This window comes from Arachis stenosperma, chromosome 2, assembly GCF_014773155.1.
Source record: "Arachis stenosperma cultivar V10309 chromosome 2, arast.V10309.gnm1.PFL2, whole genome shotgun sequence".
NCBI lineage: Eukaryota > Viridiplantae > Streptophyta > Magnoliopsida > Fabales > Fabaceae > Arachis > Arachis stenosperma.
In genome coordinates, this window is record NC_080378.1 from 94,865,769 (window position 1) to 94,928,890 (window position 63,122).

Below are 63,122 nucleotides of genomic sequence, written 5' to 3' on the forward strand. Positions count from 1 at the left end.
TAGCATCCATATTGGCTAAAAGATAATTAATTCTTTATTAAACTTAATAAATTAGATGCAAATTCACTAGAAAAAGATAGGAAAGATGCTCACGCATCAATAGCACGATGGAGTTACGGATAGTGGAGATGTGAAGAAATACAGAACAGAGGGCAACAGGGGTAATATTCACAAAGACAATGGCACAAATCAGAGCAGAGGTAGCAGACGCAGGCAAACAGCGGCAGCTCGACGGGGAATGGCAACTACGGTAAAACATGGAGAAAGTGAGACTTAAGAGAAATGACGCAGATGAGTGAGTTTTCTTTCATTCTTTGGGAATGTTATCATAACCCTAATAGAAAAAGTATTTTTTGGTTTCAAAATGACATTTTTTTTAGCAAAAATGAAGAAAAACACAAACTCGCTAACTCAGTCTTAGACTCGCGAGTTTGACCGTGTCTAGCCGAGTTTACTGAGGATCGAGTCTATGCCCGAGTTAACTCGATTCCATATTTAAACTCATAAACTCATACGAGTTTACGAGTTAACTCGCGAGTTTGACAACAATGTTACTGGGTTTTCGGTCCAACCGGGAGGGTCGGGCCGATTCTGATAACACTGTTTAGAAATGTCAAGCTTGTGTTATTACATTCTATTGCCACTGCCCTGTCACCATGGATGGTTCCGATTGTTCCATTGTTGACCCAAAACTTCATGACTAGGAACTTTCTGAATATGACAGTGGAGAGTTCGTTGATGATTTTCCTCCCGAGGATGATGTTATAGGCCGTGGAATCCTTGAACACCACAAATTCGGAAAAGACTGTCTTCTTTTGTTTTCCAGTTCCTATGGTAATCGGTAGCATTATCGAGCCATCGATTTGATAAAGTTTTTGCCAAGGCCAGTCACTCTGTTGAGGTAGTTTTGTAGATTTTCACTTCAAAGTCATAACTTATCAAATGCTCCTCTGAAAAGGATGTTAGAGTCGGATCATGTATCTATCAATATACGCTTTACCATCTCCGTACCCGCTTTCGCCGATATAACAAAGGGGGAATCTTCATTCGAAGTTCCGTTTTGACAATCTTTTCCGGATGGAAGGTTATGTTTGGTGGATCGGAAACTTTTCCCGAGGCGATAGCTCGTATGCGGAGGTCTTTTTTAAGTGCAGATATGGACCTTTCTTGCACCTTTTCCCCGTTGATCACGTTGACCACTATAGTTGATCCTCGTCCTCAATATTTCGGGAGACAATTTTTATCTCCCTGGGATTTTGTCCTTCCTGCTCGGGTGACCTCTCCCTTTTGTTCTCTAAGCTTCTCTATAATTTTGGCAAACTGTGAATTTCCTATTTATGGTGGTCGATTATGAGTAAGGGGTTTAGGCATCTTCCTGTTTTACACTAAATATGAATGGAAGTGTCGTGTTGTCTTACACTAAATATGAATGGAGCTGGAATTCTCATTTTTTTAATAGATATATCGTCTTATTCCTTGAAAAAATAGACAAAAAATGAATTGAGCCTTTAATCGTTATATTGTTAGTAAAAAAATTAAATTCATAAAAGAATAAGATAATACGTCATTAGTTTACTAGTGGTAACAAAATTCATCCCATCGTAGTTACAAGGAAATCAAAGCCAATTAGTTGAAGTGTTTACAACTCGAGTTGGTTTGGATTTGGAAGAAAATTAAAAACTTAGCTGATTAAATTTTAATTGTTTGGGTTGATTCAAATTTAAAATTTTTTTGTGAGTGAATCTGAATCATTTTGAACCGATTAAATTTGGATTAGATCGCTTCGAATAATTAGATATCCAATTGAAAATAAAATTTTAAAATATTTGAAAAAATAGAAAATTAAAAAAATTACGTAAATAATATATGATAAGAAAATAAGAACAATACATCATCAAATTATACTTAAAATAAATATCATAATTTAACAATCTTTGTAAAATTGTATGTATAAGAGAAAATTAAAGGATATGTCTCTAACCTTTTAAGTTTTTGAGAAATACATTTCTGATAAAATTTAAATACAAAAAAATTCCTTACCTTCACAAATGAAGGACAATTTTATCATTCCATTCATTTGCCTCTCACATATAAAATAGAATTGGCTAATGTGGTTGTAACGTTGTTCAGGTGCATGTCCGTTACGCGAAGGAGGCTAAAATTTGCAGACAAAAAGGTTCCTATACATGAAGAACCTCTCATACTCCTCTTTATCCCCTCCTTTCTTCTTCACCTCCACCACAACAAAAGAAAGCGTCAACTCAAAAATCTCAGCAGCAATGGTCAATGACCCCTTCACTCCTTTTTTGGAACCTTCCAAGCTTATTCTGCAGTCCTTCTTCCTGACCGTGAAGCTCACCAACTAAGCAATCTTCTCTAATTTCGATATGATCTTGGAAATCGGCGCACCGGAAATAAACCTTGCCTTGTCACCCTTCTCCTCAAATAAGCCAGAGAGATCAAAACTAAGGGAAAATAATATGATATCAAACATTCAAACTCTGACCGTGGCAACAAAAGCATTCCTCCTCCTCCTCCTCCACCCACTTTTTTTAGTCTCAAACTCATCCGTTTCTGACAAATCAAAAGAAGAATAAACATCATTACTACCACCAGCAACATGCTGCACCACCTTATTGTCATCCTCAATATGAAACTTAATCTGCTTAAAGCCTTTCTTGAACCAGCGATTCTCCATGATGTCCGAAATGAAATTTCTTTTGTCAGGTTAGTATCAAGAAGCTTAGCAAGAAAATTAGACAATTCAAGGAAAAACCACCTCGGGCAACGAAACTCACCTTTATAGATCTTCTTATACGTAACCATAATGTTGCGATCATAGAAAGGTAAATAGCTAGTGGTGGAAGACACCTCTGTTGTGGTAGAAGGAGACAACAGAGATGAGTTGCTGGAAGTACTTTCAAGCGAGGTCTTTCTTTAAGCGGCCTTTGACGACGTCATTTTCATGTTTTTGACCTTTTTATCTTGCAAACTTTAGCTTTCTTTCCGTAATGAGCACCTGGACAATGATACAACTAGGGATGGCAGCAGTACCCGTACCCGCGGGTACTCGCCCCGCCCCGCCCTTACCCGGTCGGGGCGGGTTTGAACCCGACCCGGAGCGGGGCGGGTCTAAATCGTGGCGGGTTGATGAGCGGGGCGGGGCGGGGTCGGCTTCAGGCTAAACCCGCCCCTACCCGCCCCGGAGTGCATATATATATATATATATAATTTTTTAGTGATTAGTTTCAGCCTTCAGTTCTCACCGCCACTCAGTTTGTAACTCGATTAGGGATTTAGAGTTAGCAACCCCTTCTTCCTCAGCTCTTCTCTTCTCCAAGACCATAGCCTCGCCGCCTCGGTTCAGTTTAACCCAGTGCTTGCCGTCGAATCTGCTCCAGTTCCGCGACTCGTTCAAGCCGCCTGTGCCTGTCGCTCCTCCTCCGCTTAGCTCGTCTAGTCGTCTCTACCATCTTCGCAAGTCGCAACTCGTCGAATCGTCTGATTCGTCTCAACACCGCTCCTCCCTCTGCCACCTCCGCCACCTCCGGTCGACCCTCTCCTCCCGTGTCGTCCTGTCTTTGCTCCCTCCAGTCCTTGCATTCACAACCTTCGCCGCCGCTATCGCCGCCTACAACTCCACCGTCTCCGCACACTTCCTGCTCCCGGAGTATTTCCCGGTTCTCAGGGCTTCTTCTTTGCCTTACCAGCTCACCGCACCCGCCCTGGCCCTCCTCCTCGTTTTTCAAACCGAGGCTTCATACGCAAGGTTGTTAGGTTGGTACTCAGATTTCAGATAAAAAATTATACTTTCTTGCTTCGTAATAGAATTGTTCACTCAAGTGAAAATTACTTGATTTATGATATTGTATCGTTGATTCTGTAGCTGATTTTGTCAAGTGGGATAAGTCTTTAGTTGTTGAATTTCAATTTTCGAAAAGCAATGCTACATTGCTACTATAACCGTAAAAAATAAGGGGAGAAAAAGGAGGAGATTTTAGTGTTTCTATGAAATGTTAATATCATGAACTTTTATATGATTATGGATTTATAGTCCACCTTAAGTGAAATATTAATATTGAAATACATCTTGAAATACTATAAAAATGCTTGAACTTTTATATATCAGTTGCTCACTTGCTTGCAATATTTTAGCTGCAGGGCTTTCTTTATTAGTTGCAGCCAAAACAAACTTAATTTCAATTTAAATTTTGACAATTTTCAAAACTCAACAGATTAAATAAAGTAAAAATAAAAGAAGATTATTATTATTATTTTCAAATGGGATAAGAATCAGATTACAAAAGCCAACTGATATTGGAGATTTGCTCAATTTTCACACGTTCTGTTGTATGTGTTCATAGACTTGTCCCTAACAATTAACAAAACTAATAAGCCACCTTTCATTGATTGGTACTGCATTCTTAGAGTAAGTATTAACATTTCTAATGATGACCCTTTTTCTTTTTGGTGCTAAAGTTTGTAGCTTTTATCTTGGTTCTTCTTTATTATGGTCCACCTTAAGTGAAATATTAATATCATGAACTTTAATATGATTATGGTCCACCTTAAGTTAAATGCTTCTAAATTATTTTATGACCTTAACTTGAATGGTGTATCTGCATGAACTTTGATGGTAAAATATCAATATGAGTAGCAGGGATATTCCTTCTAGCACTCTGATTTCTCCTAGTATAATCAAAGCTGTTAAATTTTCAAATGTCAATCTGATCATAGAAGCACTTGATTTTGGGTTATTCAAGAATTATTATCAGCTTAAACTAAACTATAAGGTGATAGCTTTTCCTTGATTTAACCGAACTAGTTAGTTGTCAACCACCATTACTTCTCCTGGCAGAAAACGAAAAGAAAAAACCACCCTTACCTAATTAATGAACCTTTTTAAAGTTACTATTCTATTAGATGAGCGACGTTCAAATTAGTTAGTAAAAATTTTTGGGTATGTTCTATAGTGCCTTCAAAATTAGCATGTTTCAATTTTTATAAAAGAGTGAGTCTCATCTCTTAACACTCGTATTTAGACAATTTATAAAATGATTCTCATACCAACACTAATACATGAATCTAGTATTAAAATGATTCCCATAATTTACTATTTGTAATATTGAATTTGTAATGTACTTATTATAGGATTTTAAAGGAAGTAAATGCATACATTTGGCTCAACTACTTTAATTGTGCATTCTGATTTGGTTTATTCTAATTTTGTAATTATGCATTTATGATATGATTTATGTTAATTTTATACCCTCATGTATTTTAATTTTATTGATTAGGTGTTTTCAAATTACTTTATGGCTAGTAATGCTAGAGAAGACACCCAAAGCAACAGTGTGGCTCTAAATGATAATGAAGTTGAAGTTCAAAGTATTGCTAATATGGCATCTAACATGAAGAAAAAATTTGAAAAGTATTAGGATGAAATTCATGGCATTATGGGTGTTGCTGCTGTTTTAGACCCTAGATACAAGATGGTTGGGGTTGAATTTCAATTTGAAAAAATGTATCCAGATCCAACAAAATGCTCCAAACAAATTGATAGAATTCATCAGTTGTGTAATGAGTTGGTTAATGAATACACTAAAAAAATGAGTTCTGATGTCTCACATATCAGTGTTGGTGTTGGTACAAAAGAACTTAATGAAAGTGGAAATGCAAGTTCATTTGGGGGTGATGATTACATGGTGTATCTTAAAAGAAGAAAAATGACAAGGAGTTCATATGTGAATGTTGAGCTTGATCATTATCTTGAGGAGGAAATTCATCCTCCAAATGATCCTAACTTTAATGTTTTGAAATGGTGGAAGAACAATCAGATGAAATTTAAAGTTCTTGCAAAAATAGCTAAGGATATGCTATTCCGGTGTCCACTGTTGCCTCTGAATCTGCTTTTAGTACAAGTGGTCGTGTGATTTCTCCTCATCGTGCAAAGCTCAAACAAGACATAATTGAAGCTTTGATGTGTGGCCAAAGTTGGTTGTGGGCACTTTTGGGAAGTAAAGGTGATATATTGATTAATCTTTATTTATGTTAATTTTTTTTATAGTATCAATTAATTTGTTAATTGTTATCTCTTTAAATTTTTCAGGTTTAAATCTTGATTTGCAAACTTTTAATGATGATGAAGATGTTGAAAGTGATCAATAATAAGGGGTTGAAGATCATTTTATATCTAATATTGTAATTTCTTTATTATGGTGTTAAATTTGTAGTGATCTAACAATATCTTTTTTTTTAATTTCAAGTTATTTTAGCTAATGACATTGTATGAATTTTATGTTTGTATTTTAATTTATCTATGAATTTTAAATTTTTGTCTTAATTTATATATGAATAGGTAAAAATTAAAATATTTAATTTTTACAGGGGCGGGTCGGGGTGGGGCGGGTGCGAATTCTGCTATTTACTACCCGTGGGTAGTTATGGGGGCGGGTAGTATATGCCTGTCAGGACGGCGGGGCGGGGTCGGGTAGGGCAAAAACCCGCCCCTACCCGCCCCACTGCCGCCCCTATCTGGTTCCATTTGATCTGTGAGAGACAAATAAACAAAAAAATAAAATTATCTTCTCTTTATAAAAGTCAAAAAATTTTTTGTATTTAAATTTTGTTAAGAATATATTGTCAAAAATTTAAAAGATCATAAATTTATTTATTTTTTTATATATATAATTAGATAATTAAATTAATTTCTATTTCACTATTCAGAACTAATGCCCAAGCTAGTTATTATTAAATTTAATCAAGTCGGATCTAATTATACTCAATTATCCGTCATAATGGAGTCCGGTTTTGGTTGAGGAATTGGATTTCGTGCTAAATTGCTAATGGCACCCCCTAATCCCGTTAAGTGAAAAAAAATTAAGAAAATCCAATTTAGGTAGTCCCCTACCAATGAGTTTGTGTGAGGACGGTAAAAATGAAAGTTAACCAAAGCACTCAAAGTAAAACGGTTAAAAGTACATGACTCGGAGGAGAGCGTCAACTGCCAAGAGCCGAGAGTGGCAACAATAACAAGAAGAGCTTCGGCTTTCATTTTCTAGTGATCAAAACACCAATCCCTCATTGCTAACAGAAATTAAAAGAAATCATCCCGGATTCCCGACACAGATAAAACTATAAAACTATAGAATCCTCATTTTCTTTCCACCACACAAAGAGAAAGGAAGGGAAGGGGGGTAAAAAAGATTCATTCAGCCACGCTGCGATTTTCCCTCAATTTGCGACGAATTTTCTCGCTAGGGTTTTGCGTCGGAGGAAAATCGTAGGAACATGGATTGGGGGAACGTCACTGCGGAGGATCTCGTCGATGCTCTTCGCGAAGTAGATTGGTCGTCGCCGCCGCGCCCTCTGTCCGAATTCTTCTCCCGATTCACCGTTCCTCGATCCTATGCCAAGTGGAATAGCCGCCTAAAATGCAATCTTTACTAGTACGCTTCAATTTTCCCCCAATCACTGAAACTGTTGCTTTCCTCTGTTCTTTTTCCATCTATACAACTGCAATCGAATGATTTGATTTATGGAGCTATAGTTTTTTTTTTAATTTGTTTGAGGTTCTATTATCTTTTATGTTTGGTGCTGAATTTGATTCCTTTTCTTTCCCTTGCAATATTTATTAATTGAAAATTTGAAATGCTCGATTTGGCATGACTCTGTAATTTTCTCCGTGATTGATATATTTGATCAAATTTGGATTTCGTAGTTCCGAGGATATGGATGAAGGAAGGCAGTAGGTGATGCTTCGACGGATAGTTTTGTGTTTTTTTTTTTTTTTGGATGCTACGTTTGAGGAAGAGTGATTCTTCCTTCATGAAGGAAGAAAACGAAGAGTAAAGGAAGAAATGTCTTCCTTTATGAGGCAAATTTTCTTGCTGGAAAGGGAGAATTTTCATTTAAGTGACAATTATCAAAATGATATCTTCGTTCTCCTATTATTTTCACTATTAAGAAAATTTAGGAAATGAAATGGTAAAATCCCAGTATTTGCTGCTCATAGTTGAAGCAACTTGGATTCTGGACTAATTTTACCTTAAATCTCAAGGTCAAAATCTCTGATTGAGAAAGTGTGATCAAATCACTAGTCCAAGGACATGGTCGTGTCATAAGTTCATAAGACCGAAACAATGATATTTGAAAAGAACAATTACATAAGGTGACATTTTTGTCATTAATAATCAAAAGAAGGAAATATATTAAACATCCTCAAGGTCCATGCATGAAACTGGATAATTAGTAAATAAACGTAGTGTTTGTTTGTGTTACAAAACTTACAGTAGCTAGAAATGTATAATTTATTTTTATAGAAAAGGAATTTTATTAGAAGAGAAGAGAGTTTACAACAGAGGATATAAATGTAATACTTTGTGAAAGTATTTTTTTCTCCCACGTATGTCATCTATTTAATTTTTTGAGACTTCCAAGATAATTCATTGACTGCAAAGATGAAATCACTCACCAATTGAATCAGTTCATCTGTTCTGTACCCAACCATGAAGCTTGCATAACACTTAGATTTGGGGTGGACTTGTTTGTTTTTTCATTTATCCCTACATAACAGAAGAAAACCTGATTTGAATATATAATTTTCACCCCACCCCTCTATTAAATAATTTCGGTTATGTTTGTATGTGCAGCTATCGGACCAACTACTTCATTTGGATTGTTTCTGTTCTGAGTAAGTTAACATAATGAATATCTTTTGTTCGCTATCTCCAATTGATCTACTGCCCCTTCTTGTCTAAACATTCAAATTTTGAATTGTAGTATTGGGTTTTCTTTGGAGGCCACTTGCTATAGTTGCTGCCATTCTTACTGCACTTAGCACTGCTTTTCTAAATGACAGGTAAGTGATACATCTTTTTACTTCTGATACCACATTTCATCATTGGTTGGAGCTGATTAAATTGATTCCAGTTTAAAAGAAAAACCTAGCCTTATTGTGTTGTACTATTGAAGTGGATATCAGTTGTGATATTGTTGCTATTTTAGAAACTTGTTGCACTTATGCAACCAAGATGCTTCATGTAAGTTGGATTTTTGTACATATTGCTTTGCACAAACTAGTGGCCTATGGTATTTGTTGAGTGAAAATTTGGCAATGTGATTTTTTTGGCATGTAATATATTGCATCATCAACATTGAGGTTTGTGCTTGAATACATAAATCATAAGTCTGCACACGAACAATATATTATTTAGTTTTATGGTAACTGAAGTAGATGAATAATGTTTTCATCTAAATAAGAAAAGCAGTTATACTCTTTTTAGCTTGCAATTATTCACTTCTACTTCTAGATGTTTTGCATTTAGCACCATCATTATGCTTGCTCAAACCATTTTTCTGAGTAGCCCTTTGTTATATATATATCACTAAGATTCTTCATGTGGTTCTTTCATTTCTTGACTAATTGTACTCAGATCTAGTTCTTAGTAATAAAACTTATCTTTGATATTGCGTTATTCATAATTTTAATTGCAGTTTTGCAGGTACTTTTAGTGAAAAGGTTACACGAACTGTCAGGCAATTCTCGCCACATTTAGCAGCCAAGATGAGACCTCCCCTTACGTATGTTTTTGTTGTTATTATCCTTTTAAGATATGTAGACTTTGCTGTGGGTTTACTGACTAGTCAAATTCCAGGCCTGTTATCCGTGGACGTCCATCGGCTAGGAGAGCAATTTATATATGTGGTCAGCCACGTTGGGTGTTTGTCTTGACATTTTCTGCTGGTAATTGAATTCTTTGAAATAGAGGTCAGATTTTATGAGCAGTACTATTCACGGTGGTTCTATCAATCCATGTAACTTTTCTACCCATTCTTCTGCAGCATCTTTCTTCTTTTGGTTTATTTCCTGTGGTCTCCTAATGGTTTCATGGGCACTTGCTATTGGTCTTCTAGGTACATCTCATACTGAAAAGTTTACTATTTAATACTTCCCAGCACTTTGTCCAGCATTTTGTTTTTTTTAGTATAATATTGCTCATTCTTGCTCTTGTTCAGCCACCATCCTGCATGCAAGCTTCCGAACACCTAACTTGAAAGCACGACTAAACACTTTCCGTGAAGAATTTCGTGCAGTGTGGCGCAATTATAGTGAGCTGTAGTTTGCAGTTTGTTTTCTCGATGTAAGTGCTTTCTGGATTTTCACTTGCATATAGTGTACTTTGTTCTTTTAGTGCATTTGCAAATTATGTTAATCTGTAAAGTACAACTCCCTGGAAGTGATTGAGAAACAAATGTGTTGCATAGAAGCTATAATGAAAGAGTATCCTCTCGAGTTTGCACTGCAGAATAGATCATTTCCATGTGTTTCATTACCTTCTACAGTCTTACTACTGGAAATGTTGATTTTAGTTTTGGGAAGCTTGCTTATGTAAAGAGGGTTTAGATATTTTATGCTGTTTGGCCTATACAATCATTTGATATCATTTTTATGTGATGAATCTGAATTTAGCAGCAAGCTTGTGACATGGGTTTTAAGTCCAATGCTGTGGTATTTTGTCTTGGTTTTTGGAAATAGCATTATTCTTCCAATTGGATTTCAAATTTGTTATCTACTTCTGATGTTGATGCTGATTGCATAACTGAGTACAACTTGCTATCTATGAATCTCATTTTAGGTATTGCTGCTTTTCGATCAACATTATTTCCTTTAGCCGAGATGGAACCTTCTTGGTAAGGTTGCCAATAGATTGTAAATTGTGAGGAATCCTTTTTGTCCCTCCACTTTCCATATAGGTTAGAATGTGTTTACTTTGTTGATTATGACATTTATACTGCCTATAAGCTTGACATGTAACAGGAACATCCATAAGTGTCACTATCTTCAATTGCCTCCAGAAATTAGTGGCATAATATGACAAGAGTCTTGTGTTTCTGTGATTCTGTTCAGTAGTTTTAAATTTTTTGTGACGTGATAAATAATGTTATCCAAATGGATTTTGAGTGAAGCAAAGAAGTTCCTTCTAGCCATACCAAAATAAAAACCATATTTTTTATAGTTAATTTTAGTAGGACTCCAGGCTTAAATGAATCGTGTAGGAGTAGGCTGACTTGTGATTAGTTAGTTGGTCATTCAACTTTGGGATAGAACTTTGTTTAAAGTAATAAAAGGAATGCAACGTTTTTCGTTTTATTTTTTATTTTTCATTTTTTATTTTTTAAATTGCATAGTGCAAGTAAGGAAATTCAGCCCTTATTTTATATCAGAAATGTTGAGTAACAAAGTCAATTTTGTAATTAAATTCAACCAAGTATTACTCATGCTCAACTTTCGGCATGTTTTTCTCCATTTTTCCCCTTTTTTTGATATTTTCTTTTTCACCAACTTTGATTCTTTTACTACTCCTAATACTATGCTTTCTCTTTATTTTTTTGGTTTGTTTCTTTGTAAATTTTTAAAATTTTATTAATACTATGCTTTCTCTTTATTTTTTTTGGTTTGTTTCTTTGTAAATTTTTAAAATTTTATGAAGGAGAAGAAGAATAAAAAAATAAACCGAAGAAAAAGATAGAAACACAATTTTTTTTACATAAAATACAGGCATTTTATAATGATAAAAACATAAATTTATTTAAAACAATTACAATTTTTTGAAGTGAAATATAGAAATAAACATACAATAACTGAATAACAACGTTAATAAAGTCTTGTCCTATTAGGTGTGATCGGCTATATGGATCAAACAAAGACATTGAGCTTTTATGTATCATATTTATGAAGAGACCGTTTATATGTAGATCTTATTTAATCACTTTATGGATGGTCTTCCTAAGTTTTCATTTGCCTTTCACTTCTTATCCATCTTTTATCTCATCCATCCTCCTGACTGGATCTTCTGTCGGTTTTCTTCTCATAAGTCCAAATTACCTATGACGCGATTCTACCATCTTTTCTACAATAGGTGTTACTCCAACTCTCTCTCTTTCTCTCTCTCTCTCTTATATCTTCGTTTCTTATTCTATCCAATTGCGTATGACCACTCATCCATCTGAACATCTTCATCTCTGCCACACTTAGCTTATGTCCGTGCTCTCTTTTGGCCTCCAACACTCTGTACCATAAAGCATAGTCAGTCTAATATGCGTGCGATAGAATTTACCTTTAAATTTTAAAGACACTTTTTTGTCACATATAAAACCAGAGGTACTCTGTCATTTTGACCAACCTGCTTGAATCCTATGATTTACATCCTGTTCAATCTCTCCATTATTCTGTATGAGGCACCCAAGATACTTAAACTTTAACTTTTCATAGGATATTTTCTCCAATCTTCACCTCTGTATTAGGGTTTTTCCTTCGGTTGCCGAACTTACATTCCATATATTTTATCTTACTACAGCTTATGCGCAGACCATACACTTCTAGAGCTACTCTCCATAAATCCAACTTCTTATTTAGGTCTTCCCTTGACTCTTCCATAAGGATGATATCATCGGCAAAAATTATGCACCATGGCACATGCTCTTGGATATGCTCTTTGAATACTTCCAAGTCTAATATGAAAATGTATGGTCTTAAGGATGATCCCTAGTGTAATCCTATATCAATAGAAAATTTCTCTGTCACACCACCTTGAGTCTTCACACTAGTTGTAGTCCTATCATATATGTCTTTAATTGCACGAATATATGCGATTCTTATTCTCTTCCTATCCAAAACCTTCCATAAAACCTCCCTTAGCACCATATCATACGCTTTTTCCAAATCAATAAACACCATATGTAGATCCTTTTATTACTACGATACATCTCCATTATCCTTCTTAATAGATATGCAGTTTTAGTGGCGGATCTGCATGGCATAAAATCAAATTAGTTCTCTGTTACTTGTTACTTGTGTCTCTTGTCTCAACCTTCATTCTATCACCCTTTTTCATAATTTCATGGTATGACTCATGAGCTTGATCCCTCTATTGTTTCCGCAAATCTGTATATCCTCCTTATTCTTGTAGATAGTTACCAATGTGTTCTTTCTCCACTAAGCTAGCATCTTTATTGACTTTAAAATCTCATTAAAAAGCTTAGTTAACCAACTGATGTCTTTCTCTCCAAAGCCCTTCAAACTTCAATCGGAATATTATCGGGTCTTACTGTCCAACCATTTCTCATCCACTTTAGAACCTATTTTACCTCAAAGTCTCGAATCCTTTGATAGTAGTCGAAGTTTTGATCTTCTTCTGTCGTGCATAATCGATCAAGGTTCGGAAGAGTCTTCTGTCTTTCATTAAATAACTCGTAGATTAGCTCTTCCACCTTCTGTCTTCTTATCTCGGAAGAGTCTTCTTGTTGATTTTACCCTGATTTGCTTAATTATATCCTGAAAACACAATTATTCTGACACAACTCCAAACATATCATTAGTTATTAAAATTTTACTAAAAATATAAGAATTTGATTTAAAAACTAAGAAAACAAATGAAAAAGAAGTCTAGAAACTACTTAGAGCCCGTTTGGGAAGTAGTAGAAGCTACTTTTTTTTACTTTTGGATTATGAAAAGTCACAATCTGTGTGTTTGGCACAATTTTTAAAAAAACTTTTAACTTTTCAAAAAGTTAATTTGCAGCTTTTTGAAAAAGTAGAAATATATGACTTCTCTACTTCTCGATAAGTCATTCTACCACTTACTTAAAAAAATTTAATTTCAAAACAAAAAAAATCTACTTTCCTTCTTCACTTTGTGAAAAATACTGACCCTTCATCACCATTTTTACGCAAGGTCTGCTAGAAGCACTGGCCTTCCACCATAATTGCACCATCATTCTCACGCAATGTTCTAAACCTCACCATTTTCACGGAATGATTCATCTGATGGAAGTATTGATCCTCCATCACAATTTTCACACAATATTGCATTTGAAATACCTACTATATATATTCCTTCTAAGTATTTTTTTTTATCATTTTATCATTCTATTTTTTATTATTAAATTTGTATTTAACTATGGTATGAAATTTCAGTTTTAATTTTATTTTTTTTCATATCTGATTTTATAGCTTGCTATTATTTTCATAGTTAATTATAACAAGTTCTTGACCTCAATAAAAGAGAAGAGAGTTCTAATAGGAGTAAAAAAAATAAAAAACAGCAACAAAATATATCCACACATTTTATATTTATTTTTTATTTTAACCTACCATATCATACACAATATTAGTGATTAGGTTATGTAAAATCAACATTCAATATTGGAAAGTATTTGTTATCATCGTTATTTTAATATTCATTCTCTTCTGTAAAAAAATATTATTTTTTGAGTTATTTATCCAAACGCTACAACTTTAAAATAAGTACTTTTACATGTGTTTGGCAGATGCAGCGGAATTCAGGTGTTTGGCAGATTCAGCGGCTAATATTACTTGGATCGAAAATATGTTCAAAAATCTTAAGATCTCTTCTTCAGTCCTACCAACCATCTTTTGCGATAACTTGAGTGCTGTGTTGTTGGCGGCTAATCCGATTCTTCATAGCCGTTCCAAGCATTTTGAAGTGGACCTTCATTTTGTTCGAGACAAAGTAAAAAAGAAGCAGCTAGTTGTGGTTCACATCCCAGTAGTGTTGCAAGTTGCTGATCTTTTAACTAAGCCAGTTTCCTTGGCACTCTTTCATAATTTTAGAAACAAACTCAGACTCAAACTTTTGGAAGTCAAGAGTTTGAGAAGGGGTGTAAATGATAAGATAAGTTACAAAAAAGGTCAGTAAGTGATAATAGATAAAGTGGTAATTATAATTCTATTAGTAGTAATTTAAGTTTAGAATCTTGAGTATGTATATTGTGTGGTTTGGTTTATTTGGTTGCCTATAAAAAGTCTTCTACATCTATTGTAAAGGGGAATGAGGAGTCACAATAGAAGATTTTATTTTTCGTTCAAATTTGTGTCTCTTTGTACATATTACTTATTGCAGAATATTGTTACTTCAAGTCTTCTAAAGGTTTCACACAATAAATTAGAGGAACTTCTATGCATTCACACACTTATTCACTCTAAAATTTTTAGTCACATTAACGTCCAGAAACGCAAGTCACAAATTCATATAAGTAATGGGATACTCTATCTTTTTTCTTTTTAGTAATTTCAATTATGGCTTTTCTTTTTGTTATTTAAATTCTATCATTTTCATTCAGCACTGGTCAAATCCTACATATTTTAATACAATAATTTTTAATTCTTTATATTTTTGTATTTATTATTTCTTACTCTTTGTCTTCTATAATTATTATTGTTTATATTTTTATTGAGTATGATCTCTAAATTCTAAAAATAATCTATAAAAAAGAGTTATATCTACTATTCGAATTGAGATTATTAATACAAATTTAGTCGATACCTCTTGATAAGGTCTAAAAACTAAAATCAGACGAAACACTTTTTAAAATATATATTTTTTATTTTTATATGTCCAAATCTACCTTCTTATCAGAAACAATTTTGTTCATAATTTTTAGATCTCATAAAAAAGTGTGGAAGCTTTCATAGAGGTTATTACTGGAGCTAGAGTAAGTTTGATAAGTTAATTAACATAAAATAACAAATTAAAGATAATAAAATTTGTTGTTAACTTAATTTTATGAGGAAAAAAAGGAGAATAACTCACATACAGTCGCTAAAAACGTTTTTTTTTTCTAAGGACGACAACATAAATGGAGGAATTAATGTACGCGTGTTGGGATGTATTAATTAATTAATATAATCAAAGTTGTAAATATTAGAAAAATCGATCGACTTATAATTTTCGGTTTGAAGTGAACCAAGTAGATATATTACACCTTTTTAGACGAGAGTTGTGGGATTCTTATTGGCAAACAAAAATATATCTAATAGAAATTACCTGGACTATATAATGGGAAATTTTTTGTTGTTTTAGCATTTTTTTAAATGATAAATTAACACTTAAAATCGAAAACTATAAACCAACCGATTTTTTCATATTACAACTTTGATTACATTAATTAATTAATCAATATCATGCCAATACAAGGACATCATTTTCTCCATCTAATTATTATCCTTAGAAGAGGACGTAGCAACTGTCCGTGAGTCGCTCCCGTACAAAAAAATGCTTACGCTTCTTTCACTTTTATTTACAAAGAATATGGAAAATAATATTGTCTTTTAAAATTTATTTTTTAATTAGTCTTTGTACCGTACTTCCATAATTTCGGACGAAATTGAACAATATCTCGACGTAACGGTTCTATTCCAATACATCATTCTCTGCAGATCTCAGACTCAGAACGTCCAACTCAATTTCAGACTCAAATCACCACGATTTCGGACCTTATCAACCAAAAATCTCGGAAATTAACCGACCACAAAGCAAACAGACTAGGTTATAAAGTCAGGCCTAGGATTTGAATGAAAAACACACAACATACTTCGAACTACACCTACTATCACTTATATCCTTTATTTAGTTTATTCTTCCACTGACTTGGGCGTCGGAATCCTTTTTGCAGGTACCACGCTTGGGTCCGAGTTCACGAGGATACAACTTACCAAACCAAGGTCGCCGAGCTCACCTCGATCAACAAGAAACCGACGTATAGCTTAGCAGCAATATCCTTGCAAGAACATTTGGCGCCCACCGTGGGGCCCGAACAGTTTAATTTCACCCACAATTATTTTAATCCTTATAATTCATCTGCGTCCATTTTGTATCTGTTTTTCTTTGCAGGAGGGACACTATGACTGATCATTCGGAGACTCAGCAACCCTCCCGGACTAACACTGACCTCATGGCTGCCAACGCCGCCCTCCTAGCGGAAAATCAGCGGATGGACGAACTGTTAGCGCCAATGCAAAATAATGGAGATCAGAAAACGGACAGCAAAAAGACAAACGCTGATCAACATGAAGAGCATCAGTCAGAGTCTAATGCAAAGACAGGGGAGACCCCCCAAAAACTGGGAGATAACGAGCCAATCTGTTTTCTGAGGAGATAATGAATTTCAAAATGCCCATGAACTTTGCGCTCCTGATGACCCTAGCACCATATAAGGGAGTCGGAGATCCTAAAGTTCATGTCACAAAATTCGAGTCTATGATGTTCCTCAACAGTGACTCCGATCCTATTTTATGCCGATCCTTTCCTACTTTTTTAGATGAAGCTGCCTTATTATGGTTTTTCAATTTGCATGCAGGGTCTCTAACTAGCTTTGATAAGTTTGCCAAGATATTTCTCAATCATTTTGCAGCATCTAAAATCTATGTGAGGGACTCGGATTACCTCAGCATAATTAAGCAAGGGCTGCATGAGAGCCTGAAGGATTGCATGACTCGTTTCACCACAGCGGCCATGGAAATCCCCAACCTCAACCCAGAAGTACAGCTACACGCGATTAAAAGCGGCCTTCGACCCGAGAAATTTCAGGAAGCTATAGCTGTAGCAAAGCCAAAAACACTGGAAGAATTCCGAGACAAGGCCACGGGACAAATTGAGATAGAAGATTTGTGTGAAACACGAAGAAAAGAAAGACCATCATCTTGGAAGGAAGATGACAGGCCGAGCAGGTCCCATCACAAGGATCCCAAAAAACTTTTAAACTAACACCAAAATTTGATTCTTATACCAGGTTTAACACAAGAAGAGAATACATCATCAAAGAAATACTGCACAATAGACTCATAAAGCCACCAGTCAAGGCGGGAACATACCAGGATCAGAAATACGTGGACAAAAGCAAACATTACGCGTTCCACCAAAAGTTCGGCCATACCACTGATGAATGCGTAGTGGCCAAGGACCTACTGGAGATATTAGCAAGGTAGGGACTACTAAACAAATACATCAGCTCCAGGAATCGCAAGGAGGCAGCCGTAGACTTACACAAGCCTAAATTCACATCCAAGCACAAAGAAGAAGGAACTTGGTGCGACCTAGTAGAGACCTCTGCTTCCAAAGGAGTCATAAACTACATATCGGGGGGGTTTCGCAGGAGGAGGAATTACCAGCACAGCCAGGAAATGAAGTTATCAGGCGATGATGACGATGGAGGGGTCTCACCAAAACCTGCCCGTCCCAATCTCCACCACCCTTATTAGTTTCAAATATAATTACTACAAATCACAAACACCAAACTTGGACGACCCAGTGGTAATTTCGGTGCACATGGGGGAGTTAACGATAAAAAAGGTCCTGCTCGACCCAGGAAGCAATGCTGACGTTTTATTCTACTCTACATTCAAAAAGATGCAGCTGAGTGATAAAGCATTACAACCATCAGAAGGGGAATTGGCAAGATTCTCGGGTGAAAGAGTCCCCATATCAAATTATGTGTGGTTAAGAACAACATTGGGAGAACCACCAAATTACAAAACACTAGATATTCAGTTCTTGGTAGTAGATTGTGTTAGCCCATACAAATATCATTTTGGGGAATCCGTCCCTTAACTCTTCTCGGATTGAGATTAGCTAGTCTTATTAGACTTTCTCGGAGTGTGAGGATAATATGATACCTTCTTCTATCGTCCGAAATGACGTAATAAGATAAATTCTTGTTATTATTGTGGTATGGTTGATTAGTCTTGTTTGACGTTCTCCATATGTGAAGATGACATGATACCTTCTTCCATTTTTTGGAGTTGACAAAATAGGATGAATTAATCATTGCATGACTAGGATAGAAAGCCTATATTCTCAACCCTTGCCATGGATGTCTCTCTTTATTAATTGATTTCTTTAATTGCTCGCTTGATTTACTTTTCTTGTCATTTAAATTCTTGTCCATTTATTTTTTTGACCCTTTATAAATCAAACCCCCCTTGTCCCTCCATAGCCAATAATCATTCACTTCATTCAATTCCTTGTGAGATGATCCGAGGTTTAAATACTTCGGTTAATTTTCATTTGGGGTTTGTACTCGTGACAAAACTATATTTAATTTGATGTGAGAGTTGTTTGTTGGTTTGGAGCTATACTTACAACGAAGTAATTCTTTTCTATAAGAAGAAAATCTAGACCGACAACGATTCTTTACTGTCAGGGCCATAGTCTCCACTATACACCTGTGTGTCAAGTTTCCTTTGCTATAACAAAGTGGCAACGGTTCACGCAGATCACAAAGAAGCTAGACAATGCTACAACGCAAGTTTATAGAAAATCACACAAGAACAAATCCCGAGGATCAATTCTGTATACAACTCGGAAAGCATTCCAAACCTTGCTGAAATGGACCCCAGGGACAACAATAGTCGTCCCTCCCCAACAGATGAAATGCAAAAGGTAAAACTAGGAGAAACAAATCGATATACTAACATCGGTTCCCGCTTTTTCTGCGGAAAAACAACAGCATCTGGAAGACATAATAAGAGCCAACGCCGACCTCTTTGCTTGGACCCCTGCTGACATGCCCGGGATTGACCCAAATTTCATATGCCACGAGCTAGTGGTAAACCCCAATGTTTGACCTATAAGACAAAATAAACGTAGCCTAGGCACCGAAAAAAGGACTGCAGCAGTGGAAAAGACACAGAAACTACTCGATGCAGGGTTCGTCCGAGAAATTCGATTTGCTTCATGGCTAGCAAATGTAGTTATGGTCAGAAAAAGCTCGGGAAAATAGAGGATGTGCGTTGACTTCACATATCTCAACAAGGCTTGCCCAAAAGACTCCTATCCATTGCCGAACATCGATAGACTAGTAGACGACACCTCTAGCTACAAAGTACTGAGTTTCATGGATGCCTACTCTGGGTACAACCAGATACAAATGCACCTAGAAGACGAAGATAAGACGGCTTTCGTAACCGATCAAGGTAACTTTTGCTACAAGGTAATGCCTTTCGGCCTAAAGAATGCAGGGACAACCTACCAGAGAATGATGGATAGAATATTTAAAAATCAAATCGGAAAAAAATATCGAGATATACGTCGATGACATGGTCATCAAGTCTAGCTCTGAAAAACAACATGAAGCCGACTTACAGGAAATTTTCCAACAAATCCGAGCTTACAACATGAGACTAAGCTCGAAAAAGTGCGCGTTCGGCGTACAGAAAGGCAAATTTCTCGGATTTCTGTTGACAAACCGAGGTATAGAGGTAAATCCGGACAAGTGTTAGGCAGTCTTAAACATGCAGTCACCAAAGTCAATCAAAGAAGTACAACGACTCACAGGTTGCCTAGCAGCCTTATCGAGATTCTTGCCAGCTGCAGCAGCAAGATCCTACCATTTTTTCAAAACCATGAAAAAATCAGAATAATTCACCTGGACAGAAGAATGCGAAAAAGCATTTGTAGAATTCAAACAAATCCTAGGATCACCACCTATACTCAAGAGGCCAGAACAAGGTAAACCACTATTTTTACTTCTTTCAATTTTCACTAATACTATTAGTTCTGTTCTTGTAACAGAAGTAGGGAAAGAGCATCATCCAGTGCATTTTGTAAGCAAAGTCTTACAGGATGTTGAGCTGAGGTACCCAATAATAGAAAAGCTGGCATTTGGCTTAGTAATTACTGCTCGGCGCCTGAGGTATTATTTCGAGACACATCCGATCATAGTTCGGACAGGTCATCCCCTGCGACAAATATTATCAAAACCAGACTTAGCAGGGTGAATGACAAAATGGGCAATTGAGCTCTTTGATTTTGACATATCGTATCAGTCACGAGGATCACCCAAAGCTCAGGCATTAGCCGACTTCATAACAGAATTCACAAACAAAGAAGAACATCTCAAAACATGGGAATTATATGTCGACGGAGCATCAAATGAAAATAGGTGTGGGACAGGAATCCTCCTAAAGGACGACGAAGGAGTCCAAGCCGAACAGTCAATCAAATTCCTGTTTCAAGCAACAAACAAGTAGTCCAAATATAAGGCCTTACTAGCAGGCTTGAGATTGGCCAAGGAAGTAGGGATCTCCAACCTAACGGTACACTGCGACTCACTACTCGTTGTACAACAAGTAAACGGCCAATTTTAGGTACAAGATACACTTTTAGAAAAATATTTAAACTCGGTCAAAACCCTAATGAAATCTTTTCAAAATTTTGAAATACTACATATACCTAGAGATTAAAACTATAGAGCTGACATTTTATCAAAATTAGCCACACATATGATAACTGATCAAATAGATAAGCTCTACCATGTTACACTAACAGAACCAAGTTTAGATACAAAATCTGTTTTTAGCATCTCACAGGAAGATGAAGATTGGCGAAAAACATTCATTACCTACTTGAAAAGCGGAGAGATACCAGAAGGTGAAAACCCAAGGACGTTCAGTACAAGGCAATCCAATACACTTTATTGGGAGTCGACCTATACAAACGAGGTATCTCCTGACCTCTTCTGAAATGTCTTGGACCAGCAGAAGCAGAAACCACCATGAACGAGCTACATGATGGAATCTGCAAAAACCACACTGGAAGTAGGAGCCTAGCTACGAGAATACTCCGAGCAGGCTACTTTTGGCCTACGTTGAGAAAAGATTGCAAAAACAAGGTATAACGTTGCGACGCGTGTCACAGATGTGCACCGCTTATCAACAATCCGGCCGAACTCTTACATACATCAAACGTCAGCTGGCCATTTCACAAATGGGGGATGAATATACTCGGACCATTCCCAATTTCAACAGGACAGGTAAAATTCCTATTAGTAACTATCGATTATTTCACAAAATGGGTAGAAGCACAGCCTCTCGCAAAAATCACAGCCGAAAAGGTACAAAGTTTTATTTGGAAGTCAATCATATGCAGATTTGATTTACCTAGAGAAATTGTATCTGATAATGGCAGACAATTCATAGATAAAAAATTGCATCATATCTCACAGACCTGCATATTAAACACCATTTTCCTCTGTCGAACACCCACAAACCAATGGGCTCACAGAAGCAGCTAACAAAGTCATCTTGCAAGCATTGAAATAGAAGTTAACAGATGCTAAAGGATAATGGGCCGAGCTCATACCATAGGTATTGTGGAGCTATAACACAACACCTCACACAACAACAAATGAAAGCCCATTCCGACTGGTATATGGTGCAGACTGCATGATACCAATCAAAATTAGCAAAGGATCGAGTCGAACCGAGTACTTCAATGAACAAGACAACTCAGATAACAAATCGACCAAGCTCGACCTAATACATGAGGAATGAAGCCTGGCCGAACTAAGACATCAAGCAACGCAAGAAACAATAAGGAAACAGTATAATAAACGAGTAAGACCGAGAACACTCCGAGAAGGAGACTTGGTCCTGCGACAAATGGAGGAAGTCCAAAAACCACCAGGACATGGGAAGCTGGCCGCCAATTGGGAAAGCCCTTTCCGAATCTCTAAAGTCATCGGAAAAGGAGCATACTGCCTAGAGACATTAGAAGGAATGCCCATCCCCAACACTTGAAATATTTCATTCCTAAAAATTTACTATAGTTGAATTTTCGATGTAAGTATGAGCTGGCCAGGTACTCTTTTTCCTGATCATGAGGTTTTTCCCTAAGAAGGGTTTTACTCGGACAGGTTTTAACGAGGCCGACCACCTTATATATCAAGAAGTTCAAAATTGCATCAATCAATATCGCTTTCATCCTAGCTATACATATTTCTAAATAACGTTGAAAGCATATCACAGCACCAAAAACACTGACACATTTCTCACCCTTCTTCTTCAAATACGCTTGGAACTTGGCGACATTCAGATTCGGCAACCTGCTACCTACAATATAAAAAAAATAAACAATACAAGGTCAACAAACACGAAGCTAAAGAAAACAAAAGCACAAAAAAACAGAGTTACCTATGTACAATTCCAGCCCTTTAACGTCATTTTCGGCTTCAAATTTCAATAAATTGGGAATACACAAACATTCTCCCACAGCAAAATTTTCAATAAGAAACTCTAACAGACAGTCCTCTTCCTCACTTCTCTCATTAACTTCAAGAATTTGTAAAGGTTCCGAGCACCAGAACAAAGGAAACTTTTCTATCATCTCGCCATCTAAATAAAAAGGATATATAGACTCCAAATACCGAACCTTGACGAATATTGACTTGAAATTTTTAAAAGAGGATTTATATAACAAGAAGAGGGAACGACCAGGGAAACTACTTAAACAAACCCATAACCCCTTACGAACCCCTTTAAACTGAAACAAGGAAAAGAAAACATTCAGTGAAAGGGGAAAATCCCGAAAAACCATCAAGACCTCGAAAGCGCGCAGAAAAGCCCACGAATTCGGATGTAACTGTGATGGGGCACAGTTCAACTGAGTCAAAATCCTACACTCAAAATCTGAAAATGGAAACCTCACATGCAGTTCAGTCAAACAGGGGACATACATATAGAAGTAACTCCGGTCCCCCCGCTTCTCATAAACCCTTTCCTCGCTAGAACAAGGGAGCAGCTCAACACGGATATTAGACCCACTCCTAACAAACCTTGGAACATCTATAAAACGAAGCGACTCAGGATCACAAAACGACGAAGCACGAGTCTTCACGTCATCGTGAACCCAATGATAAGGATTCTCCTTTTTTACTTCAACAACCTTCACCTTTTCCTTCTCCTTCTCTTTGACCATTTTTCGGAGATTAACAAGAAGGAAGAAATAAAACAAAACAGGAGAGACCAAAAGACAGAAAACTAACCTCTGTAAGACATGTCTCTAGAGAACTTATCGAAACCTTTTTGCAAACTGAAGTTTGTGTTCTGAAAACGACACAGGTTTAATTGCAACCCACTATTTTAATGGGAATTTGAAATAGCAACAATTATGCGCCCAAATGCAAAACGGTTTGGTTCCATTATAGCTAAGCGTGTAAATTTATTGCAGCCCAGTTTACAAGGCAAAAACCTTTTTAAATTTAAATCTACTTTTATTTTTCTTAAACCCATTTCTTTTACAGTCCAAAACGCACATTGAGCTTGGGGGGCTTCAGTATATCACCTCAAAACACCGAGGTATAAACCCAACAAAAAGCACAACTTGCTGCAACCACACCAAGTCAAGCTTGGGGGCTGTGTACTGTACCTCCATAATCTCGGACGAAACCGAACAATACCTCAGCGTAACGGCTCTATTCCAAAACATCACTCCCCATAGATCTCAGACTCAGAACGTCCCACTCAATCTCATACTCAAATCACCACGATCTCGGACCTTATCAACCAAAAATCTTAGAAATTAACCGACCACAAAGCAAACAGACTAGGTTATAAAGCTAGGCCTAGGATTTGAATGAAAAACACACAACATACTTCGAACTACACCTACTATCACTTATATCCTTTATTTAGTTTATTCTTCCACTGACTTGGGCGTCGGAGTCCTTTTTGCAGGTACCATGCTCGAGTCCGAGTTCACGAGGATACAACCTACCCAACCAAGGTCGCCGAGCTCACCTCGATCAACAAGGAACCAACATATAGCTCGATAGCAGTATCCTTGCAAGAACAGTCTTTAAATTTAATAATTTTATTATATTATTTTTGAATTTTTTAATTATATTTCTTAAATTTTAACAATTATTAATATTTTTATTTAATTTAAATTTAAAAAATACAAATATTTAACATCGGTAAGTAACTATTTTTTATATTTTACATTTTTTAGAAAATTAGTCATTCAAGTTACTCTATTCACGTTATTTTACTTTTATGTGTAACTACTAATATTCGTTATTGTATTTTAGTTTTCTTTATTATTATGTAGTTTATAATTGCGATTCTTTATTCTTTTGACAAAGTAAATAATCATTCATGTATAGTTTTAGTTTTTTATTTAAGTTTTTTATTTTTTCTTTTTATTATTTACAAAAATTTAGGATTTTTTTTTCGCAAAATCTGCAACTTCAATTATTTTATTCCTTAGTTTCACAAAGAACATGTACTATCATAGACATTAGTAGAAATTGATATTTAACATTATATTAACATTTCAAACCGTTATTGGTATTTCTCGTGTGATTAATTTGTTTGTGTTTATTATATATATATATATTCATAATTAGGGGTGACAAATAGGTCAAAACCTATCGGATTGGTCCGCGTAGCCTACTGGACCGGTCCGCGTAACCGGTCAAAAAGGTAGGTTGGATTGAAAATTTGAGACAATCAAACTTAAAAAGCTCGTCTAATCCGCATTGTCTAATCCGTAGACTTTGGCGGGTTTCGACGGGACGGGGTGGACGTTCCCTCCGGGCTAGACATTTTTTTGGCCAGGGTCTTTTTTTACAAATTTCTATAATGTTATTAATTTACAAGAGGATGAAGATGATAATTGAAAATGTTCTAAGTTATATTTTGAATTATGTTTTATGTTTGATTGATTATAAACTTGAAGATGTTTAATTATATATTTTGGACAATATTTGTTTTGCTTTGGACAATATTGATTTTATTATTTTATTTCAAACAACTTGGTTTATAATTATGTTTATTACATATTTATGATTATAAAGACTTTAATGTTTGTGAATTTAAAAATTATAATTTCTTTATGTCTTTAGAAATTATAAATTTATTGAAATAGTTGTGAAATTATATATATTGTTTAATATTTAATGGTTGAAAAAAAAAATTGACGGACTTGGCCCACCAGCTCGCCGCTAGACGAGGCGGAAAAGAAATTCATGACCACCTCACTAGGTGAGGCAGGACGGAGTAGGTCGGATTTTTTTATTTACCACCTCTATTAATAACACATATAAAATAATAAGACATACAACACATAAAATACTTTTGGTACACATTTGTGTTTATATCTTTTTTACATAAATAATTTTTTAAGATATCCAAAATATTAAGATAACTTATAAAATACTTTTAGTACACATCTAAAATTCATCAAATTTGTGCTTATATTTTTTTAACATAAATATTTTTTTAACACAAATAATAAGAAAAAAATGATTTTCTTTTTGTTGTATTGGTTTGGGAACAGCTCAATATAATATATAGCATTTCTTCTACAGTAAAGTCCAGAAACAAGGTTGTTAAACAAATTTTTTGAACTACACATACAAAACAAATAAAATAAAAGAACAATGCTAGGAAACCAAAATGGTATTAGCAAAAAATCAGCTAAATATCTTTGGGTGAATCCGAAATCTCTACGAGTTAATATATATGGATGTTTCTTCTGCTAAATATCAGAATGTTTCTTTTTCATACTAAATAGACTTTTTTATATATTTTTCGAATTTTTTTATATTCCAAATGTGAATGTCTCTATTTCTTTAAGAATTTCATATTTTTTTTTTAAAAATTTTATAGATATTTAATTATTTTTGCTAAAATATAACTGGATATTTCTTTTGTTAAGTATTAGGATGTTTTTTTTCATACTAAATGAATGTTTTTTTTATATTTCTATAATTGTGTAATTTGCGGTCTCTTTAATCATCAAAACGACACCTAATATCTCAAAACACAGAGAGCAACATCGTGATGATGATGTGGCTAATCTTCTGTTCCTCCTTCAATGCCTTCTTAAGAATCTTCAGCTGTTTCTTGCTCGAGAAGCTTCCCAAATCCGAAAGCAACTCATCATCCTTGTCCCAACCAAGAACACTCCAATCAACCTCCTTGCTCTTCTTCTTCGAATCCTTCTTCGGAGAGCACCAGAAACACCCCGCTCTTCGAGGTGGCGAAGGAGAAGGTGAAGACGCCGAACCAGAATTCTTCACTTTCACTTTGTTCTTGTTATTATTATTGTTACCCTTTTTCGCTGGTTTGAACATTGAAGACAATGAACTCTCTTCAGACCCATTGGAAGAACCAGAACTAGATGAAACAGAGTCAAATTTAGATTTTGACTTTAACCCATTTCTCCTATACGAAGAATCGGAAGGTAAAGAGACACACCCCTGTTGATTTTCTGACAGCAGCGTGGTGGGTGGTGGCCGGAAAAGACTTGAGCTTGCGGAAGCGAAATTCGAGGTGGAAGGGGAGAATGGAAGAAGTCTGTATGTGTGATTGTTAGAGGTGGGTAGGTTAATGTGAGAGAAAAGATAAAGATTTTTATAGGTTTCAATTAGGTTTACTTAATCAATTTTAAATTTTTTAAATTTTAATTATTAATATAAATTAATGTGGTTTTGTTTAATTTTTTGCTAGTAACCTTTTGTTCCATATACTTTTCCAAAATAAAAATCTCCTTATACTCAAAGAAAAAGAAAACATTGTTTGTCATAAAGCAAACGTGACTGTTAGGCTAATGTTCAACAGTGTTATTGTATACATTAATTAACATATCTAAAATTATAAAATTGTATATTAAATAATTTTTTAACACATTCTAAACTCAACCAAAAATAATTATGTTTATTATTATAAAAAAAATCATATATATCCGTCTTAAAATCGAAAAAATTAATTTTAATAGTATTATTTTAATTTTAATTTAGTTAGAGTTTAATTTTAGTTTGTTATTTTTATTTTGTTTGGTTTAAATTTAAATTTAAATATTCTAATTTTAAGGAGACAAAATTTAAAATTTTAAATATATAAGAAAAAATTTGAGACATAATATTTAAAAATAATTATTATAATAAATAATTACAGATTAAATGATGAATTATGATGGATACTACTTACACCAAAAAGTTATTTACTATGGACAAAGTATAGGAATGTTGTTAGTGGGTGGATGTTACAATACTCTCTTGATGTTTGGAGTTTTAAAACTCCATATACTTTTAACAAAAAAAATACTATTAAAATTTAAAATTTAATTTACTTTGCATTGATTTAGATTAACATTTAATGCATACTGATGAAATCAATAAACAATTAATACTTTTTTTTAAAAAACTACAAATATATTAATTACAACTTATAAAATATATTTTTAATAAATGATAATTATAATTATTATAAGAAATTTAATATGCTTTATTAGTATATAAGTTATTTAATTAGTTAATAAAATCTAATTAATTAATAATTTTATTTTATTTATTTTAATTATTTATTTAAATGATAATTTATTTCATAAAGTTTAGTTAATATATTATCTTCTTTTGTTCATTGAAATAATGAATTTGTTCACCGACAAATTTATTCCTATTTCTGTACAATTGAATCGTATTCGTATATTTTATTTTTTTTATCTAATTTATTCACATATTTGAATTTTAAATTTTAAAATTTTTTATTTAAAATTTAGATAGATATAATTTAAATTAATAATTTAATTTAATAAAAATAAACGTATTCGTATTATTTTTATTATCTTAAGCAAAAAATATCTCTAACTATATTTTCTAGGTAAGATTTATTAATTTTTTCAGATATTATGTACTTATATATACACTCTAATATTATTAATTTGAAAGATTACATATATCTATCTTTTTTATTGAGATATTTAAAAACCATGTTTAACCGCTTTAAAAAAATAATACGAAAACATTTATTTAAAATAAGATGAATATATTTATTTAAAATTTAAAAATTTTAAATAAATTTATTCGTATTAATTTTAAAATAATATGAATATGTTTGTTTAAATAAAAAAAATTTAAAATAATAAGAGTATTATATCTTTTTAATTCTTTTAAATTTTTATTTTTATCATAATTTTATAATAATTTAATATCAATTTAAAAATGAAATAAATTTAAATTAAAACAAAAAATTTAACCCAAATAGAATTTAATGTTAATTCTTTTCTCTTTTCTTAATAATTAAATTATGATTCTTCTCTCTCTTCTTAATTAAGGAGTACTAAAACTCCAAATACGTTAACTTTTGTTTAACTCTTTAAGAAGAGTTTTAATACTCCAAACCTTCTAGGAGTATTGAATCAGGCGCCTTGTTAGTGCCATGTGAGATCGACAACAAATCCAACCGCACAAGTTCTTCAGTTACTACTTACTCAGATCCAAAACTTCAGTTTAAAGTCAAGTCCAAAATAAATAAAAATAGACTTCAGAGTAAAGTTCAACTTGCACCGGATGATTAGCATGTAAGTACTTGTTTGGTTTAAATTTTCATTATGTATTTTTCAATTATTTTCAGAAATTTTTTAAAAAATTGTGAAAATAATAAAATTTTATTTTTCATTTTTATATTTTATTTTTAGAATTAAGATAAATAAATAAGAAACAGAAACGCAAACATTGTCCTTAATGTTTTCCGAAAACTATGTAGCTTTGTAAACTTTGTTATGCAACAAGGGTCTTGTTTTTTGGTTGGAATAGGAACTTGTTTAAGCATCAGCATGCCTAGGTCGCATTAATTGTTGTTAAATTCTGGTGCTGTGAATATATGGAAATTGATGCTTCAACAATGGATGACATCACATAGAGAAGTTAAGTCCAAAGAAAGAGCATGGCAGCTGCATGAAGAAGTAGATGGGATATAAAGTAGAAATAAAGGATGTAAAAAGAAAGCAGAATCTTTTCCTGCTTTCAATTGATAAGGAAAATGAGCCAATCCAAAACTGAAGTGAATAATTCCTACATTATGCTACTCTGTATATTTCGATAATATTTTGATTTACTGTAGGTTTGAATAATAACTATTTCGATGTGAATTATATTCTATCAGCCTTTATATTTTGGAGATGGAAGAAAAGATAGATGAAAACAAACAACTCATCTAGTCATCTCTAAAATTATTAGGACAAATTGCAAGCCCTTATTCCTTCACCATCACCACCATTGTTCATCTCCATTGCCACTTGGCGTCTTCAACACAAACAAATTAAAAATTCGTAGCTTTGATCTCATTGCAGTGAGTTTGCAAGCATTTTGTATAGAAAAATATGGACTTGCAGCAGTTGGAACAGTATCATCTTAACCATGAGAGTATTGAGTAATGAGTATTCAGACATTATTAAAAGTTACTTTTTACATACAAACATACAGGATTTCTCATGTAAAATTTGAGTTATCTCAGCTTTGTTACAACAGCAAATCAAATGAATTCAATTTCGGATGCTCCCCAGTTAAACTTGTCACTGGGAGTGGGGACTGACAAATAATTCAGTATAAAGAGAAAGGAACGTTAAAGCGTTGTTCCTTTCAGTTGGAATCTGGCAAAGACACCACATCATCCTCAAAGAGCTTGACCTCGCACAATCTTCCACCTGCTTCATCGGCAAATGCTATCTTTTTCCTTTCTTTTCGCACTACCTCTTGGGCCGCTGGAGGACCACCTTCACTTAATTTCTGCATTTAATCAAGGATCCAATAATGAATCAAACATGAAAAAGGAAATAGAAAACCATATAAACTTGTTTTAAAATCAGGAGCTTCAAGTCTATTAATACTATGACCGAGGAAGAAGAACATACCATTATCTTACAGAAACGGTTGCAATCCCTTGCCATGAAAGACAAGCTTCGTTTGCAGCTTCTTCAGCTCTTGTGGCATTTTAACAGCCATTCTTGCCTGAAAAATCAATTATCGATAATTAACAAAATATCAAAATACATCAATTGACAAGTATGGCTCCAGCCCTAATAGCAAGAGCAAAGCTGAAGTCACTATAATCTGCTCAGTACTAATCATAGAAGGAGTGTGTCATGAGCCACAGAACATGAAGGGAAGATATTACAATTACAATAACAATTACTGTAATGAAGACAGAGCTTACGAAAGGAGCCTAAATAATCATTTAGAACAGAAAATCCTCTGGTAAGATCATGTGTGATGTGTGTTACACTATAGAGAGGCCAAAGATGAAAGATCCAACAAATATCACAAACTTGCTTGTCAAAATCTATCATTAGAATTGCAGCATAGATAGCACATTGCCATAAAGATTTGGTTTCCTCCCTCTTTCCAGATTGCAGAACAAGCAAGATCTACAAGAACTAATCTAGTGTTGCAAAGCACACACAAGAGACACCATATATACTATACAAAGTTTCTCATGGAACAACTACTCGAATTAAAGCTTCTAAAATTTTTCAACGAGGGTATAAACCATTAAAAAATGTCAAATGTATACTTCCAAGCGAACTTGATTAGTTGGCCTTTTATTTGTTTTAAAAAATACTATTTTATTGAGATGTTTATTGTAATGTACTATGCAAGCTCTAACTTCACGATTTGATCCTTTAGAGGATAAAGCTTGTGTTCCTTTCAGGAATTTCAGCCTTCGACCTCATGCTCACCAAAAAAGAAAAAACTCTTAATGTAACCAAGACAAGAATTGTTCATAGTTTTACCAATTATACAAGCATAGAGATTAATTCTACCATATTTAGCCATCATAGCATTTCTCTTTTTTCATTTTTTCTATCATCAGAGCACTGATATAAGCTTCATGCGAGCTACAAGGATATAACAAGGCTTCAATTCAAATTTCCAATATTTAAGCAAAAGCCTTTAAGATAATAGGTTTCGGATTATCATACCTCATTTACTTATATCTCAGTGATGTATTTAGACAGAAATCAGATCGTAACATGTCATCCACAATTTCCTTCATTGATTCAATTCCTTTGTGAGTTTCATTGTCAAACATTCTACATCGTGCATCTGCTGCTGTGAAAATGCTATGGCACTCTTAGAGCAACTCTGAACAGAGTTAAACCCTATGCGGTTGCGGGCAAGGAGGACTCTTGAAAATCCCTTTAGGCTGGGAACCTCTTTAGAGGTCTTAGGAGTAATAATTTTCGGGCTATCAGTGAATCCTGATCTCATATTACCATTAAGCCCTTCATCAGCATCTCTTATTAGTCTGCTCACATATTGTAGTTTACCTTGCAACTTGAAATGCACTGTATCCAATATAAGGATCAGGATGTAATAGAAAGAAATAGCATTATAGAAAGAACAAAAAGTCTAATTATTTATGATAAAACAATAACCCATCAAACACACAATACGCAAAAAGGAGAATTATTGAATGAACATCTATGTTGTATTTTATTCATAGAAAAGCCAAAGCCACTAACTAGAAAACCATATATTTGACAGAGAAATGAACTCACAACACACAAGATTTCTGGAAAAAGCATTTTACTTTCAAGCCTTGTATGCCTTCTTCACCATCACCATCATGGATTAAATTTTCAGTTATTAGGATTACTTCTCATGTAGGAGTAGCTAGCTACAACAGATTTCTACTCTTTCAACAGTCATGATTTTCTAAGAAGTATTTCCTTTTTCATGGTAGTTCACTTTGTATTTCAATTGGCATTTATGATCTAGATCACTACATAAAATGTTAAAACTAAATTCTTAGGCACGTACTCAAATTGTTTTTCTGAATTAGATGTACGGACTCCATGGCTTTATATATGAGTTGCAAGCACTGCGCTGCTGGCGTATTTATAGACTAAAATTGTATATATATTATGCTAACAAGATTCAAGGAGTGGAGTTATTATTTGATAAAAGTGGGTATAAATTAGAGTACTCACTGAGTACATTTAACTACTTTGATTGTTAGATATAATTAGGATCAATTGTATATCTGAATATTTATTATTATAAAATATTTTCGATTCAACGTGTCAATTTAAATATAAAACGTGCATTGCACCATTTAACAGTAAAACAACAAAGCACATCATGAGACATTTTAACTACTTTGATTGTTAGAATATAATTAGGATCAATTAGTATATCTGAATATTTATTATTATAAAATATTTTCGATTCAACGTGTCAAATTTAAATATAAAACTGTGCATTGCACCATTTAACACTAGTAAAACAACAAATTGCACATCATGAGATGATGTGTTGTATTGTATCACATCATACTATGTTTTCTCCCTAAACATCCAATGTTGTTTAGAGGCAAAAGCCAATATCCAGCAACTAACAAAATATCGAAATCTATAACCTATAGAAAGTTTAAGACTGCTGAAAAATGGCACTAGTAGCAACCGAAGACACAGAAATTCTGCTTACAGGACGAGAGGACTTCTTCACATAAGAGGAATTCCACTCCCCACCATCTTGAGAATAATAGTCCATTGGATATCACCACCAAAATCGCTCTTTCCATTTCCATTTCATCTTCGCCCCAGCTACACTCACAAGAAGAATCACCACTCTCTGGCAACTTACACCACCATCTTCACACCTCTTGCACCTTTGTCACCAACACATTTTTCTTCTTCTCCCACCAGCCAGGTATCACCCCAACGCGATCTCTCTGCCTCGAAGGGATTGAGCACTGGTTTCCCAAAAGCATCACTCCAATCAATCGATAACCGAGGACAAGCAATCTGAATCCAAGCATCCACGGAGTCCTCAAACAATGCAATCCTTGCAGGGCTAATCTCAGACATCAAGAAAACAGTATAAAAGAACCCTTTTTCCTTCATATTCTTTTCCAATCTCTCCAGAATCTTAGGATTCCCTTGCCTACCCAAAGTCCCAAAACACACCCAATTCCAAGCTTCCTCCCTCGCTCTCAAAATCGCACCTTTCCTAGATTCCTTCATTACCACGTGATCATACTCTTCCAGAAAAACTTTCCAATGTAAGGGTCATACCTAAAAGCTTAATCCCAGGATTAGCTATCATGATGCCTCAAGAGAACCTTCCATCAGCTACAAATACCAAAACGCTATTCTCAGGATTCTCACTAAACGAATCCATTAATGAAACCTTGGGAGCAGTGCAGCCAAGAACCTCACCGGCCGAAAGAGGCTGGACTGTGTTACCAAAACACTAAACCTGATTTCTCCAATTCCGGCTTCGCAGCCCTAATTGCAGATGCAAACTGAATAGTACCAGCTAATACAAGGTTCTGGGCGCGAGATTCGAGGTTCAATTTAAAGGTATCAACCAAATGGGAAACGTCGATTTTGATGTCGACGAAGACATAGAGACAGGGGATGGTGGTGGAATCGATGGGGACAAGGCAGCTGTGGCCGTAGTGGATGAGAGGTCGGCGGAGCGCAGCGGCGCGCTTGGCGCTGGTGGAAAGAACACGCCAAACACATTTGTGGACCTCGAAGTTGTAGTTGTGAGGGAGAACGAAGATTGCGGCATTGAGTGCCGCGTCATTGAGGATGGAATCGGGGATTTGGTTCTTCACAAACCGTTTCGGCGTTGGCTTTGGCTTAGCTTGCTCCACCTCCATCGACCAATCAACCTTCTTCCATCTCTAATCTTTTGTAAATCCTTTTTTTCCCTTAGCCTTTCTGAAACTCACTCGGCCACCTTCTACCTTCCTCACTTGAGGGTACTCACGTACAACCCGCTCAGCGGTGCCAAAAACGAAACACTAGTACCGAGAGTGGACTTGAAAATGGATTCGATGTGGGTTGGGGAGAAGCGGAGGGAGGTGGAAGGGAAAGACAGCAGCAGTTCTCACTGAGTATATGCTATCAAGAATTTAAGGAGTAGAGTCGTTAGTGGGTATGGGTATAAATTTATAGTACTCACTGAGTACATTTTAGCTACTTTGATAAATTTATTATTTTATTTATTATTATATTTTATTCGTATTCTACTTTAAATTTAAATTGATATAATATATAGTAATATAATTTATTACAATAAATTCATATAACGCAAATCTGATGCAATATATAGATACTTACAATATCTTATTAAATAGATTGTACAAAAATAAACATCTTAAAGAGACCATACAATTATTTAGAAAATTATTGGCAAAATATATAAAGAAAACATAAAACATATAAACCACGTGAATATTTCATAAGTTACTATGAGCCCGTTTGGGAAGTAGCAGAAGCTATTTTTTTTACTTTTGGATTATGAAAAGTCACAATCTGCGTGTTTGACACAATTTAAGAAAAAGCTTTTAACTTTTCAAAAAGTTAATTTGCAGCTTTTTGAATAAGTAGAAATATATGCAAGGTTCTGAAAACCGAACCGGTTATCGAACCATTCTAATGATTGGTTCCTTAGTTTATTGGTCAAACCAGTTCAACCGTGGTTCAACCAAAATAACCGTTTTATAATAAAATAATAAATAAAATATAAATAAACACACCAAGCTTAACAAAAATCAACTATATTTAACTAAGATTAACAAAATTTTCAAACATAATTTTAACAAGATAAATTAACAGAGTTTTCAAACCAATTTTAACAAGTTCAGCACAATGATTAATTTTAAAAAAAGGCTAGCACTGTCAACTTTCCAATTGCTCAATAACCTCCTTTCCTTCCCAACACCTTCAGGGTATGTGTGGTTGGGGGGAATTATAGAACATTCCCAAGAATTTTAAGATGAGAATATAAAATTCCTATGTGTGGTTCAAAGTTAAAAAAACATTCCAAGGTAACTTTTATTCCTTGGAATTGAATTACCACTAATCCAATTCCCATCTCCCCCCTGGTTATCTCTCATTCCAATGGGAATGGAATGTAAATAATAAAACAAAAAGACTAAATTACCCCTATTATTTAATACTAGCCTTCACCTTCTTCTTCATTTTTCTCTCGAGAACGAACCCTAACAGAGCGGTTTTTCTCCCAAATCAGTGAGCTTCACCAACGCCACCGCCACCGGAGCCGGCACCGGCGCCGCCGTTACTATAAACAGAAGATTCGTCTCCTTCTCTTATCCAATTCATGTTCACACTGCTTTTCTCTGTGAATTTTCTTCAAATCTCATATTAAGGTTTCAGTTTTTTTCCAAAACAGTGGATGCTTCACCAACGCCACCGCCATCTACGCCGACGCCACCGTTACCCTAAACGGAAGACTGGTTTCCTTCTCTTCTTCAAGTTCATGTTCGCATTGCTTCTCTCTGCGAATTCTCTTTGAATCTCTCATTAAGGTTTGGGTTCTTTTTATGCTTTCTACATCATATTACACTAATTTCCTGCAATAGACAGCTAATTTGATTAGTTATTTTTTATTTTGCTTGATTTCTTATATGCTCTCTGATTATGTTGCATGCAAACAACATGTTTGATGATTTGCCTCAATAAAGAATTTAAGCTTGTCACGTATTTTTACATGCTTAATTTGGCTTGAATCTGACAAAAACATATTTTTACATGCTTAATTTGCCTCAATAAAGAGTTTAAGCTTATGGTTTCTTTTCTTGAATCTGACAAAAACATATTTTTACATGCTTAATTTGGCTTGAATGACTGCTCAATCTTCCTCATCTGCCTCCTCTGTTTAAGGCTTCACTTCTTTTCTCATTTAGAATCTTCCTATATAACTTGCAAAGCATTTAATTTCATTTCTTATCTTGTTGCATATTAAGGATCTTGTTCGATTTTATGTTGGTTGAAATGAAATAGTTGTAGCTTAGGAACCTATGATATTAGCATAATAGTAGTAGTAGTAGTAGTAGTAAAGTTCCTAATTGCTACTTTGTTTTCATTTATGCCTGAAATCAATCTCTTTAAAATTATGTTAATTTTTGTTCCTTTTCTCTGTCTTCTTTTATTATTATCTTTAATTCTCTGCCAATCTGTTGTTGAAATGCAATACAATAACAAATTTAGATTTCAAGAACATTGAAGGAGTTTTTTTATGGGTTTTCAGTTTTTCATTCTAAGTCTAAATTTAAACCTGGCATATTAGAGTAGAATTATTATTCAAAAAGTAGAATTTATTCTTATTTATTAATTTGATTGTTAAAAAATTAAAACAATTCCTGCATTGCATACTCCTTTGGTTTGATCTTGTCATCTATGACTTGCTCCATTTTCTCCATCAGGTGATGGAGTTTCATTATCCTTCTTCTCTTCTTTAAGTAATTGGCAAAGCACCTCTTCATATGGTACCTACTCTGCCTCAATGCATCCAGCATGTTCTCCGTTATAGAATTCGTGCGCTTCAACTTCAGTGCTGAAGAAGAAGTAGCAGCCATTTCTGAGAAAGTTCCTGATCACAAAACAATAGCTCGTCTTCAGGTTCGTGCCAGCTCTTTGTTATTTGTTTTTCATTTACCACTAAAATTCTGCTTGTTGACTATTTGGTATTTATGTTAAACAAAGTAGAAGGTAGATTCGAGATTCACATGTATATAATTGATAAAGAAAAAAAAGAAAATAGGGGCAGGGAAGGGAAATTACATGTGACAAAAAGAGAGGGACTTAAGAAATAATTAAATCATTGAGAAGAGAGTTTAAGAAGAAGGGTGTGTGAATTGAAAAAGGGGTGCATAAGACAGACTACTCTGCTGTTTATATTATGAATACGAAAGGCCACCTTAACATTAACATTGACATAGATAGAAAGATAGATATATGAAGTGAAATAAAGAAAGGACAAAAGAATATGTGTGTCTTTGATGGCATTGTGAACTAAACTTGATGGCCACAATTTTAGAACCATACAGTTACAAAAGTTGGAGAATTAGCGGTGCAGACCTGAGAGCTCTAAATTATATATATATATATAATCTCAGGAATTTGGCTAGTTATGCTGTTATGGCCACAATTGGCTTTTACCTCCATTAATATGCAGACATTATTTATACTAAAAAATTAGCAACTGAAAGGTAGGTTGTGTCAGAAATAAATTTTATGACAACGATTTAATTTATTTTTATGTTATTTTATATGGTTAATTGTTTAAATTTTTTTAGGCTGTATGTTTTTTCAACACACGTTATCTGACAAATTGATTTCACATCTTTGAAACCAAATTCAGTTGGCAGATGCAAAGGATGTATTGGAAGGCATTCAAGATGTGAAAGGTGTTAGTTTTCCTATATTAACTCCAAACCTCAAAGTAAGATATATATGCTTTAAAAATTATTATTGTCATCATAGTAAATTATATAATCAGCCAGAGCTTAGGCAAGCGTATGTTTACTTGCTTGACTTCTTAACTGTTATTTTTCATCTTTTAAACTATGTATTAACTGGTGAAAAGTTAAAAATCAAAATCTACCCTTGCTGTTTGAATTTGCTACTAGTTCATTGATAGGTTCAATTTATTTCCTCTGTTTTGCTGAACAGATCTACTACATATACTATCATCTACTCCTAGACATCCGAATCTCATTAAGCACACCAGTGAGAAAGACAAGGAAGCTAAAGATATACAAGTGAGATGAAAAGGCCCACATGAGTATTGCTGACAATGGCTTCTTTCTGAATTGTTGTTGTAATTGATACATCCTAATTCCTTTTTCATGATATATAGATGCTGATTTGTTTTTTCATATTTGCATTCTTGTACAAGAGTTATGCGTCTGTTAGTAAATTTTAACTTTTTGAGACTTCTTTGTAATTTTAATTTGGATAATAGTAAAGCTTTTTAATACATATGTTGTTAGAATCATTGAGATTTGTTTTATATAAGTTCAATTATGGATTATGAGACGAATTATGAATTATGGAATTTTTGAAAATTTAGATACATATTTTGTGTTAATTTTAATTAAACATATTTAATATTAGGGGTATTTTAGTAAATTTAAAAAATTTAGAGTCAATAATAATTTAACTAAAGATATTTGTTATTAGAGATATTTTAGTAAATTTAAAAAATTTAGAATCAATAATAATTTAACTAAAGATATTTGTTATTAGGGGTATTTTAGTAAATTTAAAAAAATTTAGAGTCGATAATAATTTTAACTAAAGATATTTGTTATTAGGGGTATTTTAGTAAATTTAAAAAAATTTAGAGTCAATAATAATTTAACTAAATATATTTGTTATTAGGGGTATTTTAATAAAAAAATTTAGAGTCAATAATAATTTGACTAAACATGTTTGTTATTAGGGGTATTTTAATAAATTTAAAAAAAAATTAGAATCAATAATAATTTTAACTAAAGATATTTGTTATTAGGGGTATTTTAGTAAAAAATTTAGAGTCAATAATAATTTAACTAAACATATTTGTTATTAGGGGTATTTTAGTAAATTTAAAAAAATTAGAATCAATAATAATTTTAACTAAAAATATTTATTATTAGAGGTATTTTACTAAATTTAAAAAATATTTAACTTTTAGTCATTAATATTTTAATTTGAATGATTAAGGGTAATTTTGACATATTACATAATATGATCAAGATATTTAAACTCAACCAAACAAAAATTTAGTTATTCCTAGGATTATTACATAATATTCTAATGTATTAAATTTTACAACCAAATATGGGAATCATATATTCCAAGTAATCTCATTCCTAGGAATATAATGCCTAGGAATGAGATTACTTGGTAATAAAATTTAATCTTTGAACCACACACACCCTCAGAGTAATCTCTAGCTCATCCCACACTAAGTTATATCAATTAGAAATTATCAAACCACATTCATTTTGTATGCCAAAAAGTTTTAACATGGAAAGCTTTATTGCAAGAATGCAAGTCGGTGTGCAGGTCCTCAGACAGCTAATCAATACAAACATTCAAGTAAAAAGAAAGATAACACAGCAACAACACAACACCTATAGGAATATTTAAAACAAAGCAACAAAGAAAGAAATATCTAAGAATCAGCATTGTTGAGAACAATAACTTGAACGTGTATGCTTAAAGAATCAAAGGCTAAGTTTCACTGGGAAACTGAAGAACACCCAAACGAAGGAAACTTCAACAACAGCTTAAACCAAAATTCACAATCCCTTTAAATTGAAGCAGCAAGAAACTTGAGAACTAAAGCAAGGTTAACAAGGTTAAGCAATGAACTAAATCAGTGTAATTGTAACAAAGATTAACTGAAATAAATCAACTAATTATTCAATGATTCAATCCAAAATAAGAAAACAGTATAATACACCACAGGAGCAGAGCTAATTAATGATTTAAATTTTAATCTGAGTAGCACTAACAGAATCCAAAAAAAATAAATATTCCAGCCGAATCTCAAAACAATCATTTAATAATGCTTCAAATGGGTGTTGACCCGTATACGAATGGTGTAGAACCAACAATTAATCATTCTTCAAGTAATAACAGCAAGGTTTAGAAGTTAGAACCAATAATTAATCATACTTCAACAATTATTATTACAACAAATTAGGTTTATACCTAGGGTTAGTGGAAGACAGAGAAGAATGCAGAGCTGGCGGCGACAGGAACAGTGGCTCGGGTGGAATGGTCGAACAGAGCTGGCGCCGGCAGGAAGACACTCGCGATGGCAACTGGCGCTGGCGGTGGCTGCGATTTTGACGGCTGAAAGGAAAGCTTGTTGTGCGAATGAAAAGCTGGCACCACGGGTCTGTGCAGGTGAGTGACTTCCACGGACCTTGCGACAGCGGCGGTGGCTGGACGGAGGTTGCGCCGGAAGCTCGCGGGGGAGACTGAACGTGGTGAAACCGTGAGAGCGAGAGGTGAGAATGGAGGGAGGGGAGGCTCGAGAGTGGGTGTGTGCAGTGTGGGTTTCTGGGTGAAAGAGTCTTAGGGTTCCATTTGGGGCCAAGCAAAACGCGTTTTTCACTTTTTTGGCAAAATTCAAAAATCGGCCGGGTTACGGTTCGGTTCGACCGACCGGTTCCCGGCCAGTTTGACGATGTAACTTCGGTTTTTGAATTGGACGGTTTTGTTTATTTGTTCAAATCGTGTTTACTAATGGTTTCCAGTTCGACCGGTTCGACCGGTCGGTTCGAACCGATTTTCAAAACATTAGCTTATCAACTCCCCGAACAGTACTATAAGAATCGGTACTGAACATACCCCTGTAATTGTACAGGCTCCCATAGCAATAACATATTTTGGTTCGGGCATTTGCTCATATAATCTAACTAAAGAATGAGCCATTTTCATAGTTACTGTGTCCGCTGTTAAAATAAGGTCTGCCTGCCTAGGACTAGATCGCGGTACCAGTCCATAACGATCAAAGTCGAATTATGATCCTATTAATGAAGTAAATTCAATGAAGCAACAACTGGTACCATAGAGAAGCGGTTATAAACTGGATAGTCTTGACTAATTTAAAAGATCAATTAATGTAGTTGAAATAACTGAATTTTAGGTTGTTTGATTTAAATGTTTTTTTTATTATCTAAATATTAAAGAATTAAGACCATTCTAATGCCTCTTTTCGCCATGCATAAACTGAACTAATAATTAGGATAAACACAAAAATTAAGAAAAATAAATAGATAAAGCAGTACATATATAATACATGTTTTCTTTGGTATTTGTGACATACATTTTATGTTTATGAAATAATTGTTTTGGGAATCATATCATGTATCTAATATGAAAAAATCACACCATCCAAAAAATTAATGAAAAATTTGATTTTCATCTAATATCGCATTGTTAAGTTCCAAAGAAATAACGTTTGAGAATTTTATGTAATTACTTTATTTTTTAATTTATTTCAAAGTACATCATATTTGTATAAAATATGCCTCATTTTTCTCACTAGGTTGTTTAAATTACTCTAATCAAATTTTCTCTACAATAAAAAAAAAGTCTAAAATAAAATTTACATGAAAAAGTATAGATAACCAACATTTTTAAACAATGTGAATTAATAAAGTTAAAAGAATAAATTAATCTTAAATTTAATCTACTTAATATACTAAAACTGGGTTTTTCTCCCGCTAATAAGGGTGACGTGTCGATCTCTCGTGAGTCTGTTTTCCCTCCAAAACGAATGAAATTTTTCATCTATTCTAAATTATTTTATGAAAAATACCTTTATTATAATTATATTATTATATTATAATTAATATTTAATGAATAATATATAATTATACTAATTTAGGTACATATCTTCATTATAATTATATCAAATCAATATTTAATACACTATTAAACTACTTATCAATTATAAAAACCGATTTTATCTATAAAAAATAATGAAACATGTATCTTTTGATATTATATTAATATAGTAAGTAGACATTATGATATAATAATATCTTTAATTGTATTATAATTAGCTCATAAATAATGTATGATTATATATTATTTTAGGAAACTTTTTTCATTATAATTATATCAAATCAATATTTAATTATGATAAAATATATTAATTATAATTATATTATAAAAATATAATAATTACGATAGTTATGTTATATATTTTAATCATTTATGTAAGTAAATAAACTAGAAAACAATCAAATCAAATCATGACGGTAAATAAATAATATAGAATAATATTATACATTTAATTGCATTATAATTAACTCATGAATAATGTATGATTATATTATTTTAGAAAAATATTTTTATTATAATTATATCAAATTAATATTTAATATATTATTTAAATCTATTTTTTATATAACAATAATATTATATATATTTATATATCACTTTTTTAAACTCATTTTTACAAATATTGGCATATAATTAATATAGATAATATATATACTTAATAAATATCTTTATTAAATTAATTATAACGATTAATACAAGACAATCTCATAAGTATAACCTAATTATAGCAAGAATTTTCATAAAAATAATTGACTACTAATTTGAATATAATTGATATAGTTAAATTGATACAACCGATAAGATTGAGAATATGTAGTAACTATAGTAATATTATTATATCAATTATAATAATAATTCACGTGACTTCATGTACAGTAATTTTTGAATTATAATTGTCACATAATTATACTTGAATATTATTTAATTTTAGATGTTTTATAGGTAATATTCATTATCACATGAATTATCGTCATTATTCAATTATTATTATTATTATTATTATTATTATTATTATTATTATATAATTGATATAGTTCTAATTCTCATTTATATGTAATAATTTTATTAGTATGTATTCACAGTTTTAATCAATATATAATAATAATAATATTATATGGACATAAAATTAATTAGTTAACAAATTGAATTTAGCTTATGGATTTTTATTTTCTACTCAAATTTTTAATCATTAGTGATTTTATTTTTTATATTTACAGTAAATTTTGACTATAAAAAAATTAGTTTTGATTGTTTTTTATTTTATTTATTTACAGTCATAATTAAATTTGATATAATTATAATAATATAAAGCTGCTTCATATATAGCAATAATATTATAAAAAATATTATTGCACGATTGTAGAATAAAAAATAATCATATATATAAAACGAAATAATTATAACAAAAAAATTAATACATGTGATTTAAATATTTTTAATAGCTGGTAACATGGAGTTTAACAAAATATAATTTGAAACTCCATGAACATGAACCTAAGTTGCCATGCATGAAACTCCATGAACCAAGGATTTGAATTTTCTGAATAAGGACTTGTATCTCTTGTATTTTCATGTTCTATCACTTGCTTGAGGACAAGCAAAATTTAAGTTTGGTGTTGTGATGTTAGGGCATCTTGGCTAGTTTCACAAGCCATTTTTAGTTTGTTTTAGAGTAGTTTCATACATTTCTTAGGCAATAAGTAAGTATTTGGATGAGAAATTCATGCTTGTCTTGATTCAATCAAACATTATTAATTTTGTGCATTTTTATGAGATTTATGCCATAATTACTTGTGTGCTAAGAATGAGGCAAATTCTTGTGACTATAGCAAAGCAAAGGGAAGCAACGTTGGAGCCAAAGTTGGTGCTCCAACATTGCTGGAAATGTTGCTCCTCACAGCCTGAAAGGGTATACTTCAAATAAGAATAACTTGAGCTACAGAGCTCCAAATGTGGTGATTTTAAAAGCATTGGAAAGTAGGAATCCAGAGTTTTCTAGAAATATATGGCACTACATGGTGGACACTAAAATTGAGGGAGAAAACATGCCCCAAAAGTGCAAAGATGAACATAGTACCAACATGTAGTCAGGCCAGCTGACCTCGACATCTTCCATGGAGTATAACTCAAGTTGTAGATCTCCAAGCTACGAGATTTTAACGGCATTGGAAAGTAGACATTGAGAGCTTGCCAACAATATATAATAGTATGGGGTGGACAATGCATTTGAGCTCCATAATCTGGCGTTTTCGACCATGTTGGTGTGCCAACATTGCCTCCAACGTTGCACACCGACGCCAGCGACTCTGTCCCCTTCAAAGGAGCATAACTTGAGTTGCAGATGTCCAATTGAGGTGATTTTGGTTAGAAATCTGACATTCATATCTTTCCAACCATATGTAATAGTCTATAGTGGGCATCAAATTGGCAACGTTGACAAGAGGACAAACTGATGTTTCAAGGCTTGATGTGCTACATTCAGATTTGGAATTTGAGAATTTAGCATCCACGCGCACGCGTAAGTGACGCGCACGAGTGGATGTGCGAACGTTGGAGGTCCAACGCTGCCTCAAACGCTGCCTCCAATGTCCATGATAAGATTTTAGAAATGGAAGTTGAGAATTTTGCATCGACGCGTACACGTCAATGACACGTACGCGTGAACATACTTTTTCAGCCCAACCACGCGCACGCATATGGCACGCGCACGCGTGAAATGGAAAATTTGACCATTCACGCGTATGCGTAGGTCATGCGTACACATGAATAGTAGAACGTTGGCCCTCCAACGTTGAGTCAAACGCCAAGGATAGCAAGCAGAACTGAATTTTCAAAGTGGCGTTTGATTCAACGTTTGCCCTCAAACATGATCACCAACGTTAAGGCCAATTCAATTCCAAATTGAACCTATGCCCAATAATGAAAGTGAGTTGCCAATGCCCAACCCTGGAGAATTGCTCCTAACTGCTTCAACCAAGGCCCACATCCAAATACTGGATCCAATTGAAGATGAGAAGAGGGTTATAAATAGAAGAATTATTGAAGATTGAGGGAGCTTTCGGGAGGCCCTGAGGGGGCTCTGGAAGTTCAGCACTCTGTTTATTTTTCTTCTGCACTTTTCCCTTTTGTTTATGTACTTTCTTTTTCTTTTACTTTCTAGCTATGCTTTAATTTTTCTGCACTCTTCTTCTTTGTAAATTGAATTGAGCTATGACCAACTAACCCCATTTCATTGGGTTAGGGAGCTCTATTGTAATTCAATGGATGAATAGTAGTTTTAATCTTCTTCTTCTTTCTTTTATCTTGATTTTTGTTAGAAAGCTTTTGGTCTTAATTCAATTGGATAGTTGTCTTGAGGGAGAAGCTATCCATAATTGGAATTCTTCGGATCCTTGAGAAAGGGATGAAGAATTCATGCTAGATTTGCTTCCTCACATTGGATTAGATTGGGGGCTGGATGGATATAGTGACATGTAATCCTACCAATACTTTAATCTATGAATTTGTGTGGTATAGTCAGTGACCGAACTTCAACTCTTCCCATGAGCAATTAAATCAAGATATTGGGTAATTGTTCATGATTAGAGAGATTGGTGAGCCAAGACATTGGGATCCAATCATCTAAGATTGCCAAGCAATGTCAATGAATGCATTGATTAAGGAAGAGATGAAAATGATTTGATTCGGAGAGTTCAATATCTCCCGAAACCCAATGAATCCCCTACTCAGATCTTACCCATTCTATTTACTTTCTGTTCTTTACTTTCATGCTAAACCCCCATCCCTATTTAATTTCCTACAATTTAAGATTTTGTCATTTAATTTCTTGCAATTTAATTCCTGTTATTTACCTTCTAGCAATTTAAGTTTCCCGCCAAATTTACTTTCTACAATTCTCAACCAAATCTGATTTTGCTCAACTAGAACAATTCACCAATTATAATTGATCGATCTACCAATCCTTGTGGAATTCAACCTCACTCTACAGTGACTTTTTACTTGACGACGAACCGGTGCACTTGCCAGCAAGAAAATTGTTGAGAGACAGTTTTCGGATGAATCACTTCCTCACTTAAGGATACTCACGTACAACCCGCTCAGCGGCACCAAAAATGAAACACCAGCACCAAAAGTTGACTTGAAAACTGATTCGGTGTGGGTTGGGAAGAAACGGAGGGAGGTGGAAGGGAAAGACAGCTGGTGACGTCACTTACGGTGCTTGTTGTATGGACGACTTCTCCGCCACTGCGCTCTCTACCGACCTCCTCATCCACTACGGCCACAGCTGCCTTATCCCCATTGATTCCACCACCATCCCCTGTCTCTATATCTTCGTTGACATCAAAATCGACGTTTCCCATTTGGTTGATACCGTTAAATTGAACCTCGAATCTCGTGCCCAGAACCTCGTATTAGCTGGTATTATTCAGTTTGCATATTCAATTAGGGCTGCAAAGCCGGAATTGGAGTAATCAAGGTTTAGGGTTTTTGTACCGCAGTCCAAGCCTCTTTCAGCTGGTGAGTTCTTGGCTGCACTGCTCCCAAGGTTTCATTAATGGATTTGTTTAGTGAGAATCCTGAGAATAGTGTTTTAGTATTTGTAGCTGATGGAAGGTTTCATCTTAAGGCGATCATGATAGCTAATCCTTAGATTAAGGCTTTTAGGTTTGACCCTTACATTGGGAAGTTATTTCTGGAAGAATATGATCACGTGGGAATGAAGAAATCTAGAAAAGGTGCGATTTTGAGAGCGAGGGAGGAAGCTCGGAATTGGGGTGTTGTTTTGGGACTTTGGGTAGGCAAGGGAACCCTAAGATTCTGGAGAGATTGGAAAAGAATATGAAGGAAAAAGGGTTCCTTTACACTGTTTTCTTGATGTCTGAGATTAGCCTTGCAAGGATTGCATTGTTTGAGGACTCCGTGGATGCTTGGATTCATATTGCTTGTCCTCGGTTATCGATTTATTGGGGTGATACTTTTGGGAAACCAGTGCTCAATCCCTTCGAGGCAGAGATCGTGTTGGGGGTGATACCTGGCTGGTGGGAGAAGAAGAAAAATGTGTTGGTGGCAAAGGTGCAGGAAGGTTGTGAAGATGGTGGTGTAAGTTGCCAGAAGAGTGGTGATTCTTCCTGTGAGTGTAGCTGTGGAGAAGATGAAAATGAAAATGGAAATAGCAATTTTCATGGTGAATATCCAATGGACTATTATTCTCAAGATGGTGGGGAGTGGAATTCCTCTTATGTGAAGAAGTCCTCTCGTCCTGTAAGGAGAATTTCTGTATCTTCGGTTGCTACTAGTGCCATTTCTCAGCAGTCTTAAACTTTCTGTAGGTTATAGATTTCGATATTTTGTTTGTTGATGGATGTTTCATTCACTTTTTGTCATATTTTATTAGTTTTTGTTCAAAAATCACATTTCTAGACTTCACTATGGGTTTGTGTTTTTTTCTATAATTTCAGGTATTTTTTAGCTGAAATTGAGGGACCTGAGCAAAAATATGATTCAGAGGCTGAAAATGGATTGCAGATGCTGTTGGATTCTAACCCTCCTGCACTTGAAATGGATTTTCTGAAGCTACAGCAGTCTAATTAGCACGCTCTCAATTATGTTGGAAAGTAGACATCTTGGGCTTTCCAGCAATATATGATAGTCCATACTTTGCCCGAGATTTGATGGGCCAAACTGGCATTTAAACGCCCACTAGAGACCCTTTTTTAGCATCAAATGCCAGAACTGGCACCAAAGCTGGAGTTAAACGCCCAAACTGGCATCCAAGCTAGTGTTTAACTCTAGAAATGGCACATGCACGTGAAAGCTAGAAAGCTCAGCCCAAACACTCACCAAGTGGGCCCCAGAAGTAGATTTCTGCACTCTCTGCATCTAGTTACTCATTCTCTGTAAACCTAGGTTACTAGTTGAGTATAAAAACTACTTTTAGAGATTTATTTTGTAACTTATGACATTTTTTTACAAAGCCTATTGTATCTTCTATAGTATGAACCTCTAAACCCCATAGGTGGGAGTGAGGAGCTTTGCTGTGTTTCCATGGATTAATGCAATTACTATTGTTTTTTTCTATTCAATCACGTTTGTTTCTATTCTAAGACACTCACTCATATTTCAACATGGAGAATGTGATGATCCATGACACTCATCATCATTCCCCAACTTATGAACGCGTGCCTGACAACCACTTTCGTTCTACATGAGCTCAACGTAGTCATTGGGCGACAGCTTGAGTGCGTATCTCTTGGGTTTCTAATCTACGAGTTTGACCTGCATCTCCTGACAACAGAGCACTCAAACTCGTGAGAGCAGAATCTTCGTGGTAGAAGCTAGAACCAATTGGCAGTATTCTTGAGATCTAGAAAGTCTAAACCTTGTCTGTGGTATTCCGAGTAGGATCTGGGATGGGATGACTGTGACGAGCTTCAAACTCGCAAATGTTGGGCGCAGTGACAGTGTGCAAAAGGATACATGTATCCTATTCCGACACAAGTAAGAATCGACAGATGATTAGCCAAGCGGGAAATCGTAGATGACATATTTTCACTGAGAGGATGGATGGTAGCCATTGACAACAGTGATCCACCAACATACAGCCTGCCATGGAAGGGACATGCATTTTTAGAAGAAGAAGACAGTAGGAAAGCAGAAATTCAGAAGACAGAGCAACACCGAAACCTCAACCTGCTCTCTATTATTGAATAACAAGTACCATTCTTTTCATGCTCTTTTACTTTTCACAAACAAAATCCTTTTTATTATTAATCTCCTGACTAAGAGTTACAAGATAACCATAGCTTGCTTCAAGCCGGAAATCTCCGTGGGATCGACCCTTACTCACGTAAGGTATTACTTGGACGACCCAGTGCACTTGCTGGTTAGTTGTGCGGAGTTGTGAAAAGTGTGATCACAATTTCGTGCACCAAGTTTTTGGCGCCGTTGCCGGGGATTGTTCGAGTTTGGACAACTAACGGTTCATCCTGTTACTTAGATTGGGAAAAATTTTATCTTTTTTTTGGTTTAGAGTCACTAGAGTTGCATCTTCTATTTTTTCTTCTTTTCTTTTCAAAAATCTTATTTTTCTTTATTAATTTTTTATTTTTCTTTGAGTTTAGTTTCATGTTTTAAGTTTGGTGTCTTCTGTGTTTTTGTTTTCTTAAAAATTTTCAAAATTTGTTCTTGGTGTTCATCTTGATCTTCAAAGTGTTCTTGGTGTTCATCTTTACATTCAGATTTTTCTTCTTTGTTTTCTTTGTTTTGATCTAAAAATTCTAATTTTGGTGTTATTTTATTGTTTTTCTCTTTCCTCATTAAATTCAAAAATATATATTCCTTTATTTACTCATTATTTTCGAATCCCTTGGGTTGAATTGGTCAAAATTTTTAAAATCATATCTTTTTAAAATTTTTAAAATCATATCCTTTTCAATTCATATCTTTTAAATTCTTTAAAAATCATATCTTTTTCAAAACTTCCTAACCACCTTCTCCTCATAAAAAATTTTCAAATCTTTTTAAATAATTAATTATTTTAGTTTCCAATTTATTATTATTATTTATTTAGGTCCGAAAAAAAATTATTAAAATAAAATAAAATAAAATAAAATTTTATTCACAATTCACATCACCTTCCTTTCTCCATCATGGACCTAAGTGGAACTGAACAGTCCAAAAGGACTCTGAGGTCATATAGTAACCCCACTACTGCTTCATATGGGGGTAGTATCTGTATACCCCCCATTAGAACCAGTAATTTTGAGCTAAATCCCCAGCTTATTATCATGGTACAGCAAAATTGTCAGTATTCCGGTCTTCCACAAGAAGAACCTACTGAGTTTCTGACACAGTTCTTACAGATTGTTGACACGGTACGTGATAAGGAAGTAGATCAGGATATCTACAGATTATTACTGTTTCCATTTGTAGTAAAAGATCAAGCCAAAAGGTGGTTAAATAACCAACCTACAGCAAGCATAAAAACATGGAAACAGTTATCAGAAAAATTTCTGAATCAATATTTCCCTCTAAAAAGGATGACACAGTTAAGGCTGGACATCCAAGGCTTTAAATAAGAGGATAATGAATTTCTTTATGATGCTTGGGAGAGGTATAAAGAGATGCTAAGGAAATGCCCCTCTGAAATATTTTCAAAATGGGTGCAGTTAGACATCTTCTACTATTGGCTTACAGAAAAGGCCCAGATATCTCTAGACCACTCAGCTGGTGGATATATACACATGAGAAAAACAATTGAAGAGGCTCAAGAGCTCATAGATACGGTTGCTAGAAATCAGCATCTGTACTTAAGAAGTGAGTTCTCCATGAAAGAAGAGGTTAAGGCAGTATCCACTGAATTTAGTCCTCCAGAACAAGTTGCTGAACTCAATCAACAACTCTTTTCTATAACGAAACAGCTAGCAGAATTTAAGGAGATGCTACGAGAACCAAAGATGCTAACCAGAATATGAAAAAATAATTAAATCAGACAAAACAACAATTATCCAAGCAGATAACAGAAGAATGCCAAGCTGTTCATTTAAGGAGTGGAAAGACATTGAATGTCTCAAATCAAAGCAGCAGGAAGCCAAGAAAAGAACATCTGACAGAGGATGACCAATTCACTACCTAAAATCCCTCTGAGGATCGTAAGAGCCCAGAGAGGAATAATTCTAGCATTTAAACGCCAGAAAAGTGTCAAAAACTGGCGTTAAACACCCATTTAGCTGCCAACTCTGGCGTTCAAATGCTAGAAAAAGCAGCAACCTGGCATTAAACGCCAATAAAGATGCCAGTTTTGGCGTTCAAACGCCAGAAAAGGGTGGCAATCTGGCGTTAAACGCCCATTCAGCATCCAATTCTAGCGTTCAAACGCCAATGAGGGATCAGGCACCTGCAAGTGCTGATAATAACCCTCCTAAGCACACTTCTCCAACCACTTCTGCATGAAATAAATCTGCAGCAACTAAGGTTGAAGAATACCAAGGCAAGATGCCTTATCCACAGAAACTCCGCCAAGTGGAACATGATAAACAATTTGCTCGCTTTGCAGACTATCTCAAGACTCTTGAGATAAAGATTTCATTTGCAGAGGCACTTGAGCAAATACCTTTTTATGCTAAGTTCATGAAAGAGATCTTAAGACATAAGAAGGATTGGAGAGAAAATGAAAAAGTTTTCCTCACCAAAGAATGCAGTGTAGTCATTTTAAAAAGCTTACCAGAGAAGCTTAAAGATCCCGGAAGCTTTATGATACCATGCACATTAGAGGGTGCTTGTACCAAGACAGCTCTATGTGATCTCGGGGTGAGTATCAACTTGATACCTGCATCCACTATCAGAAAGCTTGGTTTGACTGAAGAAGTCAAACCAACCCGGATATCTCTCCAACTTGCTGATGGCTCTATTAAAATGCCATCAGGCGTAATTGAGGACATGATTGTCAAGGTTAGGCCATTCGCCTTTCCCACTAACTTTATAGTGCTAGAAATGGAGGAGCACAAGAGTACAACTCTCATTCTAGGAAGACCTTTCCTAGCAACTGGACAAACTCTCATTGACGTCCAAAAAGGAGAAGTGACCCTAAGAGTCAATGAGGATGAGTTTAAGTTGATTGCTGTCAAAGCTATGCGCATCCAGACACATCAAGAGACTGCATGAGCATTGATATTATTGACTCCCTGGTGGAGGAGGTTGATAAACTCCTATTTCATGGTTTATCTTGTGCTCAATTGAGTGATTTATATCAAGTCCTTGCCCACTTATTCATATGATTTGCATGGTTTTACATTCTCCTTCCTGATTTTGTGCTATGATTGAAAACATGCTTCTTTGGCTTTTATTTTCTTTTATTTAAATCCTCTCTTATTATCATTCGATGCCTTGATATGTGTGTTAAGTGATTTCAGAGTTTATAGGGCAAGAATGGCTTAGAGGATGGAAAGGAAGCATGCAAAAGTGGAAGGAATACAAGAAATTGAAGGAACTGCAAAGCTGTCAGCCTGACCCTCTCGCACTAAATCGATCATAACTTGAGCTACAGAGGTCCAAATGAGACGGTTTTAGTGGTGTTTGAAAGCTAATGTCCGGGGCTTCGATTTGATATATAATTTCTTATAGTGGCCATACCGCTAGGTGACGAGAACGTGTGCTCCATGCGGACGCGTCGCAGTGACAAAAATCAGCGTGACAGATTTCGTCTCCAGCGATTTCTGGGCTATTTTTGGCCCAGTTTCAAGCCCAGAAAACACAGATTAAAGGCTGCAAAGTGAAGGAATGAAGGGAGACGACTGATAATTCACTTTTCATAATTTAGATGTAGTTTTTAGAGAGAGAGGTTCTCTCATCTCTCTTAGGATTTAGGATTAGGATTCCTCTTAAAGGATTTAGGATTTCTTCTTCTCAATTTCCAGGTTCAATGTTTCTTTTATTTATTTTTCTAATTTAATTTATGAACTTTTCAATGTTAGATTTGAATATTCTATTTAATATAATTTGAGGTATTTTCAGATCTATGATTTGTTTCTTTTATTTATGATATAAATAATTTAGAATTTTTCCTTTTGGCTTTGGTTAAGTAATTGGTGACGCTTGAGTTATCAAACTCGAGGTGTTGACTGAAAATTGGAATTCTTTGCTGATTAATTTGGATTTCACTAACTCTAGTCTTTTCAAGGGAAAGACTAGGACTTGAGGATTCATATTGATTTATCCACCTGAATTACCTTCGTAGTTAGAGTGGGAGCAAAATCCAATTCTCATCACAATTGATAAGGATAACTAGGATAGGGCTTCCAGTTCTCATACCTTGTCAAGAGCTTTTCTAGTTATTAGTTTATTCCTTTTGCCATTTACTATTCTTGCTTTTTATCTTATACATAAAAAAACCCCAAAACATATCTTTTTCCATAACCAATAATAAATCATACCTCCCTGCAATTCCTTGAGAAGACGACCTGAGGTTTAAATACATCGGTTATCAATTTCAAAGGGGTTTGTTACTTGTGACAACCAAACTTTTGTAAGAAAGGAATTCTTATCGGTCTAGAAGCTATACTTACAACGGGAATTTATTTGTGAAAATTCTAGATCGTGCGAGAGTTTCGTTCTTCAAAATGGCGCCGTTGCCGGGGAATTGCAAACGTGTGCCTTATTATTGGTTATTGTTAATATTTTTCAAAAAAAAAATTTCAGATTTTTATTTTAAAAATTTTATCTTATCTTATCTTATTTTTCAAAATTCAAATATTTTTTTTCAAAAATTATATCTTTTTCAAAATCTTATCTTATCTTTTTTCAAAAATCATATATTTTTCAAAATCTTATCTTATCTTTTTTTTTTTCAAAAATAATATCTTTTTTCAAAATATTTTCTTTTTGTTAGTTTTTGTTTCTATTTTTTCCTACTACTATGAACTCTCACCCCTTTGGCTTTGAGTCTGGTTACAATTATGTTGCAGGAAGAGGAAATTACAATGAGAACAGGCATCAAGGTTGGAAAAATCAAAGATGGGAGGAGCCACAAGGATTTGATCAACCCTCATGGCAACAACCACCTCCAATGACTATCAACAACCATTCTGTGATGCATATCAAGACAGTGGCTATGGTGAGTGCTCTTTTGATTATCAACAACCACCACCATATGCCTATGAACCCCCTCCTCAACATAACCTTGGACCACCATACTCACAAGCCCCTTTCCGCCATTCACCTCCATATGACCCTAACCCATATCCACCATACCAACCACCCAATGAACCGTATGAACCATATATAGAACCACCCCAATTCCACCCCAATTACTCCCAAAAACCACCGTCTCAATATACACCATCTCCATATCCATCAATCCAAGAGCACTATGATCCTACTTATGATAGCCGAGCGCAACAAGAATCAAGAGATCCTACTAAAGACGGATGGTCAACTTAGAGCTCTTTATGGCATTAAGAGTAAGAGAAAGATGGTCAGTGGTAAGAATTGTCCTACAAGGTTCATTATGGTTGGAAGCTTTAAGTTTAAACGCAAAGATTGGTGTAGAGCTCAATTGAATGGGTCTAGGAAGTTGTTTGGACGCTTCAGTGAGAATTCTAAGGCTGAACCACCCGAATGGAATCATGATAATCAACTTGAAGACGGGTGTAGAAACAAGATTTGGGATCCAGGAATATATGAGGATCAATTTTGGGAGCTCAAAGCTTGTGAAGAACTCCATCAAAACTTGAGGAATTTACTTGGTATTGATAGAGCTTATTGGAAGTCTAAGCATTGGTGGAAGTTTCAAGACGAGTTCAAGCACAAGCCGCCATGACAAGGAGCTCACCAAATGTCCAACTTAAGGACTTTAACTAAAAGTGCTAGGTGGGAGACAACCCACCATGGTATGATCGTTCCTTTTTCAATTATAATTTTATTTAGTTTTGTTTGTTTTTGAGTTTTTATTTTATTTTATTGAATCTAAAATTATTCATAACATCTGCATCAGCATCTGCATACTGCATTCTGCATTTTGCATTAAAAAAAAAACACATGCATGCGATGCGTAAGCGTCGCTGACGCGTCCGCGTCACAAGTGCGTTGGGAAGAAAAGAAAAGTGAACAGAGAGTCATGCGAAAGCGTGGCTGGAGGCGTGCCTTTGGCACAATTTGACCCACGCGACCGCGTCGTTGACGCGTCCGCGTCATGTGGGAATAATGCCTCCCACGCGTCCACGTCACCCATGCGAACACGTGACCTGAAAATCGACGTAAAAAAGGGTGTATGGTAGTAAGTTGAGCTGGAATTTGGCTAGAATCATGCTAGACGCACAAGCTCTACCACGCGAATGCGTGCTCCACGCGTCCACTCGTTTTCAAAATATGGCCATTCACGCAATCGCGTCAATCACGCGAACGTGTCACCCTAAAATTTGGCAAAATGAGTTTCAAACAGAGAGTTGCGCGACTGCGAGGCTGCCCTCGCGCTAATGGCACAAATCACTCCACGCAAACGCGTGACTCACGCGTCCGCGTCACTTCATAGAAGCACTATCTGCGCGAACGCGTGACCCACGCGCTCGCGTCGCCTGTGCCGCACAGCTTATCCAGATCAGCCAAATATCTTATCTTTTCTTCCCTAAATCTAAATCTTTTCTTTCCCCTTCTTATTTCTTTCTTCCTTATTTCTTACTTTCTTTTTCTTTATCTCTTTAACTTCTCATCATTCTTCACTCTCATTCTATTTTACTTAATTTATTTGCATACTTTCATTCATTGCATTCATGCATATTTTTATTGGTGTTAAATTTTCTTTTTCAATTGTTGTATCTTTTCTGGTATTATTCTGGTGCTTAGTGACTTGTTTTACAATGTTGGGTGATATTATTTTTCTGTCAATGTCAATCTTTTATGATCCCTGTATTCCTTTTGCATTAACATGAATTTATATTATCTTTCATTATCTACTAACTCTCTCCCCCATTGTTGCACTTTTTTTCACTATTGATATGCCATTTGCTTTTACTGTTTTCTCACTTGCATGTTGTAGCTACCATGTAATTGAGACCCTCATCATTTGGCATTAACCAACCCATATTTTATTTATTTTCTTATCTTTATTTCTGGGTTACTTTTCTTCCTTTTTCTCTTCTTTTAGGATGGCCACCGAGGAAGGGAAAGGGAAAGCTTCTACCTGGGGAGACAGGCAAGTCAATCTGCACAATCTATAGAGAAAGGCATCAGTTGAAGCAGCCCGTCCACTTGTACATCTTAGCATGCATCGAGGACGGTGCAATCTTTAAGTGTGGGGAGGTCGATACCAATCTCCATGGGTTAGTTATTCTCTTCTCAATACCAATGTCTTATTTTCTTTATTAGTTCATTGTTGCATTTGCATATTTGATTGCATGTTTGTTTGATTTTATGCATTTAGTTACTACTTGGTTGAAGTAATATTTTCTTTTTCAAGAAATTTTTATAGTATTTCACTAATTTAAATTGAAAAATTTTTGTTAAGAACACACAACCCGTAAGATTTTAAGCTTAACCATAAGTTTTTATTCTTGTGTGTTTTCCTCTCTATGATTACAATCTTTGCTTTGTTCCATTCTATATGTCCAATAATTAGTGTATTTACATGCTTGCATATGATTGAGGCTATTATTTGAATTTTTACTCACTTATCCCAAATAAGCCTACCCTTTCTACTACATTTGTTAGCAACTTTGAGCCTTTTAATCTCTATTTGTTCTATATTTTACCACATCACTAGCCTTAAGCGGAAAAACAAATTAAATATCCCAACTGAATCTTTGGTTAGCTTAAGATAGAGGTTGTGCATCAACTAAGTGTGGGGAAACTGTGGGAACATGGGTTAATAAGGGAATATATCAAGTTTCTAATTTTGAATTTTGGAAAATTTGGGTACCTACTCAAGTAAAATAGAAAATTAAAAATTTCATATGCATTGGTATGTTATTTTAGTTTTTATGTCTCTAAAAAAATAAAAAAGAAAAAGAAAAAAATATAATATAAATAAATAAATAAGGGGACAAAATTACCCCAATGTTAAGTTAATAAAAGATCAATGCATATGTGACACAAATTAAAAGAAAAGTTGATACATGAGTATGTGATACAAAAGTGAGAATTATGGGTAGCTAGGCATGATTTTAGAAGTTATATAGAATGTATGTGTGTTAGGTGATAGCTTAGGTTATTCAAAGATTCATATTTTAGCTCACTTGGCCATACATATATCCTTACCTTTACCTCAGCCCCATCACAACCCTGAAAAGACCTCATGATGTTTGCATTGGTATGATAGATATTTGTTGATTGGTTAGATGAAGAACAAAGTTGAGAAAGCATGATTAGAGAAGAGTAAAGTGAATTACCCTATACACTTGAGAGACTAGAGTGATATACACTACCAGTGAGGATTCAATGCTTGATTCTATGTTCCCTACTTTCATGAGCTATCTTCTTACAAGTTTACTTGTTTTCTCTGTATGATTTGAATTAGTGGAATTTGATTCATATTTGTCTTGGAGAACTTATTTACTTTTAACCAAGTAGGTAGAAACATTTTGCATGTAGTTGCATTCACATAGATAGGTTGTATTTCATACTCTCTATCATTCTTCTTCACTCCTTTATAGCTTCTCTTGAGCTTAGCATGAGGACATGCTAAAGTTTAAGTGTGGGGAGGTTGATAAACCCCTATTTCAGGGTTTATCTTGTGCTCAATTGAGTGATTTTTATCAAGTCCTTGCCCACTTATTCATATGATTTGCATGGTTTTACATTCTCCTTCCTGATTTTGTGCTATGATTGAAAATATGCTTCTTTGGCTTTTATTTTCTTTTATTTAAATCCTCTCTTATTATCATTCGATACCTTGATATGTGTGTTAAGTGATTTCAGAGTTTATAGGGCAGGAATGACTTAGAGGATGGAAAGGAAGCATGCAAAAGTGGAAGGAATACAAGAAATTAAAGGAACTGCAAAGCTGTCAGCCTGACATTCTCGCACTAAATCGATCATAACTTGAGCTACGGATCTCCAAATGAGACGATTTCAGTGGCGTTGGAAAGCTAACGTCCGGGGCTTCGATTTGATATATAATTTATCATAGTGGCCGTACCGCTAGGTGATGCAAACGCGTGCTCCATGCGGATGCATCGCAGTGACGAAAATCAACGTGGCAGATTTCGTTCCCAGCGATTTCTGGGCTATTTCCGGCCAGTTTCAAGCCCAGAAAATACATATTAAAGGCTGCAAAGTGAAGGAATGAAGGGAGACAACTGATAATTCACTTTTCATAATTTAGATGTAGTTTTTAGAGAGAGAGGTTCTCTCCTCTCTCTTAGGATTTAGGATTAGGATTCCTCTTAAAGGATTTAGGATTTCTTCTTCTCAATTTCCAGGTTCAATGTTCCTTTTATTTTTTTTCCAATTTAATTTATGAATTTTCCATGTTAGATTTGAATATTCTATTTAATATAATTTGAGATATTTTCAGATCTATGATTTGTTTCTTTTATTTATGATATAAATAATTTAGAATTTTTCCTTTTGGCTTTGGTTAAGTAATTGGTGACGCTTGAGTTATCAAACTCGAGGTGTTGACTGAAAATTGGAATTCTTTGCTGATTAATTTGGATTTTACTAACTCTAGTCTTTCCATGGGAATGGAAAGACTAGGACTTGAGGATTCATATTGATTTATCCACCTGACTTACCTTCGTAGTTAGAGTGGGAGCAAAACCAATTCTCATCACAATTGATAAGGATAACTAGGATAGGACTTCCAGTTCTCATACCTTGCCAAGAGCTTTTCTAGTTATTAGTTTATTCCTTTTGCCATTTACTATTCTTGCTTTTTATCTTATACATAAAAAAACCCCAAAAACATATCTTTTTCCATAACCAATAATAAATATACCTCCCTGCAATTCCTTGAGAAGACGACCTGAGGTTTAAATACTTCGGTTATCAATTTCAAAGGGGTTTGTTACTTGTGACAACCAAACTTTTGTAAGAAAGGAATTCTTGTCGGTCTAGAAGCTATACTTACAACGGAAATTTATTTGTGAAAATTCTAGATCGCGCGAGAGTTTTGTTCTTCAGAGGTCAATATGGCTGAGAGTCTCGAATCAGAGCTAGAGGACATCTTTAAAGATGTTCAGCCTGATTTGGAGGAATCAGAGAAAATAGAAGAACCTCTGATAACTCATCATGAAGAGGAGAAGCCTCCTAAACCCGAGCTCAAACCACTACTATCATCTCTGAAATATGCATTTATGGGAGAAGATGACACTTTTCCAATGATCATAAGCTCTGCCTTAGAACCACAGGAAGAGGAAGCACTAATTCAGGTGCTATGGACACATAAGACAGCTCTTGGGTGGTCCATAAGTGATCTTAAGGGCATTAGCCCAGCCAGATGCATGCACAAGATCCTATTGGAGGATGATGCCAAGCCAGTGGTTCAACCACAGAGGCAGCAGAATCCAGCCATGAAAAAGGTGGTGCAGAAAGAGGTCACTAAATTACTAGAGGCTGGGATTATTTATCCTATTTCTAATAGCTCTTGGGTGAGCCCTGTCTAAGTTGTCCCCAAAAAGGGAAGCATGACAGTGGTTCATAATGAAAAGAATGAACTGGTTCCTACAAGAACAGTTACAGGGTGGCGTATGTGTATTGACTACAGAAAGCTCAACACAGCCACCAGAAAGGATCATTTTCCTTTACCATTCATAGACCAAATGCTAGAGAGACTAGCATGTCATGAATACTACTGCTTTTTGGACGGCTACTCAGGTTACAACCAAATTGCAATGGATCCTCAGGACCAAGAGAAAACCACATTAAATTTTCCGCAATGGGCGAAAGCCTGACGGAGCAATGCCGTGTGGAGGTAGAAGGCCTACGGGTCGTGAACTTCTTTTCCCGGAGAAGAAGCAATGACGGTATCCGGGGTTTTTCTCGCTTTTGGCAAAAAGAAAAAGAGATGAAACCCTTTTTTAATTTTAATCAAAATTCAAGTTTGAAACTCATGTAGTTAACCCTTTCCATTTTCTTTTGGTTAATTCCAGAAAAATGGAACAATGGATGGACTGATGTAGACAACAAACATTTAATTACATTAAATATACATTTAAATACATTAAATATACATTTAAATGAAATATGCATTAAATATTTGAAATCGTCTGCCCTGCACCCCCCCGAGATATGCTTCAACAGGAATCACACAGGGGTAAACCAAATCGTAAATAAAGTTCAGGTTCGAATCCCATAGAAAATATAGGCGGTATTGTCTATAATTATAGACAAATTCAATACATGTCTATCTGGAGTATTTGCCTACAGAAGGATGCCATTTGGTCTGTGCAATGCGCTTGCAACCTTTCAGATGTGCATGCTCTCTATCTTCTCTGATATGGTAGAGAAATTTCTAGAAGTCTTCATGGATGACTTCTCAATATTTGGAGACTCATTTAGCACTTGTTCTGAAAAGATGCCAAAAGAATAACCTGGTTTTAAATTGGGAAAAATGTCACTTTATGGTAACTGAAAGAATTGTCCTTGGGCATAAAATTTTGAACAAGGGGATAGAGGTGGATCAAGCTAAAGTGGAGGTAATTGAAAAATTACCACCACTTGCTAATGTTAAGGCAATTAGAAGCTTTCTGGGGCATGTAGGATTCTATAGGAGGTTTATAAATATTTTTTCAAAAATTGCAAAACCTCTAAGCAATCTGCTAGCTGCTGATACACTATTTATCTTTGACACAGAGTGTTTGCAGGCCTTTGAGACTCTGAAAGCTAAGTTGGTCACAGCACCAATTATTTCTGCACCAAATTGGACATTACCATTTGAATTAATGTGTGATGCCAGTGACCATGCCATTGGTGCAGTATTGGGACAGAGGCATGACAAGCTTCTGCATGTCATTTATTATGCTAGCCGTGTTTTAAATGATGCACAAAAGAATTACACAACCATAGAAAAGGAGTTTCTTGCAGTGGTTTATGCCATTGACAAGTTCAGATTTTATTTAGTAGGATCAAAAGTGATTGTGTACACTCATCATGCTGCTCTTAAATATCTCCTCACAAAACAGGATTCAAAACCCAGACTCATAAGGTGGGTGTTGCTTCTGAAAGAGTTTGATATAGAAATAAGAGACAGAAAAGGGACAGAGAACCAGTAGCTGATCACCTGTCCCGGATAGAACCAGTAGCAGGAGTGTCCCTCCCTCCTACTGAGATCTCAAAAACCTTTCTGGATGAGCAACTCTTTGCCATTCAGGAAGTACCATGGTTTGCAGTCATTACAAACTATAAACCTGTGAGATTCATATCCAAGGAGTACAGCAAGATGCAAACGAAAAAATTGATTTCTGATGCAAAGTACTACTTGTGGGATGAACCATATCTCTTTAAGAGATGTGCAGATGGAATAATCCATAGATGTGTGACTAGAGAAGAGGCACAGAAAATCCTATGGCATTGCCATAGATCACAATATGGAGGACATTTCGGAGGTGAGCGAACAGCCACAAAGGTTCTCCAGTTTGGCTTCTACTGGCCTACTCTCTATAGAGATTCCTGAGAGTTTGTATGTAACTATGACAGTTGCCAGAGAGCTGGTAACCTGCCTCACGGTTATGCTATGCCTCAGCAAGGGATCTTAGAGATTGAGTTGTTTGATGTATAGGGTATTGATTTCATGGGGCCTTTCCCACCATCATACTCAAACACTTATATTCTGGTGGCAGTAGACTATGTATCTAAATGGGTAGAAGCAACTGCAACGCCCACCAATGACACTAAGACCGTGCTGAAGTTCCTCCAAAAGCATATCTTCAGCAGGTTTGGTGTCCCTAGAATATTAATCAGTGATGGAGGCACTCACTTCTATAATAAACAGCTTGACTCTGCTCTGGTCCGACATGGAATTAATCACAAGGTGGCAACTCTGTATCATCCACAGATAAATGGGCAGGCTGAAGTCTCAAATAGAGAACTAAAACGAATCCTGGAACGGACTATAAGTACCCGTAGAAGGGATTAGGCGAGAAGTTTGGATGATGCTTTGTGGGTATACAAAACAGCATTCAAGACTCCTATAGGTACCTCTCCGTACCAGCTTGTGTATGGCAAGGGCTGTCATCTGCCAGTGGAATTGGAATACAAGGACTACTGGGCAACCAGGTTCCTAAACCTTGATGCTAAGTTAGCTGGAGAGAAGAGATTACTCCAGCTGAATTAGCTAGAGGAGTTCAGACTCAATGCTTTCGAAAATGCCAAAATTTACAAGGAGAAAGCAAAAAGGTGACATGACAAAAAGCTGTCATCTAGAGTCTTTGAGTCAGGATAGAAGGTTATGTTATTCAACTCTAGGCTCAGATTGTTCCCTGGGAAATTGAAATCCCGGTGGAGGGGACCATATGTGATTACAAGTGTGTCACCATATCGATATGTAGAGCTTCAGGATACTAACTCTAACAAAAAGTTTATTGTTAATGGATAGAGAGTCAAGCATTACCTTGAAGGCAATGTTGAGCAAGAGTGCTCAAGACTGAGACTGGATTAAAGCTCAGTAAAATCCAGCTAAAGACAGTAAAGAAACGCTTGCTGGGAGGTAACCCAGCCATAAGCAGACATTAGATGTTTGCAACAATTATATAAGTCTATTCATGTTAGTTAAATAATACAGAGAAATGAAGATTCAAAACATAAAGCAGAGAAATCACAGAAAAAATGAGCTCACTGGCGTTAAAATGCCAGTAGAGAAGCATTTTGTGCATTAAACGCCAGAATGGCTACCATTCTGGGCGTTTAAATGCCAGTAGAGGTATCATTCTGGGCGTTAAATGCCAAAATGGGCAGTATTCTAGACGTTTAACGCCAGAACAGGCAGCATCCTGGGCGTTTAGAAAAATGCCCAGTGACAAATGATCTCTGGCGTTTAACGCCAGCCAGGGTATATGGTTGGGCGTCAAAAGCCCAAATTGGCCACCAGATGGGCATTAAACGCCAGAATGACTATCATTCTGGGTGTTTAACGCCAACATGACAAGGGGGAGGTAATTTCGTTTCCAATTCAATTTTTTTTTTAATTTTCATGATCTCATTCATAATTTTCTGCTTAAAAAATTACAAATACTCATCTTTCAAACTCCATTTTCAAAACATTAATTATATTATAAATCCTTTTCAAATCTTTTTCAAATCTTTTTAAAACTCATTCATCTTTCTAATTTCTTTCCATATCTTTTCAAATCACCCATATTATCTCTTATTTCTTAGATGCATTAACAAAAATTCAAATTTAATTTCCTCATATCTTTTCCATATCTTTCAAAATTTTAAAATCCTATCTTTTTCATTTCATGTTTATCTTTTATCAATCATATCTTTCTATCATATCTTTTTAAAAAATTTTGAAAACCCCTCCCTTTTAAATCCCATTCGGCCATCCCCATTCATTCACCATTCGAATCATTCTCTCCTTCTATCCCTCTTTTTCCCTTTCTTTTGCTTGAGGACAAGCAAATCTCTAAGTTTGGTGTATTTTTCTGTGATCACTGAGCTAAAACTCTCCAAGATCATGGCTCTTAAAGGAAAACAAACCACTCTAAGAGGCAAGAAAGAGAACAATCCAAAACCTTAGATACATGAGAGGTTCTGCACTAAAGAACATGCAGACCATTACTTCAAAATCACATGCAGAAGATCAGTAATCCCAGAAGTTAAATTCGATCTAAAAGAAGATGAATATCCAGAGATCCAAGAGCAGATTCAAAATAGAGGCTGGAAAATCCTAGCTAACCTTGAGATAAATGTGGGAAGAAATATGGTCCATGAATTTTATGAAAATCTATGGCTAACAGATAAGCAAAGAATAGAGGGAACTGCCTTCCACACCTTTCAGACTATGGTCAGGGAGAAGATTATTTACTTTCACCTTGACAAAGTAAGAGAAGTCCTCAAACTTCCTCAACTGTAAGATGATCCAGAATCCTTTAATAGGAAAATGCTAAAGATAAAAAGCTGGATCAAGTTCTAGAGGACATATGCCTCCCTAGAACCAAG

General features: G+C 34.9%; 2 protein-coding genes and 3 pseudogenes across 3 annotated transcripts; 2 read left to right on the top strand and 3 right to left on the bottom strand.

The window, feature by feature from the left end:
• Nucleotides 1-2,155: 2,155 nt before the first annotated feature.
• On the bottom strand, nucleotides 2,156-4,443 carry LOC130963191 (CBL-interacting serine/threonine-protein kinase 12-like; annotated as a pseudogene).
• Nucleotides 4,444-6,995: 2,552 nt separating this feature from the next.
• Nucleotides 6,996-10,900, top strand: LOC130961966 (PRA1 family protein A1-like). 2 transcript variants are annotated; one of them, XM_057888020.1, is made up of 8 exons: nucleotides 6,997-7,448; nucleotides 8,652-8,692; nucleotides 8,782-8,860; nucleotides 9,496-9,582; nucleotides 9,657-9,745; nucleotides 9,844-9,915; nucleotides 10,018-10,142; nucleotides 10,638-10,900. In XM_057888020.1, the coding sequence occupies exons 1-7, from the start codon at nucleotides 7,291-7,293 to the stop codon at nucleotides 10,119-10,121; spliced, it is 630 nt and encodes a 209-aa protein (XP_057744003.1). In that variant the 5' UTR covers nucleotides 6,997-7,290; the 3' UTR covers nucleotides 10,122-10,142; nucleotides 10,638-10,900. The 2 variants fall into 2 exon arrangements, with proteins under 2 accessions (XP_057744004.1, XP_057744003.1); XM_057888021.1 differs by lacking the exon at nucleotides 10,638-10,900 and having other exon boundaries at nucleotides 6,996-7,448; nucleotides 10,018-10,456.
• Nucleotides 10,901-26,397: 15,497 nt separating this feature from the next.
• LOC130963192 (uncharacterized) lies at nucleotides 26,398-27,217 on the bottom strand. Its single transcript, XM_057889339.1, has 2 exons — nucleotides 27,177-27,217; nucleotides 26,398-26,938 (listed from the first exon to the last, which is right to left on the bottom strand). Exons 1-2 carry the CDS (start codon nucleotides 27,215-27,217, stop codon nucleotides 26,398-26,400), a joined length of 582 nt encoding a protein of 193 aa, XP_057745322.1.
• A 5,383-nt stretch (nucleotides 27,218-32,600) lies between these two features.
• Nucleotides 32,601-34,283, bottom strand: LOC130962181 (uncharacterized; annotated as a pseudogene).
• A 9,052-nt stretch (nucleotides 34,284-43,335) lies between these two features.
• On the top strand, nucleotides 43,336-46,850 carry LOC130963193 (uncharacterized; annotated as a pseudogene).
• The last annotated feature ends 16,272 nt before the right edge of the window (nucleotides 46,851-63,122 follow it).

Coding starts and splice junctions, on each gene's coding strand:
- LOC130961966 (XM_057888021.1), top strand. CDS start 7,291: ATGGATTGGGGGAACGTCACTGCGGAGGATCTCGTCGATGCTCTTCGC. Junction 9,746..9,843: donor TGTCTTGACATTTTCTGCTG/GTAATTGAATTC, acceptor ATTCTTCTGCAG/CATCTTTCTTCTTTTGGTTT. Junction 9,916..10,017: donor ACTTGCTATTGGTCTTCTAG/GTACATCTCATA, acceptor GCTCTTGTTCAG/CCACCATCCTGCATGCAAGC.
- LOC130963192 (XM_057889339.1), bottom strand. CDS start 27,217: ATGTATACAATAACACTGTTGAACATTAGCCTAACAGTCAC. Junction 26,939..27,176: donor AACATTAGCCTAACAGTCAC/GTTTGCTTTATG, acceptor TCACACATACAG/ACTTCTTCCATTCTCCCCTT.